Source organism: Trachurus trachurus, assembly GCF_905171665.1.
Source record: "Trachurus trachurus genome assembly, chromosome: 18".
Taxonomy (NCBI): Eukaryota; Metazoa; Chordata; class Actinopteri; order Carangiformes; family Carangidae; genus Trachurus; species Trachurus trachurus.
The window spans coordinates 10,418,372-10,490,460 of record NC_139909.1 but is presented as its reverse complement, the minus strand read 5'-3'; the positions used below and the strand labels follow the sequence as shown (position 1 = coordinate 10,490,460).

Genomic DNA, 72,089 nt, shown 5'->3' with positions numbered 1-72,089 from the left:
GCTGCCTTTGGTGTGTGTGTGTTTCTCTGCTGTGCTGCCAGGGAGAAGTTAATTCATTTATTTAAACACTGTGTTTATGTTTTAGATAATGTTGGGCTATATATTGGGCTCTTCAGGCTATATGTTGAAAAAATCTTTACTTCTCATATGGTGAAAACTTAGTTAAAGCAGATATCAGCTTCACGGCCGTTTCGGCTAATGCTGCGTTCAAGGCAGGCTTTTGAAACCGTAAGTTACAGCTTCAAGTCACAACTACGACTTGGTAGCGTTCCAGGTAACCCGTAGCTCGTGTTTTTACCATCCTGTTGTCTGTGAAAGTTCCCTATAACGGCCACTCGTAACTTCCGACCCGTGAACTCGTACCAGATCGAACTGGTATGACTTCACAGGAAGGAAAAACACAAAGTACGAGTTTCTTTGAACGCACCATGAGTTAGCAGCCCCCGCCCTTGTCAGGCATCAATTGGTCCTCGTGCTACGTCACCACATTCACGCGCATCCCTTGGCTGCACACACAGCCCTTCATGCCGTTCTCTCTCCTCATTGGATAACACTTGTATCCCACAAGGAAAATTTTCTCCTCGGGTTACAGCAGAGCAGAGTGACGGAGAGACTCGTGTTTAGGCTGAAATACTTCATGTAAGTGATTGCTGACGGAAAATAGGACTATTTAGGACTTATATTAACAAAAACATTCCACTGATATCTGCTTGAGTATTAAGTAGTCATTGTGTGGAAACATTTATTACAATTTGAACTCATGTAACATGTTATATTGTTGAAACTTCCATGCATAAGACAGAGGACAAAGCATATTAACTATTATTTGTTCAGTTCATGTTCAATGCAGTTCATAATAATGTTAATAGAACAGGTAGATTTGTGATGCTATTCTTCTGACACAAATATGTTTTTTTGTTCCCTTCTTGTAGTTATTTTCTTGTCCTGGTCCCTGAGATTTGAATGTTCTGTGATGCTGATGCAGGGCTCCAGACTAACTTTTTTGACTAGGAGCACAGTGGCCCCTAACTTAAAATTTTAGGAGCGCAAGCAGAAAATTTAGGGGCGCACCGAAATCCACACATTTCCTCTAATTTTCACTGTATTACTGATAAATACTGCATAAATGCAGAAACTATAGGCTAATGTTTTAAATTCACATTTTATTGTGCAACAGTTTAAATATTGAAAATATAAAGTTAATGTTTAGGCTACACTGACCAATAACAGAACAAGTAGACACACCACTTGTGGTAAACTCATCCTAGAACAGACCCCCCCCCCCCCCCCCCCCCCCCTCCTCCTCCTCCTCCTCCTCCTCCTCCTCCTGGGGGATAAGGTGCCTGTAGGCCAGCCCTTGTAATTTGGCCTCCTTGTCTGCTGACCCTGACTGAGCCACATATGCACGGACTCCGTGGCATCAAACTCGTCGACACCCCCCCCCCCCCCCCCCCCACCTCCTCCGCACGGCCAAAAAAAAAAATCTATCGATCAACAATCAATCAATCATATCCGAGCCTAGTCTGTGCAGCGCGTTCTGCAGCGCGAGTCAACCTGCTTCGTTGCCTTGTGATGATTTGAGTACCGCTGCTGAGAGCGCGAGCATATTATGGGATGTTTAAAGGTTTGTAGCGAGCCGTCGGGAAAAAAAATAATGCAGGTGACACAGCGCGCACACACTCACACACACACAGGTCACCGGTCTGTGTGTCTCCTGCTGTTTCACACGGAGCTCTGCTGTGGAAAGACGTCTCCTCCGAGGTGTAGAGAAGAGAAACACGTTTCTTTTCACACAGTAGCCAATCACAGTGGTCATTAAAAAAAATTTAAAAAAATGTGATGCTGATGCAGGGCTCCAGACTAACTTTTTTGACTAGGAGCACAGTGGCCCCTAACTTAAAATTTTAGGAGCGCAAGCAGAAAATTTAGGGGCGCACCGAAATCCACACATTTCCTCTAATTTTCACTGTATTACTGATAAATACTGCATAAATGCAGAAACTATAATGTTTTAAATTCACATTTTATTGTGCAAATTCTTGTTCTTTTCACACAGTAGCCAATCACAGTGGTCATTAAAATTTTTTTTAAAAAATCGGCAAATTTACTGGTCGCACATGCGCGAGTAGATGAAAAATTTACTCGCATTGTATCAAATTTTAGTCGCAAAATGCGACCATTTAGTCGCAGTCTGGAGCCCTGTGCTGATGGCGAGCCTTCCCATCTGGAGCTAAAAGGAAAGACAGAATCACGAGAAGATGTCGTGGCCATCGAACACATTCCTCTCCCACTGTACTGGTTGGTGTGGTAGGCCAGACAAGAAACACTCACACATAATCCCCATTCCCTCAATCCCCATATATACATACTTTTTATATTCAAAATACACATAAATGCCTATCCCTGCAACATTACCAAAGTAAGATAAGTAATACAAGTGAAACGTTAAAATACAAAATACAAGTGAAACGAAATAAACACAAATACGAGACAAAGTTTCCAGTTCAATTACACTTTATTGGTTAGTCAATTTACTATTTTAAAATACAGAAAGATATACAATTATGCACTAGGGGTTGCACAGACTAGTCGACTAATCGACTAGTCGACTTTACTGCTCCACAATGACGTTTTCAGCTTGACGTCGACTAGTCGCTGATCATGTGACAGTCCAGCAGCTTGAAACAACAGCTGAGTGCGCTGAATGAAAAAAATACGAGCGACGTCAAGCTGGATAGAACGATCCAGACAGGAAGTCGGGCACAGAAAAGGCGAGAGAATCTGGTCAATTTTCAAAATAAAATAAATGATGATTAAGTTTGCTTGTCCGTCTATAAATATTTGTCAGTTGCGTCTGCACACAAGACACACATCCATACACACAGCGCTAGAGACAGACCTGTGTGTGTGGAAAACCGAGTAGCCAGACGGGTCGATGTTTGACCGGCGCAGAGAGAGCAGGAGAAGCTGCTGCCTGCGAGACGCCAAGCGTGGCGCGCCTGTGAGGCGCTGCGCTTCCGCGGGCAGTGTGTCCGGCTGCCCGGCAATTTAAAAAAAAAAAACTCCGCTCATATCGACAGGTTTACGTCGCGCACAACAACAACAACCAACAACAGCAGCAACCAACCAGGAAAAAAAGCTGTGAGTGAAACTGTGACTGAGCAGGACTGTGATGGTGACGAGGCCTGTGTGTCGTTTTCCTCCCTAATTGTTTAATGGACAGTAGCTACAGTCCTATCTTTTGCACTTGTAGGCTATAGGAGTGTATGTTCCAAAAAAACAAACTGATTTCCCGATTTTCCCTCCTTCTGTGATTTTAGTTATGATGGGAAAAATATGAATGACGTCATCAGCGACTAGTCGACGTCGACTCGACTTTCATAACATTAGAGTCGACTTTAAAAAATCTGAAGTCGTGCAACCCCTATTATGCACCATTTACTAAATGTAGAGAGATGTTCACTTACTAGATAGAGATGTTATTGTAGTAAAGTAAATTAAAATGCTTAAAAGGTGGAAACCCAAACGCAGCAACTGTCTGATGGTGGTTCTGTGCCATGGGGTAAAAAGAAAAAGAGATGCTATTATTAAACAGTTATGACAAGATTCATATAGCAGGCTGTTGCTACATGGAGGGCTAGTGTCCACTAATCCTTATTCACCACATGCTTCCCTTCACCAGCAGAGACCTTCACACAAGCACAGCAAGCTAACACCTCAGCAGCACTATCCCAAAAAAAAAGCACAAGGCACTCTAAGGTTACAAAGACAGTTGTTTGTCTTACAAGTACACACTGTTTACATAAGATAAAAAAGGTAAAACATTAATTTATGTGCTTTATTATACACAACACTCAGCACTATATATGCTCTTGGAGGCAACAACAAATTTACTCTAAAAGGCAAAACAGCAGCAAACTATCCTGAAAGAAAAAAATAAACACAGGTTAGAAACAATAACCAACCTCCTGAGGGGGCCTCAAATTGGATCAGTTGATATACCATCTCACAGCACATAAACACACGCCACTCAAAATGTCTTAAAATGTGGTACCCACAATGACCACATCCCCCTACCCCGTAAACAACAACGGGCGATTTGCAATGACATCTCAGTAGTAAACCTCCGTAAAGGGGTTCTATGTCATCCCCATGATCCCATCTAACTTTAACCTGTATGAAGCACCTAAGTTATCATTATGGGAGTGACTGAAGCTGAAGGAAAATGAGGAGGAGCTATCTGTCTGGGAGCGCAAAGAGAAGAAAAGAAAGAGGCTGAAGAAAAAAGAAAGCAAAGCAGTGGTAAGTGTAGCAGATAATGATGATTAAGTATAACATGAACAGTAAATAACTGCTTTTATTGAATAAATGCTGTTAGTATAACTAATGGGGAGACATTTGAATAGCGGCTAACATTAGTTAGATTAGTGGTGACCACTGCGTTAGACTAACAAATGTTAAGTTAATTACTTCACGTTTTTGGTTAGTTAGCTAGCGAGTCGGACTGACTGACCTGATCTGATTGATTGTCTGACTGACCAACTCGGTGTGTGTGGCTCTGGTAGGGCCACTGGACTCGGTTATGGTTGTTAAGTTACAAAAAAATGCAAGTTTATCTTAATGTTTATTGCTGGCTTCTTTGGCAGCAGGTAGCAACACTATTTACTTGCTAACTAGCAGGGTGACAAAGTAAATAAGCGGGCTTAGTATGTTACAGTATTGAACTGATGTAAGGTCCCTCTGACATGAAGTGTAACTAATCAAATCAATTATTGTATTTATTTTATCTCACTTACCTATTGAATTTTATTATTATTTATTTAATTTTTTACTGGTGTGTGTACGGGGGGGAGCCAGGATTGATAGAGCATTGTAGTGTGTGTGAATGGGCGTCTGTGTCTCTATATTGTATCATGTGTTTTTTTTTTGTTTGTTTGTTGTTTTTGTTTTTTGTCTGTTTGTTTGTTCTACTTACTTTCTATGTACAGTATGTTACTATATACTATGTATGTTTGTATTTCCGTTGATAATATGGACCCCCTCGAAAATGAGATGGCACATCTCAAGAGGCTATCCTGTAAAATAAAAGTCATAAAATGAGTATTCAGTATCATAATAATATTAAAGTGTAAGCGTTAACGAGCTATGGGTGCTATGAAATCAATGAATGATTAAAGCTATGCCCAAAGAGAACATTTTAAAAATCACTCTCTTATCTCTCCTCAGGATCATTGTTTAAGTTTCTGACACCAGAAAAACAGAAGGATAAAGTGCCCCCTCCAAATGCTGACGATGAAAACTGTAAGTTCAATATTACGTGTCATCATCAGCACATATTCATTATTGTAGAGGTGGGAAACATCAGTCATCTAGTTTTACAGATGTTGGCTCCACACATCTGCGACCGCCACTGCAAAAACTCAAAATCTTACCAAGAATATTTGTCTTATTTCTGGTCAAAATTTAATTTCTAGTCAAAACAAATCTCATTCTACTTAAAATAAGACTCATCACATTAAAAAGTTGCTTGTTTTTAGACACTTTTTACTTCTTTCAAGCAGATTTTTACTTGAAATAAGTAGAAAAATCTGATAGTGGAGCAAGTTTTTCTTTCTTATTACAAGCACAAAAAACTTGCTTTCACTGGCAGATTTTTCTGCTTATTTTAAGTGAAATTTCTGGGAAATTTTTAGGTGATAGTTCTTATTTTGAGTGAAAAGAGATTAGTTTTGACTAGAAATGAGACATTTTGACAAGAAATAAGACGAATATTCTTGGAAAGATTTTGAGCTTTTGCAGTGCAGTGACCACGATGATCAACAACACACATCACCACTATCACCATGCATGCACCAAAGGTTTCTATGAGTTTGGGGGCCGCAGTAGCCCATCGTGTCATTTCCCAACAAGCTACAGATATGACTCATTACTCAGCAAACAACAGTAGGCAACAATACAGTACAGTGTGGATCATAAACAACACCAACACCACAACAGGCTACTCCTCCTGGAATCATCTAGAAGCTTTTGGAGACGTGAACATGAGGATCTTAATGCGCCAGAAATGCTTCACATCTGTTCAAACATGGCCTCTTATTATTCCTGCTCTGTCTGTGCGGATTGCAGCGGATTGCGTTTTCCACGCTGCCATGCTGTGTGGATGGACACGTATTCCCTCCTCCTCCTCCTCCTCTGTTAAGACATGATGATGATGATGGTGGTGATGATGTAGTAACGTGATCGGATTTGGCCGTAAACAGGTTTCACATTAAATAACAAGGGAGGAAGAGAAGGAGGAGGAGGTGGAGGAGGAGGAGGAATCAGCATCCACTCCATATGTGGCCTATGATTTCTTCCTTGTTTTCCTGTAAATAAACACCAGTGTCTGCAGGATGGGGTTGTAGCTACACAACACGCAGTCAACACATACACTGCATGTACGGGAAGGTATCACGGCGCGCACACACCCTCTTTACGCACAAACACACAGCAGTGACATGGAGGTAAACAATAAAAGAAAAAAAGAGGGGAGGTAAGCGCAGAATCAGTGCACATCACTTACCAACCGGCTCACATCATGAATTCAGCGGATAACAAAGCAACACAATCCATCCACTCATCATTAAAAAGTGACTTTCACCTCCTCCTCCTCCTCCTCCTCCTCCTCCTCCTCCTCCCTACAGGACCAGCCCAGCAGACAGCAGGGCCTGCCGGCTGCTCCCTGTAGGACGGAGCCGCTACCCACGGATCATTCACATAAACAGGCCCCGTACCCGCTGATGTTTGCCAATGGAGGTCCGGGACCGGCTCGGGTCTGCGTGTAATTCCTCCCCGCTCTCTCTCTTTCTGTCTTTCTCTGTCTCTGTCTCTCCCCCCGTCGCCCCCCGATGTGGATGTGAGCGTGTCAGTCCCCGTAAGGCCTAGGAAGCGCAAAGACGGAGCTCAGGAGAGTGGAAGAAGAAGATGATGAAGGAGAGGATGATGGAGGAGAGGAAGAGGGAGTGCAGGACATCTGGAGCAGGAGCATCGCCTCTCCTCCGTTCACGTTTCACCGGAGACTGAGACACGTTCATTCCTCCCGACTTTAAGAGCAGACAGCGCGATGTCACGCCTCTCTCTCTCTCTCTCTCTCTCTCTCTCTCTCTCTCTCTCCCACACCTCCCCTCCCAGATTCAAATGTTCACTATGTTTATTGTCTGGTGAACCACAGTGAATCCAGTAGCCTATGATACAATCCGATAAGAATAGAAAAATATAATTAATTAATTCAAATGACAAATTAAAATAGGCCTAGAAAAATAGGGTGACACCACAGGAAGAGTGGCATGTAAAAGAAAAGAAGAAAAAAAAAGCCTTTAGTCCGTCTGTGCAGCAGGTTATTATGACCCATAGCTGAGCGTTGTTGACAGGCGCCATCTAGTGGTCGTAGTAATTATAACAGGAGAAAAGAGAAAACACAGAAATGACAGTGGTATCTGACTCCCATATGAAACCCACAGGTCCAGCATTAATTAGTGGGGGTTAAGGGGTTTTGAATGAAGTGTTGGCATGTTTTCAATTTGACATTAAAGGCTTTTATTTTGAAATTTTGTTGCAAAGAGCATAATTACATTGACCATGATTTGGTTTCTGGAAACAATAAAAGGAGGAAACATCCACCACTCTCTCTCTAGGTGATGAGAAGCTTCCTGTGACTGTGAGGTCAAGGTCCACCCTCTCGTCTCTGCGGCACCGCAACACAAACAAGCTCCACAACTCTTTATGACTGATAAGACACAAATATACACATTGTAACATTATGGTAAATAACATTATCCACCGCTCCATGCATTGATTTCCCACCAGCTTCGTTGAAAACACATGCACATGGCCAGGAGGAGGGTTAGCAAAACAGCGGGAAAGCGACTGCACTGACATAGTCAGGGGTGCACATAACTTTTTAGTGAGCTACTCAGATGAATACCAGGAGATAGAGTTTCATACTCACACCATATGGAGTGTGACCCCCCATAAAGTAAGCAACCACATAACGCCGGTAGCCTGTGATTTTTAGAATTGATTTTAAGATTTAACTGCTGGTTTTTAAGGCCTGAGACTCCTGCTTACATCTGGATGGGCCTTTGCTGCCAGGGCCCCTCGGCTGTGAAATGCTCTGCCTGGAGATCTCAGACAGGCAAACTAAGTATCCTCTTTTAAATCACTTCTTAAAACTCACTTTTATCATCCGGCCTTTAAAAAAACAAACAAAAAAAACTGATTGTGTTTTCTTGTAGTCTTTTTAAATTCTGTATTCCTGTATTTTAATGTTATTGTATTGTTACGTTTTCATTTTATTGATAAGCACCTTGAAACCTTGTTTTGAAAAGTGCTCTATAAAATTATTATTATTTATTGTCATTAAAGGTCTGTGACTAGGCTTGTACCGAACGGCGACTGAGAGGACGATCATTAATGATTTTTTTTTTACATTATAAAACACACACGCGAGCTGCTACAGCTGTGCAGCGCCACATCCACTGAGCTCTGGATCAGCTGAATGACGCTCAGATTGCAGTTAGATCTTTGCATCTTTAACTCTTTTTATACAAAGTGCAGCCAAACACCAGGCTGAACAGACAGAAACAGCAGAGCTCCTCTGACTGCTCGGCTCAGCTGCAGGTGAGACGGCTGGAGAGTGCAGTTTTTATTTTCATTTTTTAGCGGCTGCAGGTGACACGTGTTGGTACGCATCATTCCCTCATTTTTGTAGCACATGCGTATCTGCGTACCAGTTATGTGCTGCACCCCTGGACATAGTTCCCTTTAACATGATCAGGTCTGATCAATACTCATCAATACTGAGTCAACAGACTGTGAGCAGTAGGACTCAGTAGCGTCCTCTTGTCTTCATCCATCGTCCATCAGCTCCTTCACCTTCATCTTCTCTCTGGTCCAAAGTCGGATTCTTTCAATGATCACAAACTGATCAACAGACCGATCAGACTGATTGATCAGCCATCAGAGGAGTTGGATCAATGGAGCTGCTTCTGTCCTTCATGTCGACTGTTTCAGCTCTGACCCGAGTTCTCTCTGTAGACGAGACAGAAGGCAGTGAGACAGAGACAAACAACCAGAGACAAACAAACAACCAGAGACAAACAAACAACTCTGACCTTTGACCTCGAGTTTCACTACTGTCCCTCTCATTGAGTCTCCGTCCTTGTTGTAGACTCTGCAGTAATAGTATCTATCATCTCTCCTTGTGAGGTGTTTCAGGGTCAGACTGAGGTCTCCAGTCCTCAGCAGGTCTTCATTCATCTCTGTTCGTCCTCTGTAAACCAGGTCCTGGTCTTTAGGACCGTTCTCATACACATGGACCTTCCTGTCGTCTCCGTCCATCCACTCCACTCTGACGTCTTCAGACAGACCAGCTGTGGTCTTGAAGGGCAGCTGGACAGACTCCGCCCCCTCCTCCACCATCACCTGTTGGTCTGAGAGACAACAAACCACATGATGATGTCATCAGACAGCAGCAGCAGGTTTTAATCTTTCTTAAGTTATTTCCAAAATGTAATATAGCTACTTGCATTTGAAAGTAATATGTTTCTCATAGATCCATGATATTACTTTATGATTTTAGTGATAAGTTACTGATTCATTTTTTGTTACTTCCACCAAAATAATCACTGAGGACAAGGAATCACAAAATGGACTTGTGCTATAATCTGTCATAGTGAATTAATCCTCAGTCAAACTGTTGAAGACGTTTAGTCTTGACCTTTGAGCACGAGTCCCTCTGAGAAGTCTCTCGACTGCAGGATACACTGGATGGTGTTGCAGCGTTAACCTGGAGTGTTACTTTTATTTTTAACTCTCTGAAAGCGGTGCAGGCTTTCCATCACAGAGGCAGATTAAAGGATCCATCACCTGAAAATCTTTTTTTTTCCAGGTTATTGCATGTATAACTCAATCTTCTCTGTCACTGACAATAGCTGACATGTTTTCCGGGCAAAGAACTTCACTCTCCCCTCCTCCCCCTTGAATTCCCCAGGAGAGGAAAAAAAACGCGACTTCTGATTGGGCTTCTCGTTGACGTCACCGAGAAGCCGAGGATCAGGAGAGGGAGGGGGGACTACCCCCCCGCACGCCGTACGCAGCAGCCGGCAGCGGTAGTGGTGGCTGTGAAACAGGCAAAAAGCTGTTTTATTTCCTGCTGTAGCGCTGTTATTACGTCACTTTATGAAGAACTACGTCGACACCGCGGTGGACAAAACGTTCGTTAATTAACTTACCCGCAGGCTTTTAGAGGTTTACCATCGGCTGGTTAACTTCTTTTTAAGATATAAATGCTGGTCTCATTGATTAAATCTAACAAATGTGGCAGTTTGTTTGAATGAAAAGTGAAGCTTCCTGTGTGTACTGGACAGAGGAGTGGTGCTGCCTGGGGGCTCTGTATGTACAGAAATCACTACATTTACATCAATAAATACATGTTTTACAATGAACCGATCAGCCTGCATTACATTTTATTTATTTATATATCCACCTTTTTCTGAACGTCAAAAACGTAAGCCGGTTTTGCTCTTCCGGTGGAATTTTATATTTACGTTTCCATGGTTTCAGTAGTCGCGGTAAATGCATGGAATTTTTTTTTTTCAATGACAATCTGTAAAACAAGATCGCGTGTTTCTCTCGCGAGAGCAAAATTGGGTACACAAATAGGGATAAATAAAGGTGAATGTTGCATATTATTTCTCAAAAATGTGCATTTAAGACCCTTTCAACACCTAAAATCAATATAAATACCAGGTGATGGATCCTTTAAAGATATTTTTTTATCTCTGTTTCCATGGACACAGGTGCATTTATTTTCATGGAGCTGTGCACCAAATTTAAAAAGTCATGTTCATTGGGGGCGACAGCAGCTGGATGAGGATCTGGCATCTGGGCTGCAGGCTCCTCTGACAAGGAGCTGCAGGAACTTGATGTCGTCTTCTAGTTTTCTTACTCATCCAGTGAAGCTTCAACTTGGACAGAGAGACAGCAGCCAGCAATGCATCCTGGGAGTCAAGAGCTGCTGCAAACTGGCTTCTCTATTTACAGCTGTGGAGCCGGAGGTGGTGATTCAACCTGTTTCTGATTGTAACATGTTACCAGACGGAGTAACTGTAATAATATTACAAAAGAATGTTTTTTTTAAATCAAGTAACGCCTTGTATTACTCTGTTACTGTTTAAAAGTTATACATTACTAAAACTATTTAATTTTGTAACGAGTTACCAGCAACACTGGACATGAATTCTCTGCAGGGGAGACAAAACCAGAGACAAACAAACAACTCTGACCTTTGACCTTTAGAGTCACTACTGTCCCTCTCAGTAAGTCTCCGTCCTTGTTGTAGACTCTGCAGGTGTATTTTCCTTCATCTCTCTCTGTGGGGAGTTTCAGGGTCAGACTGAGGTCTCCAGTCCTCAGCAGGTCTTCATTCATCTCTGTTCGTCCTCTGTAAACCAGGTCCTGTCCTTTAGGACCGTTCTCATACACATGGACCTTCCTGTTGCCTCCGTCCGTCCACTCCACTCTGACGTCTTCAGACAGACCAGCTGTGGTCTTGAAGGGCAGCTGGACAGACTCCGCCCCCTCCTCCACCTCCTCCACCTTCACCTGTTGGTCTGAGAGACAACAAACCACATGATGATGTCATCAGACAGCAGCAGCAGGTTTTAATTTCTTTACTGAAGCATCACAGAGCCGTAGAGGAACCTGAAGGACAGAACCAGACCAGAGGGACAGTGGACACATGGAGGAAGTCAAACCAGGAGTTGAAGGTGTTGGACATGATCAGAAAAAATAGATCCATGGGGTGGCAGTAATGAACACTGTCACTGGTTGTTTGTTTAACACCAAAGAAGAAGAGAAGGAACGATAGGGACCAGACAGTGAGACAGAGACAGACAACCAGAGACAAACAACTCTGACCTTTGACCTCGAGTTTCACTACTGTCCCTCTCATTGAGCCTCCGTCCTTGTTGTAGACTGTGCAGTAATAGTATCTATCATCTCTCCTTGTGGGGTGTTTCAGGGTCAGACTGAGGTCTCCAGTCCTCAGCAGGTCTTCATTCATCTCTGTTCGTCCTCTGTAAACCTGGTCCTGTCCTTTAGGACCGTTCTCATACACATGGACCTTCCTGTCGTCTCTGTCCGTCCACTCCACTCTGACGTCTTCAGACAGACCAGCTGTGGTCTTGAAGGGCAGCTGGACAGACTCCGCCCCCTCCTCCACCTCCACCTCCACCTGTTGCTCTGAGAGACAACAAACCACATGATGATGTCATCAGACAGCAGCAGCAGGTTTTAATCTCTTCACTGAAGCATCAAAGAGCCGTAGAGGAACCTGAAGGACAGAACCAGACCAGAGGGACAGTGGACACATGGAGGAAGTCAAACCAGGAGTTGAAGGTGTTGCGCATAATCAGAAAAAATACATCCATGGGGTGGCAGTAATGAACACTGTCACTGGTTGTTTGTTTAACACCAAAGAAGAAGAGAAGGAACGATAGGGACCAGACAGTGAGACAGATAACCAGAGACAAACAACTCTGACCTTTGACCTTGAGTTTCACTACTGTCCTTCTCATTGAGTCTCCGTCCTTGTTGTAGACTGTGCAGTAGTAGTATCTATCATCTCTCCTTGTGGGGTGTTTCAGGGTCAGACTGAGGTCTCCAGTCCTCAGCAGGTCTTCATTCATCTCTGTTCGTCCTCTGTAAACCTGGTCCTGTCCTTTAGGACCGTTCTCATACACATGGACCTTCCTGTCGTCTCTGTCCGTCCACTCCACTCTGACGTCTTCAGACAGACCAGCTGTGGTCTTGAAGGGCAGCTGGACAGACTCTGCCCCCTCCTCCACCTCCACCTGTTGGTCTGAGAGACAACAAACCACATGATGATGTCATCAGCAGCAGCAGCAGGTTTTAATCTCTCTTAAGTTATTTCCAAAATGTAATATAGTTACTTGCATTTGAAAGTAATATGTTTCTCATAGATCCATGATATTACTTTATGATTTTAGTGATAAGTTACTGATTCATTTTTTGTTACTTCCACCAAAATAATCACTGAGGACAAGGGATCACAAAATGGACTTGTGCTATAATCTGTCATAGTGAATTAATCCTCAGTCAAACTGTTGAAGACGTTTAGTCTTGACCTTTGAGCACGAGTCCCTCTGAGAAGTCTCTCGACTGCAGGATACACTGGATGGTGTTGCAGCGTTAACCTGGAGTGTTACTTTTATTTTTAACTCTCTGAAAGCGGTGCAGGCTTTCCATCACAGAGGCAGATTTAAGATAATCTATTATCTCTATTTCCATGGACACAGGTGCATTTATTTTCATTGAGCTGTGCACAAAAATACAAAAGTCATGCTCATTGGAGGCAGCAGCAGCTGGATGAGGATCTGACATCTGGGCTGCAGGCTCCTCTGACAAGGAGCTGCACTCTGTAGTGAGCAGGAACTTGATGTTGTCTTCTAGTTTTCTTACTCATCCAGTGAAGCTTCAACTTGGGCAGAGAGACAGCAGCCAGCAATGCATCCTGGGAGTCAAGAGCTGCTGCAAACTGGTTTCTCTATTTACAGCTGTGGAGCCTGAGGTGGTAATTCAACCTGTTTCTGATTGTAACGCGTTACCGGACGGAGTAACTGTAATAATATATATATATATATTTTTTTAAATTAAGTAACGCCTTGTATTATTCCATTACTGCCTAAAAGTTATATATTACTATAACTACTTAATTTTGTAACGAGTTACCAGCAACACTGGACATTAATTCTCTGCACAGAAGACAAAACCAGAGACAAACAACTCTGACCTTTGACCTTTAGAGTCACTGCTGTCCTTCTCAGTAAGTCTCCGTTCTTGTTGTAGACTCTGCAGGTGTATTCTCCTCCATCTCTCCATGTGGGGTGTTTCAGGGTCAGACTGAGGTCTCCAGTCCTCAGCAGGTCTTCATTCATCTCTGTTCGTCCTCTGTAAACCTGGTCCTGTTCTTTAGGACCGTTCTCATACACATGGACCTTCCTGTTGCCTCCATCCATCCACTCCACTCTGACGTCTTCAGACAGACCAGCTGTGGTCTTGAAGGGCAGCCGGACAGACTCCGCCCCCTCCTCCACCTCCTCCACCTCCACCTTCACCTGTTGGTCTGAGAGACAACAAACCACATCATGATGTCATCAGACAGCAGCAGCAGGTTTTAATTTCTTTACTGAAGCATCACAGAGCTGTAGAGGAACCTGAAGGACAGAACCAGACCAGAGGGACAGTGGACACATGGAGGAAGTCAAACCAGGAGTTGAATGTGTTGGAAATGATCTGAAAAAATAGATCCATGGGGTGGCAGCCACCTATTACTGCCACCCCATGGATCTATTTAGTGTAATGAACACTGCCACTGGTTGATTGTTTACTGTAACACCAAAGAAGAAGAGAATGAATGATAGGGGCCAGTAAATAATCAATTAGACTTTAGCAGTGGCAACAAGCAAACACGTTACAGTAGAAATATATAATAATATAATAAATTATTTGTAAAAAAAAAAAACTTTATCTGATGTTTCATATTCAGATCTACTCAGTTGTGCCTGTGTTTATGTGCAGTACTGTATAGTAACCTACCCCTGTAGCCACAGCTGAGCTTCCCTTGGGCAAACTGACAGATGCGTCGCTGCCATTGTGTTGCAAACGGCCCCTCTGACCACCCAACATTCAAAAACATTCATACACATTATGAGAGGACGTATTATTGAATTTTCACCATGGACCAGTTGTTCTGGCACTATGACCGGTCCATCCCTGACTGCTACACCTCTGATTTGTGATCGCTCCATGATTGTCTGGGCCGTTAATGAATGAGGGAAAATGTGTTCAATTTATCTCTTTTACTCGTCCCTAGACGACTTCCCTCTGCTCTCCAAGTGGCCTCCATGTGACGTATGAAGGGCTGAGGGTGAATGAATGACAGAAACTCAACCATGCTGTTGGAATGCAGCAACACTGTTGGACACCATTTTACCCAGAATTCAACTCCACAAGAAACAGGAAGTTAAAATAAACAGATGTATAAATGTGTTGGCAGCTGTTCTCCCATCGTGGCTGTGACATCTCAGATAAATGCATTAATGGAAAACATGAATACAAAAGCAACAACACAACAACAAAACACATACAATGGAAATTAATGACAATAGATGTTGACATTAAAATTAATAATGATGAAAGTGAAATTTGTGCCAGCTAATGTTAAAGCTGTAGTGCCATAACTAGATGAGAAAACACAGCGCTAACTAAACCAATCTAGGGTGTTTTTCACTATTGTTTTGAATTTTGTGTGGACCTGTGACATTCCCGTGCTGCCCACAGGAAATGTGGCCTCTGCTTTCATCAAGAGCAGCTGCTGACAGGTGGTAATTATATAGACAAATAACAATATTTCTCATTCGTGGCAGTAATCACAGTTAATGTAAATTCTACAAATTCCTTCGAATTAATTTCCTTATACTTGATTTCCTTCAAACATATCTGAGTAACGTTGCCTCCAGTGGTTTGTCAACATCTGTTTGTCACACACACACACACATACACACAAAACATCCTACCTTTTTTAGTGATCAGCCTTTTATGAAACTTGAGGCACCAGGCGACACCAAGAGGAACAACCACTAGAACCAGGAGACCACACATAACGAGGACGTCAGCATTGGTAGAGAACTTTTCTGTGGATGAGATGAAGCAGATCTGACCTCAGACCAGTATCTACAGCTCTGACATTTGACCTCTGACCTCTGACCTGTATCCTGTACAGGGTTTCTGCAGGTTTCACCAACTCAAATTTAAGAGTTTTTACGATTATTATGAATGAAATTTAAGACCTTAGCACGACATAGAAAAAATGTACAAAAGAAATGCAGTCACAACACTTGCAAAGCGGGGGTGGTGCGTGGCGCAGTGGTTAAAGCGGCCGCCCCATGTAGAGGCTACAGTCCTCAACGCAGGTGTCCCCGGTTCGAGTCCCGTGTCGGGCAGACCTTTCCTGCATGTCATTCCCCCTCTCTCTGCCTCCCCCTTTCCTGTCTATCTCACTGTGCCAAAAAATATACTTTAAACTTACTTGCAAAGTGAATGTGTTCCATGTCTGTCTCTCTCTCCTTCCTAGGGGCGGGCTGCTGCTGCTGCAGCTGCAGGGCACACACCTGAGGCTCATCTGCTCATCAACCCACTGCTCAAAGACACCGTCTTCATCTTTACAGTTCACCACTTGGTAACTTTGTAACGCTCCTTACCTGTGTTCTCTAGTCTCCCGTGTTTTTGTTCCCAGCCTTTTTCACTCCTTCGTGTTTTTTGCTCCTGTGTCTCCTGCCTCGTTTTGACCCTGTCTCCCTGTGCTCCCAGAATACCTGCCCTGCCAGCAAGCAGCTGCTCTGGACCCGCTCCCCCTCCCCCGGACCCTCTCCTCAACCACGTCTCACCATCCTTGCCTGCCTGCCCTCCTGTGTCCTCCAGCTCCCTCTCCCTCCCTCTAGCTCTCCAGCCCCGTAACTCCCCAGTGGATTCAATAAAGTCCGTATTTTGGGTTTACTCAGTGTCTGCCTTCTTGGTTCACCAGCCACCTGTTGTCACAGAATGGGCTGCAATACATTGTGTGTCGGGCTCATTTGTTGTTGTAAAAACATCCAATAAAGCACGATGAAGGAGGGACATTTTATTGAGCATTTGAGGTAGGAAAACTAAGACCTATTTAAAGTTATGTAAAACTTGAACACAATACTTCAATGAATTTAAGACTTTTTAAGGCCTAAAAATTCCTAAAGATTAAATTTTCGACCTTTTTCCGACTTTTTAAGACCCAGCAGAAACCCTGCCTGTAAATACTGTAGATGTTGGTGTGTGGTGCTGACCTTTGACCTTCAGCTGTATGTCTCTCAGTGTTCGTTTATTTCCAAACGCTGAGATGATGCAGGTGTAGTTTCCGCTGTCAGAGAGGCTGAGGTCACTCAGAGTGAGACTGAGGTCTCCAGTGGTCAGAGCGTCAGTCTTCATGGACGTTCTGCTTCTGTAAACCTGGTTCTGGTCTCTGAAGACGTCACCCAGCCGGTTTCTCTGGTGGACGGTTGGAGGACGGAGGTCATAGCGGCTCCACGTCACTGTGGGGTTGAAGGGTAAGGGAGAATCCTCACAGGGCAACAGAACCAACCACCTATCGTAGACCTCCACAGTGTCTCCATGCCAGGACACTGAGGACAGAGACAGGGACACGGATCAGTGACGTCCTCACGTCCACAGTGAAGAGAGAGACTGACACACACACACACACTACACACCCTCTGTGTTCTTAACCACTTCATAAATAATGACACAGGAAAGAACAACAGCAGCAGTAGACAGGAGAACCAGGAGAACCAGCAGAACCTTGACCCGGACTCGATGGCGACCTGTAGTCGACACAAACAACAACATGAGATTGAAACATTAATAAACAATAAAACATTAAAACAACATTTTTGATCAATTCACTACAGATTCCAATTCTACTCTGACACACACACACACACACACACACACACACACACACACACACACACACACACACACACACCTACACACACACACACACACACACACACACAAACCACCTGTTTTGTCCGTTTCTTTATCTACTTTGCGAAAGACATAACCCCCATAACCCAGGAGAATCAGGAGAATGGGGATAAACAGCAGACCCATTAGACCAGTGAACCACTCTGGAGGAGGATCTGTAATTGATACAAACAACATGAGATTAGATGTTAGTGTTGTTGTCAGTCAACGGTGAAATGACTTCATCCATCAGCATGAATGATCTAGACCACACACACACACGAACACACAAAACATACCCAGTGGGTCCTTAATAATTTTGATAAGGATGAAACTGCTAACACCAGCAGCAGGACCAGTAGCTAACAGAACCAGGAAAACCAGGAAAGACAGGATAACCACGTTTACCCACAGAGACAGATCATCTGTAGTCGACACAAACAACAAAATGAGATTCAAACATGAATAAAGGATAAAATGTTAACACAACATTTCTGCATGTAGATTGTACAGAATGACGCTGGAAATGTAAAAGTGGAAAGTGAACTTTCTTCCATTGTATTGAAAGAAAGTTCACTTTCACTGTCCAGAGCTCTGCTTATTGGAGGATAAAACTTGTCTGTGAAATGTCTGTAAATGTGATTTATCTGTAATCCCTGTGGGCACAATAACAGGCTGGAAAATTATATTACAGTAAGACACTGGAAGACACCAAATGTCCCACAAGTGAAATAATGTGCTTTGGTTGCATCTTCTGAAAGTGTGTGTGTGTGTGTGTGTGTGCGTGTGTGCGTGCGTGCGTGCGTGCGTGCGTGCGTGCGTGCGTGCGTGCGTGTGTGTGTGTGTGTGTGTTTGTCAGGTTAAATTAAGACATTTAACATGTGGCCTTCACCTCACTGGGATCCTGTAACATCATAATATTAGGTAATATCATTATTACTTTTATATGTTTTACATGTTATATGTTGTGTCTGTCTCTCACTCCTGTGATCTGAATCCATGTAACATTGTGTTCTAGATGTGTCATGTACCAAGACTGTCGAAAACAATACAAATTTGAATAAAACAAAAACATTTCTGATCAATTCACAACAGAGTTCACTTCTAATTGACCTCTGACCTCAGTCGACAGCTCTGACATCACATTAACTGGAATTAATTTCTTGCATAATGTCCAAACAACATGAGCCACACACACACACACACACACACACACACACACACACACACACACACACACACACACACACACACACACACACACACACACACACACACACACACACACACACACACACACACACACATAACCTACCATCCCCAGTATAGTTTTTAAACATTTTGTAAATCAGCAGAACAGCAGCAGCCACTGAGAGCAGGAGACCAGTGACACCACCAACAATGAAGCGCCATTCCACAGGACGTTCTGTAGTCGACACAAACAACAACATGAGATTAAAACATCACTATAAACAATAATGTGAAACATTAAAACACATTTCTGATGAGTCCATGTCCTCTGACCTTTGACCTTCAGTGGTACTTGACTCTGCCTCTCCTCTCCCCCCCTCCCTCTGAGGATGCAGGTGTAGTTGCCACTGTCTCTGGTGGTGGGTCTCCTCAGAGTGAGGCTGAGGTCTCCGGTCCTCAGAGCGTCAGTCCTCATGGACGTCCGTCCTCTGTAGTCCTGGTTCTGGTCTTTGAGTTCGTCTCCGTCCGGCTGACGCTGGTGGACGGTTGAAGGACGGAGATCGGAGCGGCTCCACACCACTGAAGCCTCGTCCAGGTCAAACGTAGGAAAGTCACAGGGCAGCAGGACAGACTCCACCCCCTCATATGTCTCCACAGCTGAGGCATGCTGGGAAACTGAGGACACAGACAGAGGTGAGACAGAAACCAGAAGATAATCAGACTCTGATGAAGATCCAGTGTTTGACCTGGAACTGCAGTGAACCACCGACAGTCTCATCAACACAGACTCACACACCACAGACCTGAGGAACCAAACGTTTGTTTCTCATGAATGCAGAAGCTGGAAAAGTGGAAGATTAATATAACGAAACAAAAATAGAATGATTTCATAGTTGTAAATGTTTGATTTCAATGCAAACATTAAAACTTTTTGGAAGCCATACTTACAACAAAAACATGTTTTCCATATGTTTGTTTATTTACTGTTTTTTTTTGAAAAACACTCTTGTTCCAATGGCATCCCCTATTTGACTTCACAACGTTGTGACCTGTGGGTAATTTCCTGTGGGTAAATTCAATGGAACAGCACTCACACACTCACAGTCTTCACGTGAGTCCGTAAGTGGCTGGATTGGAAGGTGGATTTAGTTTAGTGGATTTACTTTAGTGTGTTTATTTCGGTCTTGTAAAAACAAGTACAATAGACAAATATAAAAGTATAGATACAAAACAAAACAAAACAAAAACAAGAACACAACAAGCAATACAATGCACTTTGACTGAAAAGGTGTAGGCCGAGCTGATCAGCTTATTTTGCCTACCCTTCTTAAATTAAAGACCGGGTAAACCAAATTCAGTATTTGACTTCTTATCATATTAATTAGGCCTTAAATGTGTCCCTCAAAACATGTAAAAAACATTTTTCCCATTCATCATTTCCTTGAGGAGCTAGGCCTCAGAGACTGTTCTGTGTGCAGGTTTAGAATGGGCGGGCTTAAATCATGACCGCTTTACGTAAAGCGGTCATACTTACATAAACCCGCCCCCTGCTCTGCTCTACGTATAAATACATTCAGCCAACTGACTTCAGAGGTTTTCCGTCCCACTTGCTCTTGAATCTAGCGGAAACACGTGTAACAGCCAGCTAACTAAACGTAGCTCATGTTCACGCACAGGGGAGACCACTAACTTACTGTCTTGTTCCTTCATAACGAGTTTCCAGTGCTAACGTTAACGTATTCACACCGTGATAAACAGCCGTCACCACACACCCCTCACAACGTTACACACGACACACACCAGCAGCAGCAGCAGCTACAACACCGTCTGTTGACCAGAGTCTCCCTCATTAACACACTGTCCGACCAAACAGCCTCCTCTCCCCCCAAACAACCAGACACACGGGGGGAGACCAGACCAGCCATACTGTACAATCATGGACAGAAAACACCCTCTTACCACTCCTATAAATTCTGTAATATTCGCCTATCCAAGGCGTACCCAAAGTAAATTGAATGCTGTTCTTGAACTGTTTGGAGAATATGGATGGGCTTGGTCTCTTTTGAAAGGTATCACTCTGAAGTTTTTCCCCAAACTGAAATAATCACTATAAGTGCTACTATCATAGAGATATCTAAGTGGGAGCACACTGAATTAGAATGTTTTTATTCTCGCCTGAATTTTTTTGTTGCAATCAGATGCCTGAAGATGAGTGTGGCTGAGAATTTTAGCTGGAAAACACAATGGGACTACAGCATGAAGCCTTACCTGGCCCCAGTTCAAATTTGATTACAATCCTGCTAAAAATGAGTATTTTACACATGTTTTTCTAAGTGTATATCTAGGCGTTTTCCTAAAGTTGCCATTGAGAAACAATACATGCGCCAAAGTGCAGCTTTTGCAAAGTTACGCATGAAGATGGCAGTGCTGCCTTTTCCCAGGGACCGTGAATGCAGCACATCGTTCGTTTCGTAATCTCATTGGCTATTCAATGCTACAGTTTCCATCGGGATCGGTTCCTATTGGCTGAAGCCATTCAGCGCTGTCGGAGGGGATGTTCCTCATGAGACACAGCCACTCATTCGCTATTGCAGGCGGCAGCCGGGGACAGGGAGCTTGTGATTGGTCGAGTGAGCTGTCAATCGAAAGGTCAGAGGGCAGCGCCATTTTGTAAAGTGAAATAAACCAGAGCCAGTCTATTGACGAGCCTTGCCACTCTCCATAAGCCCCATTGTATCGAACTTGGTTGCAGTTCCGCCAGAATTCCACTAGGAGTGCTCGCGGGCGAGTGCAGAATGAATGGGGCCCTATGGAGCTAGAAGGCTAAATTTGTCCCTTTCACCTGGTAATAGTCAAAAAATCGCAAATATTGTTGTTGTTTCTGCAAGATCAATATGGATTATAGGTTAAAAGTGAAATTGTTGAGAAGTTTTGTCCTTTCGATTTCCTACAGGTTAGGCTGTTGTTGCCCATAAAACGCTAGCATTCTGCTAATGCATGCTGATTGGTCAGTGACGGACTTGCGACTATTTACGACCAGAGATCCCACCTGATGACACAGTAGTTGTAAAACAGGCGAAAAGCTGTTTTATTTCTTTCTGTACCGCTGTTATTATGCACTTTTGTTAACTTTTAATATTTTTTCAAGCGAGAAAGTAACTATTTCGTCTCCCAATATGCGGTCAGTTTATCCAAATGACGGCTGTTTAGAAGTCTGCTCCGATGTTTTCGGAGAAGTGAAGCTGCACCTGTGGAGCAATGACCGGGACATCACAGCGGCAGCAGCCGGTCTGCTGACGTGCTCGGTCGGCGTACCTCTGTCGTCGATCCCGGCGGAGAAAACGGTCGTTAATTAACTTACCCGTAGGTTTTTAGAGGTTTACCACCGGCTGGTTGATGAAAGCTAACAATTGTAGCAGTAGCATTAGTTTATTGTTTGAATGAAAAGTGAAGCTTCATGTGTGTATTGGACAGAGAGCAGTGCTGCCTGGGGGCTCTGTAGCCTCCTACGTTCACCACATTTACATAAATAAATAAATATTTTACAATGAACCGATCGCCTGCATTAAATGTTTTTTTTTTTTTTTTTTTAAGTATTATTATGTTATGTTATAGGTTATAACAGCCTTTCTCAGACACTGGGTTATGAACATGGTTACGGTCCGCGGTTCTGTAGACGGGCTGGACGGGCTGTCATCGTGCTCTGAGGTGACTCAGAAATTACCGTAAAGCAGCACCTCTTGTCTGTGACGTCATCATGTTTTTTGAACAGCTTTTTAGAACAGAAAAGTGAACTTAAAAAATCCAATATTCAGCCAAGTGCATTTTATTGCTTCCCCCTTTTGATAATAATATTCAAATTACTTGACAAAAAATTATTTCCAGAGAAAAGTGGATTTTTAGGGGTGTATCCCCATTGACTCCCATTCATTCTGCACTCGCCTGCGAGCGCCCCCACATGGACAGAGACGTGTACCGAAAACCCGGAAGTAGGACGAGAGTGGCACTTCTCCTCAATATTAGAAATTCTCTGAATAAACATTGTTTTCATGTAAACGCCGGACTTATGAGGAGAAATAAACGGATTTACTGGATATACAATGCGTAATTTCATAAGATGCAGCAGCGGGATGAGGTTATCTACCGGTACAACCGTGTGTTTTGGACTAAATACTTTACTGGATTGGATTTACTGGACTTTTCTGAATGTAACGACACCAAGTTTGTGGGGAAACCCTGTGATCCTGAGCCTGCCCTGACACAAATCGTGAGTTATATCGGCTTTTTACGAACTTTGTTAGCATGTTTATAGTCTGATTCGAGTGTTGCTGTGATGATTATATTTAGGAATGGTCGGCATATCTTTAATCACAAGAGTTTTAGCTTTCCAACGATATGTGGCATGACTATTTCAAGTGACTGGTGACATCCTCTATGACACCTCCCTGATTAAAACCCCCCCGGGGGCCCGCCGGCGGGCCGTCGGTGTGACAAGGGGTTAAAAAAAAAAAAAAAAAAACCTCCGCCGTGCTCTCAGTCCACCACACGTCCGAGCGGACACAGCTGATCAAACCATTAAACCATTCACTCTGGTGTCTAAAACAGGCAGCAGCAGCAGCATCAGTCATCCAGTTAATAATCCACCGATATTATTCCCGTTTTGATCGTTACTCGCGGTCTGCCCGCTTCCTCCGTTTGCATTGTGTGAAAGAGAAAAAAAAGTTTTTAGCCGCGGTAGCAGCCGTAGCCTCCCAGCTCCACTGTGTTGTTTCACCCGATCTCCTCCCACCGGGACACGGCTGCTGCTCAGCTCGGACGCCGTGTGTCACGGGCGCCGGGCGGTCTGGACCGGGTCTGGACCCGGTACCAGGTCCAGAGATAATTCACTGTCTCTGCTACTGCTTCTCCTGTCAGGACACTTGAAGCCAAAGCTAAGCTAAAGCTAAGCTAACGTTAGCTAAAAACTTTTTTTATTTTTTTCACACAATGCAAATGGATGAAGCACGCTGACCGGTAACGAGATGTAAACAGAGCAGCATGGTGGATTATAACCTGTTACAGCTGGATGACTGCAGCTGCTGGGACTGTTTTAGACACCAAGAGTGAAGGTAAGAAATATTTCCTTTAGGTTTATCAGCTGTGTCAGTGCTGAGGACTGGGGTGTGTGGTGGAGTGTGTTTGAGGTCACGTTTAGGGTGTGTATCAGAGACGGTCAGTGAAGTCCAGCTCTGCTGCTATGGGGCAGCCGTGGTCTCTTTGCCTGCAGCTCGACCACATCGCGACACGCCCCCACCGTCCGGAACCAGAGAAAACTGCTCATTTATTGACAACTTTGATGCAGAATTTTATATACTTAACGACTTTTTTAGTCCTCCAAATTTGACAGAGTGGTTAATAATATATTTTCCTGTGGTATTATAAACTTAAAACACATATTTATTCTTGGTTTACCCGGTCTTTAACATTTTCCGTTCACTCAGTTGATCACAGTATCCGGTAACCTTTTCTCAAACATGGTTCACACAGCGAGAGTCTGCTTGTAGTTCATCCTACAGTTCGATTAAATTTTTACTCACCGTACAGCAACGTCACGAGCACCACAAACATCTTAATTTTCTCTAAAAAGCAGACTCTAGTTAAAGCTGCTTCTTCCTGGAGCTACGGTCAAAACCGGATTAAACTGGAGCTCTGCTATCAAAATTAAGGTGAGACCAAGATCAAAGTCCAGTGGAGCTGTACGTGACATGTTGCTGTATTTTTACTCCCCTGTCATAAAACAATGTCCAAAGTTGTCTCTGCTGAAGGAGATTAGACAGGAGGCAGTGAAGCTCTGCCCCTCCTCAGATAAACACCTGGACCAGCTCTGATGCTGAAGCCCAGGGAGGAACCTTCAGAAGATCGACTCCACCACAGGCCTGGACCAGTTTCAGTTTCAAATGTTCACTTTGTTATTTTCTGGCAAACAACAGTGAATAAAGTACAATACAATCCAACGGTGACAAAAGAAAAATAATGTATTGATACAACATGATTTATTGATCATAAAAACAAAGAGCCGTCACAATAGATGTGGTTTGCTGATAGGTGCCATCTAGTGGTCGTGGTAATTATGACAGAAGCACAGAAGCAACAGGAAAAGAGTGGTGACTTCAGAGGTAACTACTAACCCACATATAAAACGACAGAGTGAACTGTAGTACTGATACAGTTCAGTTGAGTGTTTTTCCTTATCAACAGAGAATCATTAATGACACTGAACTGTATGTTTGATGTCCCATTGGCTCTTTCGGAGCAGAACAGCAGGTCCGCTCTGACCAATCAGAGGCGATCTGGCGATAGTAAGTCCCGCCTTCCTGTTGCCATGCCACCGCGGAGCGTGTGTGAGCCTCTTCCGGTCCGTGAGGAGAGACTCTGGGAGAAAACTTCAACAGAGACGGTAAACAGTTGAAAAGTCACCAAAACCTGACAAGATATGGTCTCTAAACAATGTTTCGTTGAATTCTGCAAGGAGTTTATCCAGATAGCAGTAAAATGCCATGTAGAAAAGGTTTGTTAGCAACTGCTATCCTGCTGCTAATAGTTTCAGCTAGTAAACTGATAGCTTCCACATGGTATTTGGTGTGTGTGTGTGTTTCTCTGCTGTGCTGCCAGGGAGAAGTTAATTCATTTAAACACTTGCTGTGTTTATGTTTTATGTTTTAGATAATGTTGGGCTATATATTGGGCCCTCATGTTAAAAAAATCTTTACTTTTCTTTTCTTTTCTCTTCTTATTTTCTTTACTTTTCTTTCTGGTTGAAACTGAGTTAATGAGTATTAAGTAGTCATTTGTGGAAACATTTATTACAATTTGAACTCATGTAGATGTTATATTGTTGAAATTTCCATGCAACTGAGCTGATAAGACAGAGGATAAAGCATATTAAAGGGACAACGAGGAGTTTTGGAAAAGCAAAGCGTTTTCACACTACATTTATGAGCCTCCGCGCGCACCGTAAAATTATTTTGACCGGCGCAAGACAGACTCATGTTTTCATTCATCAAGAATTAAAGTCAGAGGTTCAAAGAGGTTCACATACCGTCGTAGTTCCGACCATAAACGGCGATTCAGCTGCGTTATTCTCATGACTCGTTGCGAAACCGAAAGTAAAAAACGCTGGTCGGCTCGACCAGCATCTCCGCCACCACTAATAATAACAAAATAACGATAGAGACAGAACGATGTATTTATCGAAAATGGGCCCATTAACAAGTGTGGGTAGCGGAGATTCATCCACATTAACGTGAGACTTTTTTACCGAATAGAAACTCCTCGTTGTCCCTTTAACTATTATTTGTTCAGTTCATGTTCAATGCAGTTCATAGTAATGTTAATAGAACAGAGTAGAGTTGAGATATTGATGCTATTGTTCTGACACAGGTATGTTTTTTTTGTTCCCGTTCTTGTCCTGGCTCCTGGGATTTGAATGTTCAGTGATGCTGATGGCGAGCCTTCCCACCTGGAGCTAAAAATAAAGACAGAATCACGAGAAGATGTCGTGGCCATCGAACACATTCCTCTCCCACTGTACTGGTTGATGTGGTAGGCCAGACAACAAACACTCACATAAACACACACATAATCCCCATTCCCCCAATCCCCATATATACATACTTTTTATATTCAAAATACACATAAATGCCTATGCCTGCTACATACATTACCAAAGTAAGATAAGTAATACAAGTGAAACGAAAATACAAAATACAAGTGAAACTAAATAAACACAAATACGAGGCAAAGTTTCCAGTTCAATTATACTTTATTGGTTAGTCAATTTACTATTTTAAAATACAGAAAGATATACAATTATGCACCATTTACTAAATGTAGAGAGATGTTCACTTCCTAGATAGAGATGTTATTGTAGTAAAGTAAATTAAAATGCTTAAAAGGTGGAAACCCGAACGCAGCAACTTTCTGGTGGTGGTTCTGTGCCATGGGGTAAAAAGAAAAAGAGATGCTATTATTAATATACAAAACAGTTATGACAAGATTCATAAAGCAGGCTGTAGCTACAAGGAGGGCTAGTGTCCACTAATCCTTATTCACCACATGCTTCCCTTCACCAGTAGAGACCTTCACACAAGCACAGCAAGACACCTCAGCAGCACTATTCTAAAAAAGAAAAAAAAAGCATAAGGCACTCTAATGTTACAAAGACAGTTGTTTGTCTTACAAGTACACACTGTTTACATAAGATAAAAAAGGTAAAACATTAATTTATCTGCTTTATTATACACAACACTCAGCACTATATGTGCTCTTGGAGGCAACAACAAATTTACTCTAAAAGGCAAAACAGCAGCAAACTATCCTGAAAGAAAAAAATAAACACAGGTTAGAAACAATAACCAACCTCCTGAGGGGGCCTCAAATTGGATCAATTCATATACCATCTCACAGCACATAAACACACGCCACTCAAAATGTCTTAAAATGTGGTACCCACAATGACCACATCCCCCTACCCCGTAAACAACAACGGGCGATTTGCAATGACATCTCAGTAGTAAACCTTCCAGTTATCATTATGGAAGTTTCAAATGAAGCTGAAGGACAATGAGGAGGAGCAACCGTCTGGGAGCGCAAAGACAAGAGAGGAAAGAGGCTGAAGAAAAAAGAAAGAAAAGCAGTGGTAAGTGTAGCAGATAATGATGATTAAGTATAACATGAACAGTAAATAACTGCTTTTATTGAATAAATGCTGTTAGTATAACTAATGGGGAGACATTTGAATAGCGGCTAACATTAGTTAGATTAGTGGTGACCACTGCGTTAGACTAACAAATGTTAAGTTAATTACTTAACGTTTTTGGTTAGTTAGCTAGCGAGTCGGACTGACTGACCTGATCTGATTGATTGTCTGACTGACCAACTCGGTGTGTGTGGCTCTGGTAGGGCTACTGGACTCGGTTACGGTTGTTAAGTTACAAAAAAATGCAAGGTTATCTTAACGTTTATCACTGGCTTCTTTGGCAGCAGGTAGCAACACTATTTACTCGCTAACTAGCAGGGTGAAGTAAATAAGCTGGTTTAGTATGTTACAGTATTGAAATTAGTATTCAGTATCATAATAATATGAAAGTGTAAGAGTTCACGAGCTATGGGTGCTATGAAATCAATGAATGATGAAAGCTATGCCCAAAGAGAACATTTTAAAAATCACTCTCTTATCTCTCCTCAGGATCATTGTTTAAGTTTCTGACACCAGCAAAGCAGAAGGATAAAGTGCCCCCTCCAAATGCTGACGATGAAAACTGTAAGTTCAATATTCCGCGTCATCATCAGCACATATTCATTATTGTAGAGGTGGGAAACATCAGTCATCTAGTTTTACAGATGTTGGCTCCACACATCTGCGACCGCCAGTGATCACGATGATCAACAACACACATCACCACTATCACCATGCATGCACCGAAGGTTTCTATGAACATTTGGGAGCCGTTGTAGACCATCATGTCATTTCCCAACAAGCTACAGATATGACTCATTACTCAGCAAACAACAGTACAGTACAGTGCGGATCATAAACAACACAACACCACAACACGGACTCCTCATAGGCTACTCCTCCTGGAATCATCTAGAAGCTTTTGGAGACGTGAACATGAGGATCTTAATGCGCCAGAAACGCTTCACATCTGTGTCCGGGATGATTCAAACATGGCCTCTTATTATTCCTGCTCTGTCTGTGCGGATTGCAGCGGATTGCGTTTTCCACGCTGCCATGCTGTGTGGATGGACACGTATTCCCTCCTCCTCCTCCTCCTCTGTTAAGACATGATGATGATGGTGGTGGTGATGATGTAGTAACGTGATCGGATTTGGCCGTAAACAGGTTTCACATTAAATAACAAGGGAAGAAGAGAAGGAGGGGGATGTAGAGGAGGAGGAATCAGCATCCACTCCATATGTGGCCTATGATTTCTTCCTGTTTTCCTGTAAATAAACACCAGTGTCTGCAGGATGGGGTTGTAGCTACACAACACGCAGTCAACACATACACTGGAGGTATCACGGCGCGCACACACACCCTCTTTACGCACAAACACACAGCAGTGACATGGAGGTAAACAATAAAAAAAAATAAAAAAAAAGAGGGGGTAAGCGCAGAATCAGTGCACATCACTTACCAACCGGCTCACATCATGAATTCAGCGGATAACAAAGCAACACAATCCATCCACTCATCATTAAAAAGTGACTTTCACCTCCTCCTCCTCCTTCTCCTCCTCCTCCTCCTCCTCCCTACAGGACCAGCCCAGCAGACAGCAGGGCCTGCCGGCTGCTCCCTGTAGGACGGAGCCGCTACCCACGGATCATTCACATAAACAGGCCCCGTACCCGCTGATGTTTGCCAATGGAGGTCCGGGACCGGCTCGGGTCTGCGTGTAATTCCTCCCCGCTCTCTCTTTCTCTTTCTTTCTCTGTCTCTGTCTCTCCCCCCGTCGCCCCCCGATGTGGATGTGAGCGTGTCAGTCCCCGTAAGGCCTAGGAAGCGCAAAGACGGAGCTCAGGAGAGTGGAAGAAGAAGATGATGAAGGAGAGGATGATGGAGGAGAGGAAGAGGGAGCGCAGGACATCTGGAGCAGGAGCATCGCCTCTCCTCCGTTCACGTTTCACCGGAGACTGAGACACGTTCATTCCTCCCGACTTTAAGAGCAGACAGCGCGATGTCACGCCTCTCTCTCTCTCTCTCTCTCTCTCTCTCTCTCTCTCTCTCTCTCTCTCTCTCTCCCACACCTCCCCTCCCAGATTCAAATGTTCACTATGTTTATTGTCTGGAGAACGACAGTGAATCCAGTATGATACAATCCGATAAGAATAGAAAAATATAATTCATTAATTAAAATGACAAATTAAAATAGGCCTAGAAAAATAGAGTGACAACACAGGAAGAGTGCCATGTAAAAGAAAAAAAAAGCCTTTAGTCCGTCTGTGCAGCAGGTTATTATGACCCATAGCTGAGCTTTGTTGATAGGCGCCATCTAGTGGTCGTAGTGATTATGACAGGACTAAAGGGAGAACACAGAAATAACAGTGGTATCTGACTCCGATATGAAACCCACAGACGCAGCATTAATTAGTGGGTGTTAAGGGGTTAAATGAAGTGACATCACTCTATTGGTATGTTTTCACTTTGACATTAAAGACTTTTATTTTGAAAATTTGTTGCAAAAAGCAAAATTACATTGACCATGAATAAAAGGAAGAAACATCCACCTGTGATGAGCACTGCAACACAAACAAGCTCCATAACTCTCTACTACTCTCTTCTTTATGACTGATAACAAGACACAAATATACACATTGTAACATTATGGTAAATAACATTATCCACCGCTCCATGCATTGATTTCTCACCGGCTTTGTTGAAAACACATGCACATGGTCAGGAGGAGGGTTAGCAAAACAGAGGAAAAGCGACTGCACTGACATAGTCAGGGGTGCACATAACTTTTTAGTGAGCTACTCGGATGAAAACCAGGAGATAGAGTTTGGTACTCACACCATAAGTCTGACACCCGTAAAGTAAGCGATTGATGATTTTAATTTTTTTTTTACATTATAAAACACACGTGAGCTGCTACAGCTGTGCAGCGCCACATCCTCTGAGCTCTGGATCAGCCGATTGGTGCTCAGATTGCAGTTAGATATTTGCATCTTTAACTCTTTTTATACAAAGTGCAGCCAGACACCAGGCTGAACAGACAGAAACAGCAGAGCTCCTCTGACTGCTCGGCTCAGCTGCAGGTGAGACGGCTGGAGAGTGCAGTTTTTATTTTCATTTTTTAGCGGCTGCAGGTGACACACGTGTTGGTACGCATCATTCCCTCATTTTTGTAACACATGCGTATCTGCGTACCAGTTATGTGCTGCACCCCTGGACATAGTTCCCTTTAACATGATCAGGTCTGATCAATACTCATCAATACTCAGTCAACAGACTGTGAGTCAGTAGCGTCCTCTTGTCTTCGTCCATCGTCCATCAGCTCCTTCACCTTCATCTTCTCTCTGGTCCAAAGTCAGATTCTTTCAATAATCACAAATTGATCAACAGACCGATCAGACTGATTGATCAGCCATCAGAGGAGTTGGATCAATGGTTCTGCTTCTGTTCCTCATGTCGACTGTTTCAGCTCTGACCTGAGTTCTCTCTGTAGACGAGACAGAAGACAGTGAGACAGATAGTAAGGGCATTTTAGCAGATATTTGACCAATCTGGGAACTAAATCCTTACCAAGAAATTTCTTCACAATTGTCTTTAGGAACGTGCGTAGTATCATGTCTTAAAATGTTGAAATTGAACTCCCGTGGGAAACCCCCTAAAAAACGACTCAAAGTTGGGGTACCCGTAACTGGATTTTTGAACATTCCGAAATGTTAAATTTGGCCTTAAGTAACTTGTGAGGGGTCAAACTAGGGGTTTTTCATGATTCTGAGTTGATCGCAAACATTAGTTTTACACCCAAAACACTCCTTGGTTGAGAAAAAAACAGCCACACCCACTTTTCTTGATCATCGGAACCCCCACTACCACCAATAGAATGTATTGCAGAGAAGCCATTCCATTGATTATCATTGCAGAGGTTGTGTTACATAATACTACTAAGTACTCAATATAATATCACTTTTACTCTACCCTTTTTTCTATAGGACATTATACAGACCCTCCAGGATTTTGTGGTGTCGCTAAATTTATTAAAAAAGTTATTATAAATGTCATTTATTATGCGGATCGGTAGCAAGCAGCGAGAGAGAAAAGACAGTGGACATGCACCAGAAGTCACATACCAGCAACAACTGAAACAAGTTTGTTCAAAATGAAGATAGGAAAAGCACAAAAATACACAGTGGTGCTACATTGATTGCAAACATGATAATGTTAATCTGCACACACACTGAGCATCAATCTCCATCGAGCATCCAGGCTCTAAGAGGTCGTTTTTGAAGAATGGAAAAAGATAGATGTTGCAGTGTGTCACAAACTTGTTCATTCCAGCTTGGGCCTATTGCTTGGTCATGACTGTATGGTAGCTGTTGTAGTGTATTATGGGATTTGTAATGTGAGTAATGTGAATGCTATATTGGTGGGCCATTATTAACATAATAGGGCCATATAAAAGTGTATCACAGGACAGATCTCCCCCAGGTTTTTGACATGAGATTGACATGTGTGCTAGATTAATGTCCAACAATGGAAAAAGATAGAATATAGTTAGGCTATATTAAGTATTCAGTAGTAATAGTAGAAGTTTTTTTGTGACATTAAAGAAAACCTCTGTCATGCACAGGAATAGCTTACTGTATCTCTAATGTATTCTATTGAGTATAGTAGATCACCGCCTAAACCTAACTGCAAAAATCCTCGTGAAGACAATAGGCCTACGCCATGTTTTCCTAGCTTGATAGCTAATGGGGCAGTCAGCTAGCATTTAGGAAAATAAAATGGTCAGATGGTCATTAGATTCAGTCGCACATTGGAGTTGGCTAACTAACCATATTAATTACTGTTAGCCAACTAATAACCATTTTGGTAAGACTTTGACGCTTATCTCTATAATGCATTATAACCATACTTATAATGAGTTATAATGCAGTTATAGCACTGTATAACTATAGTTATAAACACTCATAAATGATCATAATGCTTTATAACAATAATCATAACACACTATAAAGCATTTTATCATGACTTATAAGGTCAGGTATTATAATACATTATAATTGTTAGTAACTCGCTGACAATGCCCATGTCGATAATACATTATAAATATAGTTATAATTGTCTTATAAAAGTGTATAACCATCATTATAAATACTCATAAATGATCATAAGGCTTTATAACATTTAGCATAACACATTATAGAGCATTTTATAATGGCTTAAGGTCAAGTATTATAATAGAGTTATAATGCTCTATGATGTGTTATGCTTATTGTTATAAAGCCTTATGATCATTTATGAGTGTTTATTATGATAGTTATACATGTTTATAAGCCAATTGTAATACATTATAACTATATTTATAATGCATTATCGATGTGGTCATTGTCAGCGAGTTACTAACAATTATAACATATTATAATACCTGACCTTAGAAGTCATGATAAAATGCTTTATAGTGTGTTATGATTATTGTTATAAAGCATTATGATAATTTATGAGTGTTTATAACTATAGTTATACAGTGCTATAACTGCATTATAACTCATTATAAGTATGATAATAATGCATTATAGAGATAGGCATCAAATAGTGTTACCACAATTTTTAAGTTTCTTATGCATGTAATCAACACAATGACGTGACATATTTCAAGTTCTTAAAAAAAGATGTAGATATCACATATCAGGTGTAAAAAGTAGTATGTCTGTCAATGATCGAAAGTTGTAAATGGCTTCAACATTTCTAGCACTAGCTAACTCCAAAATTCTTCACTTTTAATGCTAACCAACTACAACTACCACTAAACAATACTTAGGCTGATTTACCATGGCAATAAATAAAAAGAAGAAGAAAGCAACCTTTTAATGTAGCCAGTAGTAGTGGTGTGTGTGTGTGTGTGTGTGTGTGTGTGTGTGTGTGTGTGTGTGTGTGTGTGTGTGTGTGTGTGTGTGTGTGTATGTTTCCGTTTTTACTGTGAAATCTGGTGTGCATCTGATTTCTTTCCTTCTCTCTCGCTCCCGATCCGCATAAAACGTAATGTTATATGAAAACAATAACTATAATATATAATATCTATCTATATCTATCTATAATAACTAATAAAAACACAGACATGCAAAAAAAATGGAAAATGGAAACACTGTGGCCACAGCTGACCACAGCTAGCCACAGCAGTCTATGACAGCAAATTTGCTGAAAACTTGCAGTGGCAAGGCCAAAGAATTCATGATTGAATTTGCATTAATAGTTGCAATCGTGACATCATAAAATCCTGGAGGGTCTGTATAATGTCCTATAGAAAAAAGGGTAGAATAAAAGTTATATTATATTGAGTATTTAGTAGTATTATGTAACACAACCTCTGCAATGATAATCAATGGAATGGCTTCTCTGCAATACATTCTATTGGTGGTAGTGGGGGTTCCGATGATCAAGAAAAGTGGGTGTGGCTGTTTTTTTCTCCACCAAGGAGTGTTTTGGGTGTAAAACTAATGTTTGCGATCAACTCAGAATCATGAAAAACCCCTAGTTTGACCCCTCACAAGTTACTTAAGGCCAAATTTAACATTTCGGAATGTTCAAAAATCCAGTTACGGGTACCCCAACTTTGAGTAGTTTTTTAGGGGGTTTCCCACGGGAGTTCAATTTCAACATTTTAAGACATGATACTACGCACGTTCCTAAAGACAACTGTGAAGAAATTTCTTGGTAAGGATTTAGTTCCCAGATTTTCATATGTTGCCCTTACTAAGAGACAAACAACCAGAGACAAACAAACAGCTCTGACCTTTGACCTCGAGATTCACTACTGTCCCTCTCATTGAGTCTCCGTCCTTGTTGTAGACTGTGCAGTAGTAGTATCTATCATCTCTCCTTGTGGGGTGTTTCAGGGTCAGACTGAGGTCTCCAGTCCTCAGCAGGTCTTCATTCATCTCTGTTCGTCCTCTGTAAACCTGGTCCTGTTCTTTAGGACCGTTCTCATACACATGGACCTTCCTGTCGTCTTCATCCGTCCACTCCACTCTGACGTCTTCAGACAGACCAGCTGTGGTCTTGAAGGGCAGCTGGACAGACTCCGCCCCCTCCTCCACCTTCACCTGTTGCTCTGAGAGACAACAAACCACATGATGATGTCATCAGACAGCAGCAGCAGCAGGTTTTAATCTCTCTTAAGTTATTTCCAAAATGTAATATAGTTACTTGCATTTGAAAGTAATATGTTTCTCATAGATCCATGATATTACTTTATGATTTTAGTGATAAGTTACTGATTCATTTTTTGTTATTTCCACCAAAATAATCACTGAGGACAAGGGATCACAAAATGGACTTGTGCTATAATCTGTCATAGTGAATTAATCCTCAGTCAAACTGTTGAAGACGTTTAGTCTTGACCTTTGAGCACGAGTCCCTCTGAGAAGTCTCTCGACTGCAGGATACACTGGATGGTGTTGCAGCGTTAACCTGGACTGTTACCTTTATTTTTAACTCTCTGAAAGCGGTGCAGGCTTTCCATCACAGAGGCAGATTAGAGGATCCATCACCTGAAAATCATTTTTTTTCAGGTTATTGCATGTATAACTCAATCTTCTCTGTCACTGACAATAGCCGACATGTTTTCCGGGCAAAGAACTTCACTCTCCCCTCCTCCCCCTTGAATTCACCAGGAGAGGAAAAAAACGTGATTTCTGATTGGGCTTCTCGTTGACGTCACCGAGAAGCCGAGGATCAGGAGAGGGAGGGGGGACTACCCCCCCGCACGCCGTACGCAGCAGCCGGCAGCGGTAGTGGTGGCTGTGAAACAGGCAAAAAGCTGTTTTATTTCCTGCTGTAGCGCTGTTATTACGTCACTTTATGAAGAACTACGTCGACACCGCGGTGGACAAAACGTTCGTTAATTAACTTACCCGCAGGCTTTTAGAGGTTTACCATCGGCTGGTTAACTTCTTTTTAAGATGTAAATACTGGTCTCATTGTAAATCTAACAAATGTGGCAGTTTGTTTGAATGAAAAGTGAAGCTTCCTGTGTGTACTGGACAGAGGAGTGGCGCTGCCTGGGGGCTCTGTATGTACAGAAATCACCACATTTACATCAATAAATACGTTTTACAACGAACCGATCAGCCTGCATTACATTTTATTTATTTATATATCCACCTTTTTCTGAACGTCAAAAACGTAAGCCGGTTTTGCTCTTCCGGTGGAATTTTATATTTACGTTTCCATGGTTTCAGTAGTCGCGGTAATTCCATGGAATTTTTTTTTTTCAATGACAATCTGTAAAACAAGATCACGTGTTTCTCTCGCGAGAGCAAAATTGGGTACACAAATAGGGATAAATAAAGGTGAATGTTGCATATTATTTCTCAAAAATGTGCATTTAAGACCCTTTCAACACCTAAAATCAATATAAATACCAGGTGATGGATCCTTTAAAGATAATTTATTATCTCTGTTTCCATGGACACGGGTGCATTTATTTTCATCGAGCTGTGCACCAAATTTAAAAAGTCATGCTCATTGGGGGCGACAGCAGCTGGATGAGGATCTGGCATCTGGGCTGCAGGCTCCTCTGACAAGGAGCTGCAGGAACTTGATGTCGTCTTCTAGTTTTCTTACTCATCCAGTGAAGCTTCAACTTGGGCAGAGAGACAGCAGCCAGCAATGCATCCTGGGAGTCAAGAGCTGCTGCAAACTGGCTTCTCTATTTACAGCTGTGGAGCCTGAGGTGGTGATTCAACCTGTTACTGATTGTAACGCGTTACTGGATGGAATATTATTTTTATTTTTTTTAATTAAGTAACGCCTTGTATTACTCAAATACTGCCTAAAAGTTATATATTACTATAACTATTTAGCCTAATTTTGTAACGAGTTTCCTCCAACACTGGACATGAATTCTCTGCAGAGGAGACAAAACCAGAGACAAATAAACAACTCTGACCTTCGACCTTGAGTTTCACTTTTGTCCCTCTCAGTAAGTCTCCGTCCTTGTTGTAGACTCTGCAGGTGTAGTCTCCTTCATCTCTCCTTGTGGGGTGTTTCAGGGTCAGACTGAGGTCTCCAGTCCTCAGCAGGTCTTCATTCATCTCTGTTCGTCCTCTGTAAACCTGGTCCTGTTCTTTAGGACCGTTCTCATACACATGGACCTTACTGTTGCCTCCATCCGTCCACTCCACTCTGACGTCTTCAGACAGACCAGCTGTGATCTTGAAGGGCAGCTGGACAGACTCCGCCCCCTCCTCCACCTCCACCTGTTGGTCTGAGAGACAATAAACCACATGATGATGTCATCAGACAGCAGCAGCAGGTTTTAATCTCTTCACTGAAGCATCACAGAGCTGTAGAGGAACCTGAAGGACAGAACCAGACCAGAGGGACAGTGGACACATGGAGGAAGTCAAACCAGGAGTTGAAGGTGTTGCCCATGAACAGAAAAAGTAGATCCATGGGGTGGCAGTAATGAACACTGTCACTGGTTGTTTGTTTAACACCAAAGAAGAAGAGAAGGAACAATAGGGACCAGACAGTGAGACAGATAACCAGAGACAAACAACTCTGACCTTTGACCTCGAGAGTCACTTTTGTCCCTCTCATTGAGTCTCCGTCCTTGTTGTAGACTGTGCAGTAATAGTATCTATCATCTCTCCTTGTGGGGTGTTTCAGGGTCAGACTGAGGTCTCCAGTCCTCAGCAGGTCTTCATTCATCTCTGTTCGTCCTCTGTAAACCTGGTCCTGTCCTTTAGGACCGTTCTCATACACATGGACCTTCCTGTCGTCTTCATCCGTCCACTCCACTCTGACGTCTTCAGACAGACCAGCTGTGGTCTTGAAGGGCAGCTGGACAGACTCCGCCCCCTCCTCCACCTCCACCTGTTGCTCTGAGAGACAACAAACCACATGATGATGTCATCAGACAGCAGCAGCAGGTTTTAATCTCTCTTAAATTATTTCCAAAATGTAATATAGTTACTTGCATTTGAAAGTAATATGTTTCTCATAGATCCATGATATTACTTTATGATTTTAGTGATAAGTTACTGATTCATTTTCTGTTACTTCCACCAAAATAATCACTGAGGACAAGGGATCACAAAATGGACTTGTGCTATAATCTGTCATAGTGAATTAATCCTCAGTCAAACTGTTGAAGACGTTTAGTCTTGACCTTTGAGCACGAGTCCCTCTGAGAAGTCTCTCGACTGCAGGATACACTGGATGGTGTTGCAGCGTTAACCTGGAGTGTTACTTTTATTTTTAACTCTCTGAAAGCGGTGCAGGCTTTCCATCACAGAGGCAGATTAGAGGATCCATCACCTGAAAATCATTTTTTTTCAGGTTATTGCATGTATAACTCAATCTTCTCTGTCACTGACAATAGCTGACATGTTTTCCGGGCAAAGAACTTCACTCTCCCCTCCTCCCCCTTAAATTCACCAGGAGAGGAAAAAAAACGCGACTTCTGATTGGGCTTCTCTTTGACGTCACTGAGAAGCCGAGGATCAGGAGAGGGAGGGGGGACTACCCCCCCGCACGCCGTACGCAGCAGCCGGCAGCGGTAGTGGTGGCTGTGAAACAGGCAAAAAGCTGTTTTATTTCCTGCTGTAGCGCTGTTATTACGTCACTTTATGAAGAACTACGTCGACACCGCGGTGGACAAAACGTTCGTTAATTAACTTACCCGCAGGCTTTTAGAGGTTTACCATCGGCTGGTTAACTTCTTTTTAGGATATAAATGCTAGTCTCATTGATTAAATCTAACAAATGTGGCAGTTTGTTTGAATGAAAAGTGAAGCTTCCTGTGTGTACTGGACAGAGGAGTGGCGCTGCCTGGGGGCTCTGTATGTACAGAAATCACTACATTAACGTCAATAAATACATGTTTTACAACGAACCGATCAGCCTGCATTACATTTTATTTATTTATATATCCACCTTTTTCTGAACGTCAAAAACGTAAGCCGGTTTTGCTCTTCCGGTGGAATTTTATATTTACGTTTCCATGGTTTCAGTAGTCGCGGTAATTCCATGGAATTTTTTTTTTTCAATGACAATCTGTAAAACAAGATCACGTGTTTCTCTCGCGAGAGCAAAATTGGGTACACAAATAGGGATAAATAAAGGTGAATGTTGCATATTATTTCTCAAAAATGTGCATTTAAGACCCTTTCAACACCTAAAATCAATATAAATACCAGGTGATGGATCCTTTAAAGATAATTTTTTATCTCTGTTTCCATGGACACGGGTGCATTTATTTTCATCGAGCTGTGCACCAAATTTAAAAAGTCATGTTCATTAGGGGCGACAGCAGCTGGATGAGGATCTGGCATCTGGGCTGCAGGCTCCTCTGACAAGGAGCTGCAGGAACTTGATGTCGTCTTCTAGTTTTCTTACTCATCCAGTGAAGCTTCAACTTGGACAGAGAGACAGCAGCCAGCAATGCATCCTGGGAGTCAAGAGCTGCTGCAAACTGGCTTCTCTATTTACAGCTGTGGAGCCTGAGGTGGTGATTCAACCTGTTACTGATTGTAACGCGTTACTGGATGGAATATTCATGGATGCAAACAGCGCGCCGAAAAGCGAAACTCGCTTTTTTCATGACCAATTAGGTGACTTGTGTGAATCGTTCAGATCCGAAGAGTTTTTGTTTTTGAGGGTGGGGGGGGTCTCAGCGTCTCAGCTGGGGTCAGTAAAATGTTTTTCTAACAGGCTGAGACAGTGACAATCACGTGAAACTGAGGCGAACTCATTCATGGTCTCTGATTATACTGATAACAGCCGACCTCCAATGTAGACGCGCGACGTGCGCGCTCGTTACCCAAAGCGACGCGTATCCGCGTGCAGTCGGTGCGACGGCGACGCCGTCCCCCCCCCCCGTGCATGTCTGTGGAGCTGTGCACCGCGGACATGCACGGTTCCCTACGTTGCTGTGTCAGGCAGGTGTTTCCCTCGGAGCTCTGCCCCGTTTCAGAGGTGAAGGAAGCCCTGAGTGGAAAGACGTCGCCTCCGCGATGTAGAATGTGTTCAATTAAAGTGAAACTAACACATTATATAGGCCTATATGTCCATTGCACACTGAATGAAACATCCCATGTCTTTATTTATTCAGTTTATTTTAATAGTAATAATTAATTATGACTAACATTCAGTGAAGACCTAAAATTCAGTATCTCCAAAATTGAAATATTGCAAAGGACTTTTTTTTAATATAGAAATGTTGGCCTTCTGAAAGCTATGTCCATCTATATGCACTCAATACTTGGTTGGGGTTGAACTACCGGAAATTGACTTTTCCATGATATTGTAATGTAATGGTGAGCCCCTCCCCCCCCCCCCCCCCCCCCCCCACGCCAGACAATTCCTCTCTTTTTTGGTCCTGACCCGTTTGCATCCCTGAATATTATTATCAATTTTTTTTAATTAAGTAACGCCTTGTATTACTCAAATACTGCCTAAAAGTTATATATTACTATAACTATTTAGCCTAATTCTGTAACGAGTTACCCCCAACACTGGACATGAATTCTCTGCAGAGGAGACAAAACCAGAGACAAACAAACAACTCTGACCTTTGACCTTTAGAGTCACTTTTGTCCCTCTCAGTAAGTCTCCGTCCTTGTTGTAGACTCTGCAGGTGTATTCTCCTGTGTCTCTCCTTGTGGGATGTTTCAGGGTCAGACTGAGGTCTCCAGTCCTCAGCAGGTCTTCATTCATCTCTGTTCGTCCTCTGTAAACCTGGTCCTGTTCTTTAGGACCGCTCTCATACACATGGATCTTCCTGTTGTATCTGTCCATCCACTCTACTCTGACGTCTTCAGACAGACCAGCTGTGATCTTGAAGGGCAGCTGGACAGACTCCGCCCCCTCCTTCACCTTCACCTGTTGGTCTGAGAGACAGCAAACCACATGATGATGTCATCAGACAGCAGCAGCAGGTTTTAATCTCTTCACTGAAGCATCACAGAGCCGTAGAGGAACCTGAAGGACAGAACCAGACCAGAGGGACAGTGGACACATGGAGGAAGTCAAACCAGGAGTTGAAGGTGTTGCGCATGATCAGAAAAAATAGATCCATGGGGTGGCAGTAATGAACACTGTCACTGGTTGTTTGTTTAACACCAAAGAAGAAGAGAAGGAACGATAGGGACCAGACAGAGAGACAGAGACAAACAACTCTGACCTTTGACCTCGAGTTTCACTACTGTCCCTCTCATTGAGTCTCCGTCCTTGTTGTAGACTGTGCAGTAATAGTATCTATCATCTCTCTGTGTGGGGTGTTTCAGGGTCAGACTGAGGTCTCCAGTCCTCAGCAGGTCTTCATTCATCTCTGTTCGTCCTCTGTAAACCTGGTCCTGTCCTTTAGGACCGTTCTCATACACATGGACCTTCCTGTCGTCTTCATCCGTCCACTCCACTCTGACGTCTTCAGACAGACCAGCTGTGGTCTTGAAGGGCAGCTGGACAGACTCCGCCCCCTCCTCCACCTCCACCTGTTGCTCTGAGAGACAACAAACCACATGATGATGTCATCAGACAGCAGCAGCAGGTTTTAATCTCTCTTAAATTATTTCCAAAATGTAATATAGTTACTTGCATTTGAAAGTAATATGTTTCTCATAGATCCATGATATTACTTTATGATTTTAGTGATAAGTTACTGATTCATTTTCTGTTACTTCCACCAAAATAATCACTGAGGACAAGGGATCACAAAATGGACTTGTGCTATAATCTGTCATAGTGAATTAATCCTCAGTCAAACTGTTGAAGACGTTTAGTCTTGACCTTTGAGCACGAGTCCCTCTGAGAAGTCTCTCGACTGCAGGATACACTGGATGGTGTTGCAGCGTTAACCTGGAGTGTTACTTTTATTTTTAACTCTCTGAAAGTGGTGCAGGCTTTCCATCACAGAGAGGCAGATTTAAGATAATCTATTATCTCTATTTCCATGGACACGGGTGCATTTATTTTCATTGAGCTGTGCACAAAAATACAAAAGTCATGCTCATTGGAGGCAGCAGCAGCTGGATGAGGATCTGGCATCTGGGCTGCAGGCTCCTCTGACAAGGAGCTGCAGGAACTTGATGTCGTCTTCTAGTTTTCTTACTCATCCAGTGAAGCTTCAACTTGGGCAGAGAGACAGCAGCCAGCAATGCATCCTGGGAGTCAAGAGCTGCTGCAAACTGGCTTCTCTAATAATCTCTAGTAATTTAACCTGTTTCTGATTGTAATGCATTACTGGACGGAGTAACTGTAATAATATATATATATATATATATATTTTTTAATTTAAGTAATGCCTTGTATTACTCCATTACTGCCTAAAAGTTATGTATTACTATAACTACTTAATTTTGTAACGAGTTACCTCAACACTGGACATGAATTCTCTGCAGAGGAGACAAAACCAGAGACAAACAAACAACTCTGACCTTCGACCTCGAGAGTCACTTTTGTCCCTCTCAGTAAGTCTCCGTCCTTGTTGTAGACTCTGCAGGTGTAGTCTCCTTCATCTCTCCCTGTGAAGTGTTTCAGGGTCAGACTGAGGTCTCCAGTCCTCAGCAGGTCTTCATTCATCTCTGTTCGTCCTCTGTAAACCTGGTCCTGTCCTTTAGGACCGTTCTCATACACATGGACCTTCCTGTTGTCTCTGTCCGTCCACTCCACTCTGACGTCTTCAGACAGACCAGCTGTGGTCTGGAAGGGCAGCTGGACAGACTCTGCCCCCTCCTCCACCTCCACCTCCTCCACCTCCACCTGTTGGACTGAGAGACAACAAACCACATGATGATGTCATCAGACAGCAGCAGCAGCAGGTTTTAATCTCTTTACTGAAGCATCACAGAGCTGTAGAGGAACCTGAAGGACAGAACCAGACCAGAGGGACAGTGGACACATGGAGGAAGTCAAACTAGGAGTTGAAGGTGTTGGAAATGATCAGAAAAAATAGATCCATGGGGTGGCAGCCACCTATTACTGCCACCCCATGGATCTATTTCGTGTAATGAACACTGCCACTGGTTGATTGTTTACTGTAACACCAAAGAAGAAGAGAATGAATGATAGGGGCCAGTAAATATTCAATTAGACTTTAGCAGTGTCAACAAGCAAACACGTTACAGTAGAAATATAATATAATATAATAAATTATTTGTCAAAAAAAACAACTTTATCTGATGTTTCATATTCAGATCACTCAGTTGTGCCTGTGTTTATGTGCAGTACTGTATAGTAACCTACCCCTGTAGCCACAGCTGAGCTTCCCTGGGGCAAACTGACAGATGTGTCGCTGCCATTGTGTTGCAAACGGCCCCTCTGACCACCCAACATTCAAAAACATTCATACACATCATGAGAGGACGTATTATTGAATTTTCACCATGGACCAGTTGTTCTGGCACCGGTCCATCCCTGACCGCTACACCTATGATTTGTGATCAATCCATGATTGTCTGGACCATTAGTTAATGAGGGAAAATGTGTTCAATTTATCTCTTTTACTCGTCCCTAGACGACTTCCCTCTGCTCTCCAAGTGGCCTCCACTGGTATGAAGGGCTGAGGGTGAATGAACGAGGGAAACTCAATCTGCTGTTGGAATACAGCAACACTGTTGTTGGACACCATTTTACCCAGAATTCAACTCCACAGGAAACAGTAAGTTAAAATAAACAGATTTATAAATGTGTTGGCAGCTGTTCTCTCATCGTGGCTGTGACATCTCAGAGAAATGCATTAATGGAAAACATGAATACAAAAGCAACAACACAACAACAAAAACCACACAATGGAATGACAATAGATGTTGACATTAAAATTAATAATGATGAAAGTGAAATTTGTGCCAGCTAATGTTAAAGATGTAGTGCCATAACTGGATGAGAAAACACAGCGCTAACTAAACCAATCTAGGGTGTTTTTCACTATTGTTTTGAATTTTGTGTGGACCTGTGACATTCCTGTGCTGCCCAAAGGAAATGTGGCCTCTGCTTTCATCAAGAGCAGCCGCTGACAGGTGGTAATTATATAGACAAATAACAATATTTCTCATTCATGGCAGTAATCACAGTTAATGTAAATTCTGCAAATTCCTTGAAATTAATTTCCTTATATTTGATTTCCTTCAAACATTTCTGAGTAGCTTTGCCTCCAGTGGTTTGTCAACATCTGTTTTTGATTTCCTTTGTGTTGTTTTTGCTGTTGTGTTGCGGTTTTTGCATTTGTCTGAGACGTCTCGGTCACCATAGTTCCTGGTCTCTGTCCTCTCAACAAAAAATGGGAGATTTTTACAATAAACACACATGGTGTCCATAAGATTTTCTATATATTGTTTGTATTATTGTTTGTGGCATGCATTGTGACAATTTGTGGTGAGGTTAATCACCTTATTTATATTGATGTTTGTCTTGGCTCGACTGTGGATGGACACGCCCCCCTCGAGCCCCACACACCTGTACCTACTTATACCCTCATCAGTGTTCTGTGCCAGTACACCCTGAGGAAGACCTGTGTGAGGTCGAAACGTCAGTCCTTTTTTAATAAATTATATATTTTTTTTCTACATCAAGGCTATGAGTTGAGCGACTGCTTTTTTCTTCCTACAATAAACACACACACACACACACACAAAAAAACATCCTACCTTTTTTGATCAGCCTTTTATGAAACTTGAGGCACCAGGCGACACCAAGAAGAACAACCACTAGAACCAGGAGACCACACATAACGAGGACTTCAGCATTGGTAGAGAACTTTTCTGTGGATGAGATGAAGCAAATCTGACCTCAGACCAGTATCCACAGCTCTGACATTTGACCTCTGACCTCTGACCTGTATCCTGTACAGGGTTTCTGCAGGTTTCACCAACTCAAATTTAAGACTTTTTAAGACGATTATGAATGAAATTTAAGAAATTTAAGACCTTAGCACGACATAGAAAAAATGTACAAAAGAAATGCAGTCACAAAACTTGCAAAGTGGGGGCGGTGTGGTTAAAGTGGTCGCCCCATGTAGAGGCTACAGTCCTCAACGCAGGTGTCCCCGGTTCGAGTCCCGTGTCGGGCAGACCTTTCCTGCATGTCATTCCCCCTCTCTCTGCCTCCTCCTTTCCTGTCTATCTCTCTGTGCCAAAAAATATACTTTAAAATTACTTGCAAAGTGAATGTGTTACATCCATGTCTGTCTCTCTCTCCTTCCTAGGGGCGGGCTGCTGCTGCTGCAGCTGCAGGGCACACACCTGAGGCTCATCAACCCACTGCTCAAAGACACCGTCTTCATCTTTACAGTTCACCACTTGGTAATTTTGTAAGGCTCCTTACCTGTGACCTCTAGTATCCAGTGTTCTCTAGTCTCCCGTGTTTTTGTCCCCAGCCTTTTTCACTCCTTCGTGTTTTTTGCTCCTGTGTCTACTGTCTCCCTGTGCTCCCAGATGCCCTGCCCTGCCAGCAAGCAGCTGCTCTGGACCTGCTCCCCTTCCCCCGGACCCTCTCCTCCACCACGTCTCACCATCCTTGCCTGCCTGCCCTCCTGTGTCCTCCAGCTCCCTCTCCCTCCCTCTAGCTCTCCAGCCCCTGTAACTCCCCAGTGGATTCAATAAAGTCCGTATTTTGGGTTTACTCAGTGTCTGCCTTCTTGGTTCACCAGCCACCTGTTGTCACAGAATGGGCTGCAATAAGTTGCGTGTCGGGCTCATTTGTTGTTGTAAAAACATCCAATACAGCACGATGAAGGAGGGGCATTTTATTGAGCATTTGAGGTAGGAAAACTAAAACCTATTTAAAGTTATGTAAAACTTGAACACAATACTTCAATGAATTTAAGACTTTTTTTTTCCGACTTTTTAAGACCCAGCAGAAACCCTGCCTGTAAACACTGTTGATGTTGGTGTGTGTTTCTGACCTTTGACCTTCAGCCGTATGTCTCTCAGTGTCCGTTTATTTCCAAACGCTGTGATGATGCAGGTGTAGTTTCCGCTGTCAGAGAGGTGGAGGTTCCTCAGAGTGAGACTGAGGTCTCCAGTGGTCAGAGCGTCAGTCTTCATGGACGTTCTGTTGCGGTAAACCTGGTTCTGGTCTCTTAGGTCGTCACCCAGCTGGTGTCTCTGATGGACGGTTGGAGGACGGAGGTCGTGGTGGCTCCACGTCACTGTGGGGTTTCTGGGTAAAGGAGAGTCCTCACAGGGCAGCAGGACATAATACCCACTGTAGAGCTCCACAGTGTCTCCATGCCAGGACACTGAGGACAGAGACAGGAACATGGATCAGTGACGTCCTCACGTTCACAGTGAAGAGAGAGACTGACACACACACACACACACACACACACACTACACACCCTCTGTGTTCTTAATCCCTTTATAAATAATGACAGAGGAAAGAACAACAGCAGCAGCAGACAGGAGAACCAGGAGAACCAACAGAACCTTGACCCGGACTTGATGGCGACCTGTAGTCGACACAAACAACAACATGAGACTGAAAGTAAACAATAAAACAATAAAACAACATTTTTGATCAATTCACTACAGATTCCAATCCCCCCCCACACACACACACACACACACACACACAACCTACCATCCTTAGCATAGTCTTTATACATTTTGTAAACAAACCTCCGGTGTTGTCCATTTCATCGTCTGTATCGCTATAGACAACACACCCATAACACAGGAGAATCAGGAGAATGGGGATAAACAGCAGACCCATTAGACCAGTGAACCACTCTGGAGGAGGATCTGTAATTGATACAAACAACATGAGATTAGATGTTAGTGTTGTTGTCGGTCAATGGTGAAATGACTTCATCCATCAGCATGAATGATCCAGACCACACACACACGAACACACAAAACATACCCAGCGGGTCCTTAATCATTTTGATAAGGATGAAACTGCTAACACCAGCAGCAGGACCAGTAGGTAACAAAACCACGGAAACCAGGACAAACAGGATAGCCACGTCTCCCACGTCAAACGGAGAATCATCTGTAGTCGACACAAACAACGAAATGAGATTCAAACAAGAATAAACAATAAAATGTTAATACAACATTTCTGCATGTAGATTGTACAGAATGACGCTGGAAATGTAAAAGTGGAAACAAGTGAACTTTCTTCCATTGTATTGAAAAAAAGTTCACTTTCACTGTCCAGAGCTCTGCTTATTGGGGGATGAAACTTGTTGCTTCTGAGATCACATAAAGGTGTACAATCTCCCCAATTAAGACATTTCACATGCTGCCTTCACCTCACTGGGATCCTGTGACATCATACAGTAATATTTTGTAATATCATTATTACTCTTATATGTTTACTTTTGTCTCTGTCTCTCACTTAGTTTATGTTTCCTGTGATCTGAATCCATGTAACATACATGTATGTATTCGTGTTCTAGATGTATCATGTACCAAGACTGTCATAAACAATACAAATTTGAATAAAACAAAAACATTTCTGATCAATTCACAACAGAGTTCACTTCTAATTGACCTCTGACCTCAGTCGACAGCTCTGACATCACACTAACTGGAATTAATTTATTTTAATGTCCAAACAACATGAGACACACACACACACACACACACACACACACACACACACACACACACACAACCTACCATCCTTAGTCATGGCTTTATAGATTTTGTAAATCAGCAGAACAGCAGCAGGCAGTGAGAGCAGGAGACCAGTGAGACCACCAACAATGAAGCTCCAGTCCACAGGACGTTCTGTTATCGACACAAACAACAATATGAGATTAAAACATCACTTTAAACAATAATGTGAAACATTAAAACACATTTCTGATGAGTCCATGTCCTCTGACCTTTGACCTTCAGTGTAACTTGACTCTGCCTCTCCTCTCCCCCCCTCTCTCTGAGGATGCAGGTGTAGTTGCCACTGTCTCTGGTGGTGGGTCTCCTCAGAGTGAGGCTGAGGTCTCCGGTCCTCAGAGCGTCAGTCCTCATGGACGTCCGTCCTCTGTAGTCCTGGTTCTGGTCTCTGAGTTCGTCTCCGTACGGCTGAAGCTGGTGGACGGTTGAAGGACGGAGGTCGGAGCGGCTCCACACCACTGAAGGTTCGTCCAGGTCAAACGTAGGAAGGTAACAGGGCAGCAGGACAGACTCCACCCCCTCATATGTCTCCACAGCTGAGGCATGCTGGGAAACTGAGGACACAGACAGAGGTGAGACAGAAACCAGAAGATAATCAGACTCTGATGAAGATCCAGTGTTTGACCTGGAGCTGCAGTGAACCACCGACAGTCTCATCAACACAGACTCACACACCACAGACCTGAGGAACCACAGGTTTATTTCTTATAAACACAGAAGTTGGAAAAGTGAAAGATTAATATAACAAAACAAAAATATACTGATTTTCTAGTTGTAAATTATAGATTTCAATGTAAACAATTTATTTTAATTTAAAATTCTTATTTTAATAACAAGTAACCTATTTAGATAACAACACTCCAGACAGTTTTTACACAAACAGTGTAGGAAAATTTCCACGGACAAAAACTGAACACTACTGGGTGCGTGGCTGAGTTTAATGTGAATTTTTGAGAAAAAATAAAACAGTAATTTATTTATGCTGACGTGAGTAGTCGCCATTTCGAATTCGGGGCTTGTGACATCCGTCCAACTTTCGGGTTGGAGATCTGACTTCGGGGGCGTTAAAAAAAAAAAATCCAACTCAGAGCTCAGAAATTCAGATTTCTGAGTAAAACTGGAAGGCAACATGACTCAGAGACTGAATTATCTCCACATTACAGAGCAAAATGTGGTTCAGAAGCAGCAGAGACACAGCTGAGCTTTAGTTTACACCTGGATCACAGTATCAGGAAACATTTTCTGAAACACACAGCCAGAGTCCGTGTCTAGTTTATTAAAATTTAGTTGGATGGAAGTTTTTCTTACCGTACAGCAGCGTCACAAACACCACAAACATCTTCATCTTCACTAAAACCACAGTCGCAGTAATTTCTCCAGTTTATCTCCCGATTTTGAAGGAAACCAGTAAGGGGGATATTGGCCACAGTATCTGGCAACCCTGGTCTGCCTGTGCCTCGCACCTCTGTCACTCGCTAGAGGCAGCGATATGCCGAGTTACAGGCAGAGTTGACAGTCCACCTCGGTGATTTTGGCCGCCGCCTTGATCAAAGCGTCTGGGGGCCGTTTCATATGTAGCGAGTAGCGTCAGCGCGGATCTGCACGCGGCGCGTGTCGCGGTACCGGAGCTTTATTTTAAAACAACATTGTCGTGGTGGAGCTGAGAACAGCTGAGTGTTCCTCTCCTACAGCTGACATGTGGTCTGTCACAGTGTCACAGTGAATGCACCGTTCATTCATATTATAGAAGCTTCATCCTCCAATCTCTCTGTCCTTTGACTGTCCTGACCCTGAACGTCACAAAGGGACAACATGGAGCTGCTTGTTGAGTTTTATTAATGTTTACATCAGGCTACTGCTGTGATTTAAGTAGTAAATATAATGAGATAATATAATATGATGAGATAATAATTTTTTTTTTATTGTCCTCAACATTGAGGACAATAAAAAAAATTGCAAACAGAATCATTTATTGGCTATCAAATAAACAAGATTTTCAGAACAAGGTTCCTTCATCAGGTTTAAAGTACAAGGCAAGAAATGACAACAATTTTTAGACACACACTATATTGGCAAATGTAGATGTGACGGGCCGGGGAGCGCTACTTCGCCTTGGGCCTCGCATATCTCCCAGTCGGCCCTGTCTACAGGTTCTCCAGGTTCTGCTTGTTCTCCTGGTTCTCCTGGCTGCTGCTGCAGTTGTTCCTTGCTGTGTCATTCTTCATAAAGGGATTAAGAACACACAGGGTGTGTGTGGTGGTGGTGGGGGTTAGATTAATCAGTGTGAATTGTCTCTTTGTGTCCTCTCCCACCCCACCCCACCCCAACACCTGCACCCGCTGGGTCAACAAAATAATATCATCAGGTCATGAAGTCTAATCTCCTCCTAAATAAAAATTCACTCATAAAAAAAAAAAAATTGAATTAATTTGCTGAAGCTGTTGAACAAAATATGAAATCAACATCAACCTCTAATGGCAAAAAGATTCACAAAGCTGTTATAGTGGTCGTAGTAATTATGACAGGACTAATATAAAGGGAAAATAGTGGTGACTTGGTGAAGGAGGCTGAGGTGGAAGCAGGTCAACACAACACAGGAAAGAGAGTAGCATGTGACTCCTTTATGAAAGCAGCAGTCAGAACCTGGAAATCATTTATTTTACATTATATAGGTCATTTTAACACCCACTGGCCCGCCCAGGACCCGACAGGCCCAGCATTCATTAGTGGAAGTGACATCACTTTGCAGGACTGTTTTCATCTTGACATTAAAGACTTTTATTTTGAAAATTCGTCATAAAAAAAAGCAACATTTTATTGACTATAATTCAATTTATGTAAACAATAAAAGGAGGAATCATCCACTTCTCTCTCTCTCTCAGCTTCACCTGTGCAGACAGGTGTGATCCATGAGCGGTAGCTGGAGACGAAGAACGGATGAAGAAGTATTTTTTCTACCATATTTCACCATGTCCCTGTAGACGAGACAGAAGACAGTGAGACAGAGACAAACAAACAACCAGGGACAAACAAACAACCAGAGACAAACAAACAACTCTGACCTTTGACCGAGAGTAACACTGCTGTCTCTCTCAGTAAGTCTCCGTCCTTGTTGTAGACTCTGCATCTGTATCCTCCTGTGTCTTTCACTTTGGGATGTTTCAGGGTCAGACTGAGGTCTCCAGTCCTCAGCAGGTCTTCATTCATCTCTATTCGGCGTCTAGACAACCTGTGCTGTCTTTGAGAACCGTTCTCATACACATGGACCTTCTTGTTGTGTCTGTCCGTCCACTCCACTCTGACGTCTTCAGACAGACCAGCTGTGGTCTTGAAGGGCAGCTGGACAGACTCCGCCCCCTTCTCCACCTCCACCTGTTGGACTGAGAGACAACAAACCACACGATGATGTCATCAGACAGCAGCAGCAGGTTTTAATCTCTTTACTGAAGCATCACAGAGCTGTAGAGGAACCTGAAGGACAGAACCAGACCAGAGGGACAGTGGACACATGGAGGAAGTCAAACCAGGAGTTGAAGGTGTTGGACATGATCAGAGTTTTGTTTTGTCTCCTCTCAGTCTTTTCTCTGTCATGTTGACATGTGGATGAAAACTGTCCACTGAAGAGAAGAAGACTTTTCCTGTGTCCGTCCTCAGAGTCTCACACTCATGTCCAACCTCAGACAACAACAAACAAAACAATGACAGACAAACATCTGTCACATCAAAGTGTCTCAGTCTGTGAATCTGTCAACGCTGCTTTGAATCAATAAAGTTGATCCTGTCAAAGTAAAAGTCTGGGACGGTGCTGCTGATGAAACGTTAAAGCATTAGTTGGTGTTTTCACTCTGACTATTGATCAGTGTTGATCAGGAGCAGTGGTTGGTTTGATCAGAGGGACAGATGGACACAGAGAACAGAGGACATCACAGCAGAGACAGTTGGACAGTAAGTCCCAATTGAGAACAGGAGACACAGCAGACAGACAATGAACAACATTGCTCATTCCTGTCAGTTGGTCACAGTTAATGTAAATTCAGCAAATTCTTACCTCTTTTTAAGAAAAGCCTTTTATGAAATTTAAGGCACCAGGTGACACCAAGAGGAACAACCAGTAGAACCAGCAGAACCAGGAAACCACACAAAACGAAGCCTTCAACATTTGTAGAGTACTTCTCTGTGGATGAGATGAACATAAACAACCTGTACAGCTCTGACCTTTGACCTCTGACCAGTATCCTGTAATGTAGATGTTGGGGTGCGTTTCTGACCTTTGACCTTCAGCCGTATGTTTCTCAGTGTCCGTTCATTTCCAAATGCTGAGATGATGCAGGTGTAGTTTCCGCTGTCAGAGAGGTGGAGGTTCCTCAGATTGAGACTGAGGTCTCCAGTGGTCAGAGCGTCAGTCTTCATGGACGTTCTGCTGCGGTAAACCTCGTTTTGGTCTCTGAGGTCGTCACCCAGCTGGTGTCTCTGGTGGATGGTTGGAGGAAGGAGGTCGTGGCGTCTCCACATCACTGTGGGGTTTATGGGTAAAGGAGAGTCCTCACAGGGGAGCAGGACAGACCACCTATCGTAGACCTCCACAGTGTCTCCATGCCAGGACACTGAGGACAGAGACAGGCGGATTAACTGACGTACGGGCGTTATTGAGCTTCCACCAGTCATTCAGTTTTCAGGTTTTTCAGTTCTCGTCATCTCACGTGACCATTGACTCTGTGTTTCAACAGTGAAGCCAATGCAGAAGTCCCTTGAACCTGTTTTCCCTTAAATGACCATTAGGGACCGACTCCTTCAGTTCCATGATGAAGTCAGTTTGTATAAAAGTCTAATATAAAATCACCTTACCAAATGTTTTCCTAATCAGTTCATGGTCTTACTCACAAGTCTGAAGTTTTCTTCAATACAATATTATGTTATTTTTTTCAGTTTACACTCCCATTTAAAACCAATAGATGATAAAGCAGAATGGGTCAGCATACGTTACTTCATTTAATCAGTCATGTAGCTGGTGTAGGTGGGTGTTCATGGAGCTTGGGTCAGATCTACCCCTCACTCCTCCACAGCTCCACCCCTTCTACCATATGGTATCTATTGGTTACAATAACCCAAGATGGCAACGGCCAAATCACAAACTCCTGACTCCAAAATAACAGTTCTCAAGCCAGTGGGTGACAGCACTCGGTACCGACTGACTCTGACTGAACCGTATGCACCATTGACTCATAATGAGCGTTTCAGTTGTGTGCGGGTGTTGGGGTGGGGTGGGGTGGGAGAGGACACAAAGAGACAATTCACACTGATTAATCTAACCCCCGCCACCACACACACACCCTGTGTGTTCTTAATCCCTTTATGAAGAATGACACAGCAAGGAACAACAGAAGCAGCAACCAGGAGAACCAGGAGAACCAACAGAACCTGGAGAACCTGGAGAACCTTGACCCAGTCTGGATGACGTCCTGTAGTCGACACAATCAACAACAATATAATATTTAGATATTAATAAACAATTAAACATTAAAATAACACCTTTGCTCAATCCTACTGTGACCTCTTACCTGAGGAAAAACCCAAAAAATAAAATATATTTTCTTTAAGTGCTTTATCCGTGACCCAATAACCCAGGACAGTCAGGAGAAGCAAAGGCAGCAGGAGAAACAGTAGAAACAGTAGACTCAGTAGACCCATCAGACCAGTGATCCAGTCTGGAGGAGGTTCTGTAATTGACAGAAACAAAATGAGATTAGATATTAGTGTTGTTAGTAAACAGTGAAGTGAGTTCCTCCATCAGCATGAATGATCCAGACCAAACAGAGGCTCAAAGCATTGGTCATCATGTGTCAGAGGTTGAGGCTCATGACCGTGTGTTCCTCCATCACATCTAGCTCTTTAAAGAGGAACTATGCAAGATTTTTGCCCTAATTAAACACTTTGGGAGTAATTGCGGCGTATCTTTGCTGAAAACTGATCATAAATGGAGCTATGATTTCTGCGTTACAAGAAGAAGCCAGCAACAGCTTCGTTTCACATGTGTTTACGATGGTAGAGCCGGAGAAAAAGAAGAGGTGTGGCATTGTTGTAAAATATGCACTCTGAAACTGAAGGAGGAGCTCCATACAGAAAAAAAGAGACTAAAACTGTGAAAAAATGACTGGACTGGCATAGTTCTCCTTTAACGTCTCTTCCAACCTTGAAGTCTCTACCAAACAACACCTCAAGGAGGACATGGAGGCAGGGACATGACACACACACACACACACACACACACACACACACACACACACACACACACACACACACACACACACACACACACACACACTACATACCATTTTTGTTCTCAGTTCCTTTATGAAGGAAGAAAATGCATAGTCCAACTTCACAAGCAAACAGTAGAACCAGGAGAACCAGGAGAACTTGGAGGACCTGGACAACTTTGATCCCGACTGGTAGAAATCCTGTAGCTAGTCAACACAAACAACAACAACATGAGATCATAGCATTTATAAACATTAATACAATATTTCTGATCAATTCACAACACTTAAGCATATTGTGTGATTTACTCCAAGTTTCACATTGATAATTGAAAGACTGTTTTGTCAATGGGAACTGACTTCCTGTTGGAGACGCACTCTAGTGGCCAGTTAGAGGAACTGCAGCTTGTGTCACGTTTGGAGATTTTTGCTGAAAAACACATTTTCCTATTGTCTTTTTTTTTTAGGAACATTGAATTCTTGGAGGATACATTTGTAAGACTTTCTCATGTGTTCAGTTTCCATGACACCATTATCGTGCAAATTGGAGAAACAGTAATGCACATATGTAGTATGACGTTTCTAGCTAATGCAGTAAGAGAGCTTTTTGACACAACAAGCTAGCTTGTTTTAAACTTGTGCTCTTTAGCAGTCCGAGCAACTTACAGATTTCCTTTGTAATCTGATACAGTATGACGGTGTAAACAGCAGCAGGCAGTGAGAGCAGGAGACAACAGACACCGATGAGAATGAAGTTCCAGTCTACAGGACGTTCTGTAGTCAACACAAACAACAATATGAGATGAAAAATATGACTAAACAATGATGTGAAACATTAAAACACATTTCTGACGAGTCCATGTCCTCTGACCTTTGACCTGCAGTGGTACTTGACTCTGCCTCTCCTCTTGCCCCCTCGCTCTGAGGATACAGGTGTAGTTGCCACTGTCTCTGATGGTGGGTCTCCTCAGAGTGAGGCTGAGGTCTCCGGTCCTCAGAGCGTCAGTCCTCATGGACGTCCGTCCTCTGTAGTCCTGGTTCTGGTCTTTGAGTTCGTCTCCGTCCGGCTGACGCTGGTGGACGGTTGAAGGACGGAGGTAGGAGCGGCTCCACACCACCGAAGCCTCGTCCAGGTCAAACGTACTAAAGTCACAGGGCAGCAGGACAGACTCCACCCCCTCATATGTCTCCACAGCTGAGGCATGCTGGGAAACTGAGGACACAGACAGAGGTGAGCCAGAAACCAGAAGATACTCAGACCCTCTGATGAAGATCCACCTGTGGGGAACAGAGCAGGACCGCATACACCTGACAGCTTACCATTCTCACAAGATGCTTACGATGCTATCCATTCTGAAATTATGCTCAATAAGGTTAAACACTTGAACAGTTGATCAGCTGACCTGACAAATGGCTTCATGTCACACGATGAGACCTGTTTCCACTTCCTCTGACATCATGAAACTTTATCCAGTTTATAAAACTCAGACTGACACTTCTTTGATGCTACTGGAGCAGAACCTGCTGGACTGTAGTGATTTTGTCTTTGTCCTCTTTTATAGACCTAGCTCAGCTCCACTTTCAAGAGCAACATGTGGTTCAGAAGCAAAGACACAGCTGAGCTTTACACCTACAGTCGATCCAATTCACTCCAATTTTCCTCTCTTCATTTCTAACCAACCCCCTCCTATTTTTGCTGTTACAAGAAATCTGGTGCCTAGTGTCTTCTCCCTCTCTCGTTCGCTCCCGATCCGCATATAAATGAATCTTATATGAAGACAATCAATAGTTTGAATAAAATAGTTGTGCTTAAACCAGGTAATGAAGAAACTGTAATAATCCCTGTGACCACATCTGGCCACAGTGGTCTACAACAGCTGTCTATATGAACCAGTCCGAGGAATACATGCTCAGAAATCGAATTTGTTTAATTTCAATAAGGCCCTGGTGTCAGGCCACCTGTCTTCTCAAACATAGTACACACAAGCAGAGTCTCATTTAGATGGACGTTTTTCTCACCGTACAGCAGCGTCACAAAAACCACAAATGCCTTCATGTTCTCTAAAAGCCACAGTCCTGTTAAAGCCGCTTCTTCCTGGAGTGATGGACTGAACCAGAACTCTGTGCTGATAAGTAAACATTTGTTGCTGCAAAGGGAAGAAAAGACAGACCAACTCCCACTGAGGTCAGCTGACAGAGAGGACTGAGGCTGCACAAAGACTAATTCATGTCCTGTTGGGTCAACGGGATCCATGTCATCAGATCCCTGTTATTAAGTCTAATTACTCTCCACCTACGTATAGTGTACATTTAGCCTAGTGGTTAAAAATAATCTGAATTAATTTGTTGAAGATGTGGAACAAAATATAAAATCAAAGTTGTTGATGCATGTACTTGTTGTATGTATTTTATGTACAAGCTGTGTTGTTTGTGTGTGTGTGTTGTGAACTGTTACGAAAGATAAATTAGTTTCTTTCCTCACCTGGGCCTGGGACCAGTTTTAGTTTCAAATGTTGTTTATTTTCTGGCAAACAACAGTGAATCAAGTACAATACAATCAAACAATGACAATAGAAAAAATATAATTCATTGATTAAAATAAAAATAAAGATAGTTCTACATAAACAGACATACCATGATTGATATCATATATAATATAAAAAAAGCCTTTGGTTGTGTGTACAGCAGGTTATTACGACCCATAGCTGAGTTTTGTTGATAGGCGCCATCTAGTGGTTGTAGTAATTATGACAGAACTAAAGGAAAAAGAATGGTCACTTGGGCCCAATTCCAATCCGACACCTTACGGACTCACTGACTTCGAGGTTCGTTCACAGGAAGTCCATGAGTGTGTGAAGGCTGTTCCATTGTCAGATCATCAAGTCAGTGAGTCAGTGAATGAGCCCTTACTGCCCCATTACTGTAAATCAGCATCGATGCTGACTCTGTAAGGAAAAACAAGAACCGCCAAAAGAAAAGAAAAGCCCTGTTTGCTGTTTAATATAGTACAACAGAAATAGTATATTGTTTCATATTAAGGAGCAAAAGTAAAACAACAACAACAAACAACAAAACACTCCACCCTAAACAATAAATGAATATTCAACTCTGTCCATAGAGTACGTCATTGACCAATGGAGTATATTCAATTAGATAAAGGTCACACAAACAAATGCCAACAAGAACAAAAGCATAATTCTGAACAAATAGCCTACCTCCAGAGAAAAGAGAAAGATAAAAAATAAAGTACAACAATTTAAATAAAACATATGTTAGAATAGGGGTGTACAGCCAGTGCACTATTTGTATTTGGGTTCGGATTCGGGTTTAAAAAAAAAACAACCTTTGGATTCGTTATTCGTATTCCGGAAGAAATGGGAAGTGGGTGCACTAGAGACTTCCGCCGTGCTAGCCGGCAAACTTCCGCTTTAGCTCACGGCTAACTAGAACGTGAGTAAAATAATTTAATTGTGCGGCTCTTCTACACTTTTCACACGTACTGAAAGTGAAAAAAACAAACAAAAAAAACAGTCCGACAGACAGTCAACCTCAGAGAAAAAGTTATCTGTTGTTTATATTTTAATCTCACTTTATGCACGGCTGTTATCACGATAGTTTGTAGTTCACCCATGATCTCGGGTCTCCAGCTGCTCTGGTCCAAAGTCAGATCCTTTCAGTAATCACACAATTTCTTCAACAGACCAATCAGACTGATTGATCAGCCATCAGAGGAGTTGGATCAGTGGATGTTGTTTCAGCTCTGACCTGAGTTCTCTCTGTAGACGAGACAGAAGACAGTGAGACAGAGACAAACAACCAGAGACAAACAAACAACCAGAGACAAACAAAAAACTCTGACCTTCGACCTTGAGAGTCACTACTGTCCATCTCAGTAAGTCTCCGTCCTTGTTGTAGACTCTGCAGGTGTAGTCTCCTCTGTCTCTCCTTGTGGGGTGTTTCAGGGTCAGACTGAGGTCTCCAGTCCTCAGCAGGTCTTCATTCATCTCTGTTCGTCCTCTGTAAACCTGGTCCTGTTCTTTAGGACCGTTCTCATACACATGGACCTTCCTGTCGTCTCCATCCGTCCACTCCACTCTGACGTCTTCAGACAGACCAGCTGTGGTCTTGAAGGGCAGCTGGACAGACTTCACCCCCTCCTCCACCTCCACCTGTTGGTCTGAGAGACAACAAACCACATGATGATGTCATCATCGTCTATGTTGAAGTATAAAATGACAAAATGGCAGTATGCATTGCCTGCGGCGCAGTTAAAGGTGAGGAGAGGAGCTCATTTGATTGGTGAAGATCTGTATCGGCTGTGTTAATCCCACTCCCGCCTTCTCTCCTCCCTCTTTGCCGTTTGCGCCGGTAGGAGGGACGAGGGGAGTGCCTGCGCCAGTCTATGCCGGACTGCGCCGTGCCCCAAACTTGCAAAATGCACCTGGACACACACCGTTGGTGCGGCGCAGCTGCGCTTCACCTAGACTGTACCTAGTCTAGGAAACTAGGGCCCACAGAGTTTTCACAGAGTTATGAATTGTTTTTTTAGTGAAGATGACTGGATTACCTATCTGCAATCGGACTACGGGCAGGTGTAGCTCACATCCACCCCCTTGTTTTTAAAGGATCTACAGGAAACGGGAAGAGAGACAGAGGGAGAAAGGCCCACACGGGACGCAATAGCCGGAGAAGCAGGAGCAGGGAATGACAGGCATCAACGACGGTTGCCACACTACAATCACCATTGGACGGAGAGCAGCTGATTGACAGAAGGCTGCATGAAGAAGCGGGCAGAGTTATACTCTGCCCTATGCGTGAGTAGCAGCCATGGATGACAAAGAGACTCAATGAACCTGTATTGTGTCTAAAAGTACAGTAACTACCGTCTTGCCCCCTCCTGTTAGCACGAGGCCATAGCCTGCTGGAGGAGACCTGCAAAGCCAGACGACCACGGACCGCATGTAGGACGCGCACTACTGTCCGGATCGACAGAACCATTTACAACCAGTGTTCTTCGTGTGTGTTACAGCTCCTTCCCCCTGCAAGATAAGATCCAGTCTGAACTAGGGGTGTACCCAATACGGTATTCGGAAGTACACGAATAATAGCCTCGTAAACCAGCCTCTCGCGGAACTGCATTTCATTTCATTCCGAGGGAGAGTCTGGCCTCATCCCCATTCTAAGCGTTTGGACTGAAACCCTCAGAAGGCCGAGCCAATCAGCGTCGCCCGCTGTGATTGACACAGCACGTTGGCCAATCAGGGACCGACTGGTGCAACGCCCCGTCACTACACCAACTTGCTGATTGGCTGAATGGGGTTGTCTGTCAACGCTACTACCAAAGATATTAAACCGTCTTTGCTACTACTCCCGCCCAGCTCCCGCCCAGCTCCCGCCCACCCCAAATGCTTAGAGGGGGGATGAGGCCAGACTCTCCCGAGAAATGAAATGAAATGCATTTCCGCGAGAGGCTGGTTTACGAGGCTACACGAATAATGCTTTGATCCTGAATAGTTTTTCCTCATTATTCGTGAGCTTTTTTCTAAAGAGGGCCCGGGCGGCGATTGAACCCACACCTCCCGGGTCAGAGTCACGCGCGCTTGCCAGTCACCCCAAGGGACATCCCCTTGGCCAAGTAGCTAGGGCACATGATCAATTGGAGGCATAGTGATAGGACCACCACTGTCACATCTACACTACAGTATATTTTACCTTTATCAATGAATGACACAACACCAACAGAAGCACTCAGTAGAACCAGGAGGACCAGGATAACACAGACAACGGAGCCTTCAACATTGTCAGAGTAGTTTTCTGTGAATGAGATGAACATAAACAACATGACCATTAAATGACCTCAGACCTGTCTCCTGTACTGTAGATGTTTGTGTGTGTTTCTGACCTTTGACCTTCAGCTGTATATTTTTCAGTGTCCGTTCATTTCCAAACTCTGAGATGATGCAGGTGTAGTTTCCGCTGTCATAGAGGTGGAGGTTTGTCAGATTGAGACTGAGGTCTCCAGTGGTCAGAGCGTCAGTCTTCATGGATGTTCTGCTGTGGTAAACCTCGTTCTGGTCTCTGAGGTCGTCACCCAGCTGGTTTCTCTGGTGGACGGTTGGAGGACGGAGGTCGTGGCGTCTCCATGTGACTGTGGGGTTTATACGTAAAGGATAGTTCTTACAGGGGAGCAGGACATAATACCTACTGTAGACCTCCACGGTGTCTCCATGCCAGGACACTGAGGACAGAGACAAGAACACAGATCAGTGCCATCTTCATGTCCACAGAGTGAAGTAGAGACAGACAGATTAATCGACATTATAGGATTTATTATTATTATAAACTGTGGTTATTGGCAGGAGTGTAAGAAAGTGGAGGAGAAAAATCCGACTATGGAAACATGGAGCTGCTTGTGTCGCTAATTCTGCTGCGTGAAGAACGTGCACTAAGGCTGCTTTAGATGCAGCATTACAGTATGTGTCTGTGTGTGTCCACGCTGTAGATGGACACACATGCACACACGGGCTGCAGTGTCGGAGCAGTGAAGTGAAACAACAAAAGAACTTTAAGAGTAAAAAAGCTAAATATTCATCAAGAACCAATGAAGGAGATCCTATTATAACATGATGACAGATGAAGAAAGCTGCCTAATCCCTCTCACTGCAGGTTAATTGTTGTCGTGCTGAGGGTGGCAAGGTGAAGAGGGCCCGGCGGACTTCGAGACAGTCATGCACGCTAACCACTTGGCCAAAGGGACATCCCCTTGGCCAAGTAGCCAGGGCGCATGATCAATTGGAGGCATAGTGACAGGACCGTCAACTGTCACATAAAGGTGTTGAGATGACTTCTCTGCTGTCAGTTTTTTTATTATGTTCCTGGTGTTACCCCCCTTCTGGTAATTAAAAAAAAACAGTTGATTCTTTTAACATCTTTATTTTTTACACTAAATTACTTGCGATAAGAGTACCGATAAGTAGGCTATCTGATAAGGAGTATCGGCATTGCTATCGATAAAATCCTAACAATATAGGTGTGACCAGAGTCATCTCTGGTTGTGACTGTCTGAAGTGGGAGATTTGATGTGTCTATTTCTGTATTAAAAACTGTCATTTTTGCCGCGAAAAACCGTCCGGGGCTAGGTTTAAAACATCTGGGGCTAACGACGCCACCGGTCTCCACCACAGGAACGACCAGACACTGAAGAAGCAAAACAACGTTCCTGCACATGTAACGGATGTGCACTCACTCCACCCATAAACGACGTGCTAACCAACCTGCCAAGTGGTTGTCAACCTCTTGGCGAAGAGGTTAGCATCATCGCCTCTGGTGCGGGAGGTCGCGGGATCGAACCCCACCTAGGGCAGGCCGTGAGAAACACAACGCAGAGGACCAGATAAGACATCGGCTACACACAGAACTGAAGTTGCCTCCACATCAATGAAGCTCCACGTCTGAGTGAGTCACAGATGAGAGACAATCTACACATAGAGCACACTACATACCTGTTGTGTTTGTTATTCCTTTATGAAGGATGACAGCACAAAGAACAACAGCAGTAACAAACAGGAGAACCAGAAGAACCACGATAACCTTTGCCCAGCCTCGATGATATCCTGTAGTCAAGACAATCGACAACAATATGAGATAAAAATATTAATAAACTTTTTTTTTTAACTGTGCTGTGTCATGTCTTTACGTTTGCTTAATGTTTGTCACTGGTATTGCACAATAAAAAAAACTAAGAAAAACATTTTTTTTGATCAATTCACTACAGAGTTTATAATTTGACTTGTGACACACACATGCACGCACACACACGTATACAAACCCCATCTGTTCTTCATTTCTTTATATCTTATGCAACCAACAAAAACAACATAAATAATCAGGAGCATCAGTGAACTCAGCAGAATCAGACCCGCTACACCGCTGTTCCGGCCTGGATGAGGTTCTGTAATTGACACAAACAACATGAGATTAGATGTTAGTGTTGTTTCCAGTTCAGAAGAGCAGCTACAGCAGCAGCACATGAACCAATCACTGTGAAGCTCTCATCACTCTGCACACACACCACAGCTTCACTACATTGACTCCGACAGCTCCTCTGGACTGACTGGCTCTGTCGTCATAGTAACCAGACAGCGACCTGATGAGTGGTCCTCTACAGAGCACCTCCCGGGTCAGAGAGCTTGCCAGTCACCCAAAGGGACATCCCCTTGGCCAAGTAGCCAGGGCACATGATCGATTGGAGGCATAGTGACAGGAACCTCAACTGTCACATCTCTCCCCCTCTTTTCACAAGCATGTCCTCGTGCTTCCGCGCAGGCTGCCACACATTAGGAATCCATGGACCCACCACTAGTGCTACAGGGATCCTGCCAACAACGCCAGAATGTGGCAAGGTGAAGAGGGCCCGGGCGGGGATTGAACCCACACCTCCCGGGTAAGAGTCATGCACACTTGCTATGCCTTCAATTGATCATGTGCCCTGGCTACTTGGCCAGGGGGATGTCCCTTTGGGTGACTGGCACGCGTGCATGACTCTGTGGGTTCAATCCCCGCCCGGGCCCTCTTCACTTTGCCACAGTGACAAGTGCTGCTGTCTGCAGCAGGAGGCTGTACAGTTGAGCCCGAGAGGAGGGGCCAAGTTTGAATGTTTTGTTTACAAACTGCAATGAACAAAACTCCAGAGACTCTACCTTTAAAGTCTCCTCCAACCCTGAAAGTGTCTCACCACAACACCACACATACGCACGCACGCACGCACGCACACGCGCACGCACGCGCACACACACACACACACACACACACACACACACACACACACACACACACACACACACACACACACACACACACACACACACACACACACACACACACAAACACTACATACCCTCTGTGTTCTTAATCCCTTTGTGAAAAAAGAAAGTGCTAAAAGCAGCAAAAAGAAAACCAGCCAGGAGAACCATAATGACAGGGGCGTAGTTCAGGACTCGATGATGTTCTGTAGTCACAAACAACAACATGAGATTCACATATTAATAAACAGTAAAACAACATTTCTGTTCAATTCATACCAGAGTTCAACTACACACACACACACACACACACACACACACACACACACACACACACACACACACACACACACACACACACACACACACACACACACACACACACACACACAACCTACCTATAATCTTCATCCTGTAATACAGTATGACAGTGCCAGCAGCAACAGCCAGTGAGAGCAGGAGACAAAAGACACCAGAGAAAACGAGACCCCAGTCTACAGGACGTTCTGTAGTCGACACAAACAGCAACATGAGATTAAAACATCACTATAAACAATAATGTGAAACATTAAAACACATTTCTGATGAGTCCATGACCTCTGACCTTTGACCTGCAGTGTAACTTGAGTCTGCCTCTCCTCTCCCCCCCTCCCTCTGAGGATGCAGGTGTAGTTGCCACTGTCTCTGCTGGTGGGTCTCCTCAGAGTGAGGCTGAGGTCTCCGGTCCTCAGAGCGTCAGTCCTCATGGACGTCCGTCCTCTGTAGTCCTGGTTCTGGTCTCTGAGTTCGTCTCCGTCCGGCTGACGCTGGTGGACGGTTGAAGGACGGAGGTCGGAGCGGTTCCACACCACTGAAGCCTCGTTCAGGTAAAATGAAGGAAAGTAACAGGGCAGCAGGACAGACTCCTCCCCCTCATATGTCTCCACAGCTGAGGCATGCTGGGAAACTGAGGACACAGACAGAGGTGAGCCAGAAACCAGATCAGACTGGTTCAGACTCTGATGAAGATCCAGTGTTTGACCTGGAGCTGCAGTGAACCACCGACAGTCTCATCAACACAGACTCATCCAATCCTGTCCCCCTGTGGGGACGGAGCAGGGCTACATACACCTGACAGCTTGTGAGTAAGAATAAGAGAGTTAGCACGACTAATACTGTCACCAAGTTTCAGGCTAACAAGCAACATAAAGATGCTAATTACACTTTTTACTGACAAAATGCTTATTATGATAACAATTTTGAAAAAGAAAAGTTTATATATTCTAGCATATGTTCTGAAAATATGCTAACTATGCTAACCATTCAGGTTGTAATGTGATCCACAATAACACAACACTGGAACAGCTGATCTGATAAGTGGCATCATGTCACATGATGAGACCCGTTTTCACTTCCTCTGGCATCATGAATCTTTATCCAGTTTATATAACTCAGACTGCCACGGTGTCATAACAATAATTACTGATGGCAGCTTCTTTGATGCTACTGAATTGGCTGGACTGTAGTGTTTTTGTATTTGTCTTATTGTATACACCCAAATACCCAGGATGCTTCAGTGATGAAAAGGTTTGTTTCTAACTCGGGTAGACTAACTCAGTTTCTTTCACATTAAAAAGCAACATGCGGTTCAGAAGCAGGACAGAGACACAGCTGAGCTTTACACCTACATATCAGGTAACCTATTCTCAGACATGAGTCAAACAGCCAGAGTCTTTGTGTAGTTTATTTAAATGGAGTTAGATGGAAGTTTTTCTCACCGTACAGCAGCGTCACAAAAACCCCAATCATCTTCAACTTCTCTAAAAACTACAGTCCCGTCAAAGCTGCTTCTTCTTGGTGTGAAGGAACTGGACTGAACCCAGACTCTGCCGTAACACGTTTTGTTTTACTTCCAATATCAAAAGGAAGTGAAGTGAAGGTGAACTGACTCTCACAGACTGGCAGCTAACAGGAAAGACTGAGGTTTACCACTATTTCCTGTTGAGTCAACAAAAGTCTACATATATATGCTCATAAATAGGCCTACAATATCAGTGATAAACAATTTGAACAAATTTGTTAAAGATGTGGAACCAGATCCACATGGAACTCTAACGAAAAAAACTCACAAAGCTGTTGATACATGCTGCTGTGTGTATTTTTGTATAATGCACAGTGTTGTTTGTGTATGCTGTGAACTGTTGGAATGATAAATGGGCTACTTTCCTCACAACAGATACCAAGATAACTGAAATGTTGAAATAACATCAACATGAAAGAACATGTTGGTGTATTTCTACTTTCCTCTGCTGACGGAGATCAGACAGGAGGCAGCTCCGCCCCTCCTCAGGTCAACACGGACCAGCTCTGATGCTGAAACTCAGAAGGTAATCCTCCACCACAGGCCTGGGACCAGTTTCACAGAGATACTGTGACTGAGTCCTGATAATCAAGTTTAGGTTTTGACTATCTCAGATTGAACTGGTACAATGAATTCTGGTATGATTTTTTTTTTTTTTTTTTTAGATTATTTGTTATCGTGAAATGATACATGTAAATGGCATTTATACCTTGAAAGCATATGTCCCAAATCACTGGTGTCTATATCCAACCTCAGTACCACCAGACTTCGGAGCAGTTTCTCTCCTCAGGCTGTAAGATGGCTAAATCCATCTTCCACACTTTATCATTAATAATTCTGTCATTTTATCACCTTTGTTTTGTAAACACATCTGTTGTTTCCATACACAATATTGTGTTGCATAATGGGTTCATGAACTTGTGAATATATCTGGTTTTCATTGTTTTTTCATGGGACCATGGAGCCTGTACTTCAATTGATGGTGCTTTGCACAGTATTTTGTTGTGTTGTTGTGTGAACAAACTTGGTGGATTGCCCATAACGAAGCCTGAGGTTTAGCTGCAGTGACACAGGTTCGAGACTTTTCTTATAGGTTATTTTTCCAGTACAATAGTATTTCTATCACGATTTCATCCCAGAGGGCTTATTTTACTTTATTTTATTTTTCTACCATTAATAAACCCTAGGAAGCCTATATGAATTTCTGTCTCTGGTTATAGAGATATATTTTGTTGTATAGTGAATTTTCTATCCATACAGATGAGGCATACAATGTGTTGTTTTGCTTTGTTCTGTTTTGTTTTGTTGTGTTTTCTTCTTCATTTTGTTTGGTAACTCTCTTCCGCTCTCCTCCAAAACGCCAAAGCTATCTTTGAATGTATTTAATTGCGCCTTGCATGGCAGCTTCCACCATCAGTGTGTGAATGTGTGTGTGAATGGGTGAATGCGATGTACTGTAAAGCGCTTTGGGTATCGTTCAGGTAAAAGCGCTATACAAATAAAGACCATTTAACATTTTAATTAATGAGTGTCTTGTAAACCTGTGCGGGCTGGGCACAAAAAGCTGTGCATGACACTTAAATAAAAATAATCAATCAATTGATATAGGCATATTTTTTTGTAAACTTCAAGTTCATTTCAGTAAGAGCCGAGTGAGATTGAGAGAAGTTATTTACTAAACCATAATAATTACTCCTTAGCTGTTTGGTAAGGTAAAACATTTATCATAGGCTAAAAATTGTGTTGGTATGAAAAGAACAAGACCGAAACTAAGAAAAGGTGAAATACCAGAGAAGCGCCACATGATGGCGGTAACTACATCCGGCGCTTAAAAACACCACATAAGAAGACGACGACGAAGAAGAAGTATTTCTTCTGATGACGCACAAATACAGCGACGGGGAAGCTAGCTAGGTTAGTTTACGTTTCGAAAGTGGAGCACCGACAGCTCTCCGGCTCATGTTGGCGGCTCGTCTGTGCGGTTAGACGGTCCAGCGGCCGTCCAGGTGCCCGGTCCGTGCTCGGTGTGGGTGTCGGTGTCTGAAGCGGCTGCAGCGGCTGCGGAGGCTCTGGTGGTGGTGGTGGTGGTGGTGGTGATGGCGGAGGAGCAGCAGGACATCTCAGCTAACCTCCTCCAGGGAGAGGAGGGGAAACCCGGCCAAGGCGACTTCGCAGCGCCGGACAGTCTGTGCTGGCTGTCGGTGCTGTCCTGCCTGCTGCTGGCCTGCTCCTATGTGGGCAGTCTGTACGTGTGGAGGAGCGACCTGCCCAGGTGAGGACACACACACTGAACACTGTGTGGGGTTTATGACACTTCACTAAGTGCAAATCGCTTAATTAGCTCGTAACTTATCACAGTTAGTAAGGAGACCAGATTTCTGAAATGAAAAATCAGGGGAAAAGAGTGAAATTATGAAATAAATAACATATTTTATTTTGACTATGTGTGTGTTAAAGAAAAGGTGCAGCTAATAAGAAGTTTTAAAAGTCCCAACCTTTGTAATAGTCTCTGTATGAAATGTGCCACAGACCATGTGCTATTATGTGTAACTTTCTAACCAAAGAAAATAAAACTGAAACTGATTAACCCATGCAACAGCATCAGCAAGAAACAACATGCTACTGTATTAAAATGAGAGAATAGTCTGCTCTGTTGAGGCTGCTGCACGAACTGTTGTGTATTTTGTCATATGACGTTTCCAGCATTTAGGCTAACATTAGAGCTGTAACAATCAAAACCAGAAGAAAAACAACAACGTTTGAATATGAACTTTTTAAAAAATTATTTATCCCTCATTAATGATCAAAATCAGCGACAGTGTTAATGTATAACAACATCTTCCCTCTGTGTATGTGCTTCTTAACACTGGTTTTGATCAAAACATGTATATAAAATAGGTTGTTACACATATTTTATTGAATAACTGAATTGAATTGATCATGAAAGAGGTTTATTTGGCTTAAATTGTGTAATCTGTGACATTGACGCTAGGTTAAGACACTGGAAACAAGCAAATAGACTGTGATCCAAGGAGGTTTAGTTGAGTTAGAGCTGTGAATGACAGGTTTGATCACATATTGATTATTGATTGATGAGTGTAACATGGTCGGAGCTGCACGTCCGTCTCTCACTGACTGTTGGTCTCTGTCCGACCCTCAGGGATCATCCCACGGTGATAAAGAGACGTTTCACCAGCGTGCTCGTCGTGTCGGGCCTCTCTCCTCTGTTCGTGTGGGTGTGGAGGGAGTTCACAGGAGTCAGGGTGAGTCGCTGCTGTCTGACACTTCACCTGTTTGTGCTGTTATTAGACTGAGCCTGACTGTTCTTCTCTTTACTTATTGTGTCTCTGTGTGTGTGTGTGTGTGTGTGTCAGACCGTCCCGTCGTTACTGGCTCTCATGGGGATCCGGTTCGAGGGTCTCATCCCCGCCATCGTACTTCCTCTGTTGCTCACCATGGTAAGAAACACACCGACCTCACATAATGTTGATGGATGTGGTGAAGGTGACAGTCTTCCTTTTCTTCTTTAATTAACTTCATTAAGCCAACATGGTGCAATACAAATCAATACACCAACAATACAGAGACAAGCTTTCATACAAAAACATTGTAAAGTGTACATAAATTCAAAGTTTTCATAGCTTTCATGTTGATGGATTTTTTAATAGACTTTATATATTGTTTGGCTTCATTTTCAAAAATAATAAAGAGTGGTTTTTGATTAGTGTAACGACATTCATGAATATGCCATTTGGCTAACTGTATAATAAGATTGCTGCTATAGTATTGTTTTTCTTTTGCAGATGGATTATCAGTGAAGCCAAACAATATACTATGTTACTATGTTACTATGTTCAATCAAAAAAGAAATCAGGTTGCAAATATCTTCCCATAATTTGGTTGAGAAAGGACAAAACCAAAATAAATGAAAAATATCTTCAGGATTTAGGGTTTAGATGGGTGAATTCTGTGAATTATTTTAAAAGATACTTCTTTTACTCTTCTGTTAGATAATTTAATCAGGTAGTGTAATGTGACTGTAGCGTCTGGCAGTTGGCTGTGGTTGATCTTTGTTGACTTTTTTGACAATTTGTGTTTGTGTGTTTGCCCATCAGGTCCTGTTCCTGGGCCCCCTCATGCAGCTGGCCATGGACTGTCCCTGGAGCTTCATGGACGGGTTGAGAGTTGCATTTGGTGAGAACATCCACACTCTTCCTCCTCTTCTTCTCCTCCCTCAACAACCTGCTGCTTCATGACAGCGACTGACTCTGTGTTTCCTCCTCTCTCTCTCTTCTCTCCTCTCCGGCCTCAGACCCGTGTTTCTGGGCGCTGTGCTTCAGCGACATGCGCTGGCTCAGGAACCAGGTGGTGGCACCGCTGACGGAGGAGCTGGTGTTCAGGGCCTGCATGCTGCCCATGCTGGTGCCCTGCGCCGGCCCCGCCATCGCCATCTTCACCTGCCCGCTCTTCTTCGGAGTGGGTGAGTCCCGATCCGTCACGTCACGTCACACTGGAGTCTTGTTTTGAAACGACCGAACCACAGGAAGAGATGGAGCTGAACCAACGTTAATCCTCTTTGTTAATTTACTTCACAACCCACATAATAAACAAAGACGTTTAAATCAGAATAATCAAATCATCATCAACTGATCACAGGGATGAGATGATTAGATTTTGGAGGTTGACGAGTTCAGATGTTCTTCTGTTCATGGTTTCAGTCAGGAGGACCTGGTTTTAACGGGATCAGACTCAATAGTGACGATGTGTGATACCATTGTTTTTTATTCTGAAAGAACTAATATAGTATATGCAAAATGGCTAATTCAGAACATTATTTTGAGGATGACATCGACCATTTTAAAGCAACAGTCCGTGTTTCTCTGAGACAGCAGTGAACAAATCACAGATTTTCTTTCTGATTCTTTAATTAGAAACACATTTTTTCAGTAATAACAATCCAAACTTTAATCCCCCTGCTCTCATTAGGTCTGTGAGTTCATCTGAGTGTGTGTGTGTGTGTGTGGAAGGGTTTCATTGATTTACACAACTGTAGTTCGCCGGAAGTAGATATAGTCTCTTCCAACCGGTGGTGAATATGTCCTGTAAAAAGCGAAATAACTGTCTACTGTGACGAAAATGGTTGTTTTTTGTTTTTTATTCCAATTCCACCAATTCTCAACATCACAAACATAAGAGAGGACAGAAAATAAAAAGCTAAAAAACAAACGAGCTATAACAAGACAATATAAAATAACAGGAAAGTATCCAACTGAAAGACAGCAAAAATAAAACCAAAGACTAACAAGTACAAGCAGAGACACTGCTTGGCTCAGCGCTGATGGTTGTTAACTCATAACTAGTGCAGACTGGCGATAATATCGACTCTTTATTATAAGTATCGATCCTAAAATGGACACATCTGGTATCAGAAGTATTGAAAGTCCCTACTCCAGATGTTAAACAGACAGAACAGCTGTTGTTGTTGTTGCTGCTGCCGGTGTGTTTGTTTGTTGATGTGTGTTTGTGACTCGTCCTCCAGCTCATTTCCACCACGTGATCGAGCTGCTGCGCTTCAGACAGGGGACGCTGTCGGTGATCTTCCTCGCTGCAGGTGAGGACAGCGGGTCACATGACGAGATACATGATGATGATGATGATGATGATGATGATGATGATGATGATGATGTGTTTTGTTTTGGTCCACCTCAGTGTTCCAGTTCTCCTACACGGCCGTGTTCGGGGCCTACACAGCTTTCATCTTCATCAGGACAGGTGAGCAGCAGCTTGCTTTTTTTGTTTGTTGTTAACTTGTTTCTAACAGATACTTTTTCTGCATCTTTTTTCTTAGTTAATACTCTATAACCTGTAACAACACCTTTTCAGCCTCTTTGATTTGGACAAAATAGCGTTTTGAAGGCCTTGTGTTTGCTGTCAGCAAAACATGGAAAAGGCTTTCACTTGAGATTCTGACTAGTAAGAACAGAATAGAAATAGAATAAATCGCCTTTATTGTCATTTTAGGTCAGAAAACAACAACATTTTCACTGCGACTCCTTCAAGAACTTAACAGTAACACATTTCCAGTTGGTTATAGACACACACACAATCCCCCTAAACAAACATATAAATATAAATATAAAAATAAAAGATACATTTAAAAAAAGATCAATGAATAAAAGATGTCTGGTAACGTTCTGTTATTATCTCATAGCGTGGTGAATGTGCAGGTCACAACTTGTCCACCAGAGCGTTTTGGAGTTGTTGGATTGTGTATTTGATGAGTTTGATGAGGGAAACCAAGAAATCCATGAGCCTCCATTAGTAGTGTAGCTCTGAGCTAGCCTCGTAAACCAGCCTCTCGCGGAAATGCATTTCATTTCATTTCTCGGGAGAGTCTGGCCTCATCCCCCCTCTAAGCGTTTGGGGTGGGCGGGAGCTGGGCGGGAGTAGTAGCAAAGACGGTTTAATATCTTTGGTAGTAGCGTTGACAGACAACCCCATTCAGCCAATCAGCAAGTTGGTGTAGTGACGGGGCTTTGCACCAGTCGGTCCCTGATTGGCCAACGTGCTGTGTCAATCACAGCGGGCGACGCTGATTGGCTCGGCCTTCTGAGGGTTTCAGGCCAAACGCTTAGAATGGGGATGAGGCCAGACTCTCCCTCGGAATGAAATGAAATGCACTTCCGCGAGAGGCTGGTTTACGAGGCTAGCTCTGAGCAGCTCGTGGCTCTGCTCCGCCGTTCTGAAAATAGCTTGCACCGACAATTAAAGGTAACGAACCTACTGCTACAACTATAGGGATTATGGCAATGGGCCAATTTGCCAAAATGTTAAACTATCCCTTTAAATTGTTAATTATTCATAGATTGATTAACTTTTACAGCTGTCAGTCAGATTAGATCATGTGAGTCTCTTCAGAAAACAGATGATCAATCAGATCAGATTTCTAACATCAGACACCAGAGGCTCTAATCTCTCATCATGCGTCTTGTGACCTGGTCAACAGAGGGTTAATGTCTCCCCCCTCCTCCCCCCAGGTCACCTGATGGGCCCCGTCCTCTGCCACTCCTTCTGTAACTACATGGGGTTTCCCGCCATCAGCTCGGCGCTGGAGCACCCGCACCGCCTCACCGTCCTCTCCTCCTACCTGATGGGCGTCATCCTCTTCTTCCTCTTCCTCTTCCCCTTCACCGACCCCTCCTACTACGGCGTCCCCACGCCCGTCTGCACCCTCGCCTCCTCCCCCAGCTCCCTCTGCCTCTCCTGATCCTCACCCAACACTCACACAAAGACACACAAACACACACACAAAGACACACAAACACACACACAGACACTTGTTTTGTTTTTTTTGTTTTGTTTGTTTTTTTGCCAAGTTAGACTTCAGGTCCGGTCTGGTCTGAGAGACTTCTTCAGTTTTGAGACACAAACAGTGACAGACTGGTCCGGTTTCAGACCGGTTCAGACCGGTGTCGTTGACGTCCCACCTCGCTGGACTCATTTTCTACTCTACGACTTTTTAAAGGATAATTCTGGTTGGTTTTAATGTTTCTTTTACTTCGTCAGTCGGCCACTGGGTGTTATTGTATCGTTAAGGTAAATAATCAACACTTCTGGTTTAGATAATCCAGATTAACCTGATTGATCGTCTGTGATGATCTGTGGTCAGAACAATCACAGGAAGAGTTTCAGGTTGGGTTCGGGCATTGTTTTGGGGCTTTTTTTTTTTTTTTTTTTGGTGGGGTTTTTTTGGTTCATATTTTTTTTCAAAATCTTATTTTTACGTTAGCTTTCCGAGCTAATGGTAATAATCCGGGTTTTGGGCTTTAGGGTTTGGCTCAGGTGTCCTTCAGCTTTAGGATCCTGTTGGAATAATAATCCCAGAATTATCCCGTAGAGACGAGTCCCATCCCGTTCTTCGGCCGGTCTGCGGCGGCTTGTGGAGACTTCAGGATTGTTGTTGCTGTAGCTGCTCCGGAGCCGCAGGGATGTTGGTGTTGATGTTGAAGTAGGAACACGAGGAACACACGTTCTCTACGTTATTTTTAAGAA

At 43.2% G+C, this 72,089-nt stretch overlaps 4 protein-coding genes and 1 long non-coding RNA gene across 5 annotated transcripts; 1 reads left to right on the top strand and 4 right to left on the bottom strand.

The window, feature by feature from the left end:
* Positions 1 to 17,139: 17,139 nt before the first annotated feature.
* LOC311001801 lies at positions 17,140 to 18,194 on the bottom strand. The gene is made up of 4 exons (XR_014596205.1): positions 17,916 to 18,194; positions 17,670 to 17,792; positions 17,361 to 17,471; positions 17,140 to 17,273 (listed from the first exon to the last, which is right to left on the bottom strand). It is a non-coding gene; the product is annotated as an uncharacterized lncRNA (long non-coding RNA).
* A 12,171-nt stretch (positions 18,195 to 30,365) lies between these two features.
* LOC311001488 (uncharacterized protein) lies at positions 30,366 to 42,103 on the bottom strand (the record flags this gene model as incomplete). The annotated part of the gene is made up of 4 exons (XM_083992576.1): positions 30,366 to 31,010; positions 34,311 to 34,628; positions 40,707 to 41,024; positions 41,959 to 42,103. 4 exons carry the CDS (start codon positions 42,101 to 42,103, stop codon positions 30,919 to 30,921), a joined length of 873 nt encoding a protein of 290 aa, XP_083848702.1. The 3' UTR covers positions 30,366 to 30,918.
* A 3,933-nt stretch (positions 42,104 to 46,036) lies between these two features.
* On the bottom strand, positions 46,037 to 48,492 carry LOC311001869 (butyrophilin subfamily 3 member A2-like; the record flags this gene model as incomplete). The annotated part of the gene is made up of 6 exons (XM_083993048.1): positions 48,448 to 48,492; positions 47,352 to 47,693; positions 47,143 to 47,253; positions 46,382 to 46,510; positions 46,138 to 46,260; positions 46,037 to 46,044 (listed from the first exon to the last, which is right to left on the bottom strand). The coding sequence occupies exons 1-6, from the start codon at positions 48,482 to 48,484 to the stop codon at positions 46,037 to 46,039; spliced, it is 750 nt and encodes a 249-aa protein (XP_083849174.1). The 5' UTR covers positions 48,485 to 48,492.
* A 791-nt stretch (positions 48,493 to 49,283) lies between these two features.
* Positions 49,284 to 63,985, bottom strand: LOC311001868 (CD276 antigen-like; the record flags this gene model as incomplete). The annotated part of the gene is made up of 6 exons (XM_083993047.1): positions 49,284 to 49,358; positions 51,355 to 51,743; positions 54,268 to 54,609; positions 59,299 to 59,634; positions 62,802 to 63,047; positions 63,955 to 63,985. The coding sequence occupies 6 exons, from the start codon at positions 63,983 to 63,985 to the stop codon at positions 49,284 to 49,286; spliced, it is 1,419 nt and encodes a 472-aa protein (XP_083849173.1).
* A 1,959-nt stretch (positions 63,986 to 65,944) lies between these two features.
* Positions 65,945 to 71,304, top strand: rce1a (Ras converting CAAX endopeptidase 1a; the record flags this gene model as incomplete). The annotated part of the gene is made up of 8 exons (XM_083992738.1): positions 65,945 to 66,309; positions 67,198 to 67,300; positions 67,412 to 67,495; positions 68,153 to 68,231; positions 68,350 to 68,517; positions 69,577 to 69,648; positions 69,747 to 69,809; positions 71,075 to 71,304. The coding sequence occupies exons 1-8, from the start codon at positions 66,134 to 66,136 to the stop codon at positions 71,302 to 71,304; spliced, it is 975 nt and encodes a 324-aa protein (XP_083848864.1). The 5' UTR covers positions 65,945 to 66,133.
* Between the last annotated feature and the right edge of the window lie 785 nt (positions 71,305 to 72,089).